Source organism: Primulina tabacum, chromosome 11 (assembly GCF_025594145.1).
Source record: "Primulina tabacum isolate GXHZ01 chromosome 11, ASM2559414v2, whole genome shotgun sequence".
Lineage (NCBI taxonomy): Eukaryota > Viridiplantae > Streptophyta > Magnoliopsida > Lamiales > Gesneriaceae > Primulina > Primulina tabacum.
Genome location: NC_134560.1, coordinates 3,236,893 through 3,297,840, shown reverse-complemented (window position 1 = coordinate 3,297,840; position 60,948 = coordinate 3,236,893). Strand labels below are relative to the sequence as shown.

Genomic DNA, 60,948 nt, shown 5'->3' with positions numbered 1-60,948 from the left:
TGTGATAAGATATCTTATTTGGGTCATCCATGAAAAAATGTTACTTTTTATGCTAAGAATATTACTTTTTATTGTGAATATCGATAGAGTTGACCCGTCTCACAGATAAAGATTTGTGAGATCGTCTCACAAGAGACCTACTCCAGGAAAACTATGTTTGAAAAGGAAAAGGTCTTGGACATTTAATGGGCATTTGATGACAAGAAAAACGTGACAAAATTTGAAATATCAACCTTCCAGCTTTGAAATTTCAAACCGATTTAACGATAAACCAAAGCAAATGCCTGGTGTTTTGATATATATATTATATATATATAAATTATACAAAAATGTAACTTTATCTACGTACCGTGCTATATGATTAAGGTTCAGAAAAATTGATTTTGAGATCCATTTTTTAAAAAGTATCCCACTTTTTTAATAAAAAGATCATACAACATATTTTAATAAATTTTTATCTATATATAATTATCATATCTTAATAATATTTTTCATATTATCAGTATTTTAAAATTTTCAAACGATCATGTTACTCATAACATAATTCTTTTAATAAAATAATTTTTTGATTTTAGTATTAGCTCAATATATTTTTCATACGGAGATTATGTAACACCCAAATATACCTATATATATATATAATTTTAATATTAGCTCAATATATTTTCACACGGAGATTATGTAACACCCAAATATACATATACATATATATATATAGATATATATACACACAAAATAATTTGTGTGAGACGGTCTCACTGGTCGTATTTTGTGAGACATATTTCTTATTTGGGTCATTCATTAAAAAGTATTACTTTTTATGCTAAGAATATTATTTTTATTATGAATATCGGTAGAATTAATTTATCTCACAGATAAAAATCGTGAACAGTACCCACTAAAAAAGAATGGCATCTTGTTTCTAGTCTAGTCTCCAGCCACTTGATGACAAATATAACCAAGCCTTACCAAAATCATCGACACCAACCAAAAGCATCGATACACGTGTCTCCAGTTTAACTTAACATTAACTTTCATTCGTCTGTCGCCAATCTCTCTGTCACAGACGTATGTCCGTAAAACCAAAATCGTCCATGAAATTCCCTGCATCTCCAACCGTCCTCCATAATGAAGGAATGGAGGATGAAATCTTCTCCAACCGTACTCTATTTGTTTCCTCCATTTTAGAGTATGCAACAGTGATCCTCTATTTATGGAGTATCACTGTTCATATAGAGGATTGAAAAGGGGTGAAAAATAATTACAAAATAGATATTTTAAAAATTGTCATATAGTCCTTTTGAAAATTAATAAGCGAATTACACGTAGTTGTGCCGTGTTTAGCGAATTAATTAAGTTTAGTTAAATAATATATTATGAAATTAATTAATTATATGTGTGTATGTGTTCGAAAATGAAATAAATTAAAAAAAATTATTTGGTAATATTTAGAAGATATGAGTTGAAAATGAAATAAATTAAAGAAATAGAGTATTTGGTAATATTTAGAGGATATGGGTTGGAGAAGGTGTTTGAAAATAGATCATGGATCTCTATTTTGGAAGGATAGAGTATGAAAAATAGAGGATATGGATTGGAGAAGGCCTTAGCGATCCCTCGATTCTCTCTCTTCACTCATCTCTGACCGAGATGTCATCTAGACGATCTTTCCTCCCACGAAGCATCATCCATCGGTCCTTCACACTATCCAAATCTTGCAAAGCATCAAAGTCATCGGAAATCGAATCTATCTGCGATTTGGATAACGGTATCCGCCGGGAAGAGGGCAGAAAAGAGGAAGGGATCGGTGGTGATGATGGAAACGAGCAGCATCAGCGGGACGGTGGGGCTTGTCGTGAATTGGGTTGTCCGGACTCGGGTACTTGGGCGAGTATGTTTCCGGAGCTTCTGGGGGAAATAATACAGAGGGTGGAAGCGAGTGAAGACAAATGGCCGCAGCGCCAAAACGTCGTCGCATTCGGATGCGTTTGCAAGCGGTGGAGAGAAGCAACGAAAGAAGTGGTGGAAAAGACCTCTGTACATCACCCCGGAAAAATTACCTTCCCTTCCTCCCTAAAAAGGGTAGTTTTTTCAATTCTTTTTCTACGATATCGATTTGGTTTTTTGCATATACTGTTATAGTTTGTGTGTGTGATCTGAGCATTCATGGATTTATGAACATTCGACATGGTAAATTACTGGGAAATCGACATCTATCATCAGGATTGGCTGATTTCTCGTAAAAGAGTTTGTGTTATAATTTAAAATCGGATTACATATGTTGATCACGTCGTTAGTGGTGTCGTTGCGTCATTCAAATCCGATGGACAAAATTTCCATTGCTTTTTGTGCTGAAAATTTCTCGAATTTTGTTTTGGGTGTTCTTAGTAAATTTTTGCATTACTGCAGCCAGGGCCGCGAGATTCTCCGCTTCAGTGTTTCATAAAACGTGACAAGAAGAATGCAACATTTTACCTTTATCTGGCCCTCTCACCATGTAAGTAGGATTGCTTTTTTGAAGATAACCTGCATAGTGATTTGAGCTGTCAATTAATTGTTTATTAACCAGCAGTTTAACTATGAATTCTGAGTGAACATAGCTTTCGACTTGACTTTCAAGATAAGGGTATCTTCGTGATTTTTTCGAATTATTCTTGATTAATCAAATAGGGCCATCATTTTTAAAAATTGTGAAGTCAACTCCGCTTAGATTGATAGATATACTTATCCTCTGTACCTATCTCTGATTTATTGGTCAATCATTCAAGTTCTTTGACGTAGTACAACGAAATCCATCACCATTCAAGTTCCCATAATCAATAAATGTTGAAGTGAATTTGTAAGATAAGATTACTATGTTTGTGATTTTTCAAAATTTTGTCATGGCATATAGATTGCAGAATATCTAAATACTCACTATGTCCATTTATTTGGTGGGTTCTTTGGAATTTATTTATCAATCATTCTTATCGGTATCACTGAATCTTGATGGTTGGCCCTGGCTTAGCAAGTTTCCAATGCTGGTATCAAATTAAAGGAGAACGACAATTGGATTGAGTAAGGCGCAATCCAACCTTTATCAAGGTGCAGAAACATGCCCTAAGTGAATAGAATTGAATTCTGAATATCACTAGCTTTTAGATATCTATATAGAAGGTTGTTTCAATGCTTATTGCACTAAATGAATAAAACTCTTGATAGCTGTAAATTGACTGTTCAAGTCAAAGGTCTCTAGACTAGAGATTCATGCCTCTTTTTTTAATCTATTTATTGTTGTTGATTTTTTGCTGCTTTGCAATTTTTTAAAAGCTGATGTTTTAAGGCTTGTATTGTTGCAGCATTTACTGGACAAAGGCAAGTTTCTCTTAGCAGCACAACGCCATAGAAATGGTGCCCACACTGAGTACATTATATCTATGGATGCTGACGATCTATCTCAAGGTAGTAAAGCTTATGTTGGAAAATTAAGGTTAGAATCCCTAACTGACAGTTCTGAAGCGTCTCACTTTTTCTACGATGTAACTAGGGTGTAGGTCGATTGTTTCTGCAATTAAAGGGAACAAAATCCACAACTTCTTTTTGATAAAAAAGCTAGCATCAATATTATTATTGGTGATCCAACTACATGATTTTCAACTACATGTTTATGTAGTTACATTTAAACAGATGCATCAATATTATTATTGGGTGATCCAACTGACATGAACTCATATTCATTAGTTGCTTATCTTAGCTGTGGTGCACACTGCACATAGCTCTAAATTAATACGGGGTAGGCTTAGATACATAAATTTATATGATTAAAAGAGAAGTGAGGACAATGGAATAGGACGAAGAAGAGGCTTTATGTTATGGCTCTTTGTACTGCAAGCCGCATCTTTCTAGGGAATGGGAGCTTTAATCTGTGCAATGACATTTTATACTTGAGAACGAGTCTTATTGGGCCATTCTTGGAGATTGAAGGGGGTTAGCATCAGGCTGGCGAATATTTAATTTCATATAGCTTGAAAATTTCTGAAAAACTGTGTTAAAAACTGGCAAGGACATAAATATATTCAACAAAAATGGCACCCATACCAATGCCATTGCTGATTAATTCTTGGTGGCATCATATTTGCGTAAATATTTTGTGGTGGTAATAATGTAAATTTGATAGAAATTAACAAAGGGGAGGCATGGATCCGTTTGATACCTTTCGGGGAGGAATTTTCAATGAAACTGGTTTTGAGAACGAAATCTTTGTGGTCCCTGTGTCAGAATGCGTCTTAAAATGAAAATACATGGATCAATTGTTATTGTGAAGATGTCACCTCTGCTTTTCCTTTGTCATCTTGTCCATACGTACAAAAAAGCCACTGTTCCTCCTTCCCCTGGCACAGTTGCAGCACACAACAACAACTTCGTTTTCACCCAAACTGGCTCTCCCTAATTCAATAAGAAATTCCTTGACATTATATCAATCCGTCCTAACCATAACAATAACTTTGAGGCTTAAGGGGAGTTAGCTGATAAAACCAGGGATGATGCGGGTTTTGGACTGAGTATTATTGGGACACAGACAACTTAGCTAGTTGAATTATATTTGAAATTTTCCAAAAAATTGATGGCGTGGCTTTATAAAGAAGCTAGGAGAAGGTCGACTTGGTAATTGCATCTATTGTGAAAGATTGCTCAGAAATAGGAGGCATTTTGTGGCCAAGGGCAATAGTGACTCTGCAATTGTATGTCATATGTGGCAAAACCATGCTAGAATGGCTGTTGGTGAGGTTGGTTGACAACAAATTTGGTGATTGTGGAACCAGTAGTGATTGTACCTAATATCACTTTAACGATTTCTATCCGTGTCAAGTCTCACTCTTAAAGGACTTTTAAACTATTCCCTTTTTTTTCAACATTTTTCAACTTATCTGTGACATCTCATATATTTGAAGAACCAAAATATTTGTGTCACAGGTCAGATTTCCTTGGTACAAATTTAACCATCTATGACAGCCAACCACCGCATAGCGGAGCAAAGCCATCAAGTAGCAGAGCTGGCCGCCGTTTTGCAAGCAAGCAGATAAGTCCCCAAGTCCCAGCTGGTAACTTTGAAGTGGGGCATGTGTCATACAAGTTCAATCTCTTGAAATCAAGAGGTCCTAGGAGGATGACGTGCTCCCTTAAATGCCTGTTTTTGGAGAAATCAACTGATAATAATCAAGACGTTACAGCAAAGAAGCCAGAGCCCTATACCCCAGAGCTCACAGTTTTGAAAAACAAAGCCCCGCGGTGGCATGAACATTTGGAATGCTGGTGCTTGAATTTCCATGGCAGAGTAACTGTCGCATCGGTCAAGAATTTTCAACTCGTTGCTACTATGGATCAAAGTCAGCCTGGAGGAAAGGGTGATGAGGAGACCGTGCTGCTTCAGTTTGGGAAAGTTGGTGATGACACCTTCTCAATGGATTATAGGCAGCCCCTATCAGCTTTCCAGGCCTTTGCTATTTGTTTGACCAGTTTTGGGACAAAACTGGCGTGCGAGTAATACAAGATTTTCGAGGCTAAAACTGCTAATGAGTTGAAGATTGTTCCTCTCGTGCCCTTGCTTGATTGATGAAAGTATACCGTGTACATTAATCTTGTTATGTGGATTGATTGTTACAATATTTGATTTTGAATCAGTGGACCGCTTTGAGTTGACAATAGTAGAATTTACTCTCGGGGCTTCAAAAAAAGCCTGTGATGTAAATTTTGCCGATACAATTATATTGTAATTTTTCATGAAGTGTAAGTTCTATGAATCACATATGAGCAAGTTGTAGATTTTGAAAGGGCAGCAAAACTTGACATATGAGATGCTCTTGACGTACACGTTCAATGTTGATACGAGTTATTCACAGATTTGGAGATCCTTGAATTGTTTGGTTCAAAATAGAGTAAAATGAATAATTGGGTACCCTGACCAGATAGAAGCTAAGATCTAGAAGGTCGCACGATGATTAAATCAAACGTGAGAAACACCACGACAGGTCAGCCAATTTTTCCATGTAACATATGAAAGCGAACAATACGGTTCAAATGTCACGAGACAAAACAACTTGCACAATTTTATTTCCTACAAAAAATCAAACTTGATGAACGCAAGGATCGGATGAACCCTTGAACGTGGTACCATTACATTTTTAAAAAGTAATTTTCAATAAAGATCAATTAAATTGGAACCAGACCATCTCCGATGATTCCATGGTTAGGACAAGTGGAATTGATGAGGAGTAGCGAGCATTAATGGATCTTCAAACGAGAGGAAAGCATCAGAATTGGAGGGTTCATGTATTTAAGCAACAAAATACTATCATGTATGAAAAGGAAAGCCAAATCCATTCTCCAGAATTCTGACATATGAGCAAAACCAGTGGCCAAAGGTGAAAACAAGAGAAAAAACAGGTTCATTTACACAACCACTTTCAGAACTCAAACGCTATGAATTCAAAAGATCGACTTTCCTCGTTGCTTATTTTATTTTTTTCCACGCAATTTCACACCAAGAGATTTCTCCAGTTTAGAAATGATCTGCTGGTTAGGAATTGCTTTTCCAGATTCATATTCCTGGATGATTTGGGGCTTCTCATTAATAAGCTGCAATTCGAATGTCATTTCGTATCAGGACCATCTAGGTACGAAAGTGAATCTTTGCTAACACAAATTGCAGAAACTGGAAATAAGGGTTGAAATAACAAACCTGAGCAAGTTGTGACTGTGTCAGTTTCTTATCCATTCGAGCTTGCATGATGGCCTTTTTCAACTCGGAGGGAACCTTGTCATCTGTTATAAAATGGAAGTATGCTAACAACGAACTCAAGCTATATCGCAGACGTGTGGCAATATAAAGTGGAACAATTTGCAGTTACCAAGGGATGAATAATCATATTTACGCGTACTGAAATGCTAAGGAGAAACAAACAAACTTAGGTCTCTTGCACATGCTAAAAGCCTAAAATTCACACACTAACTCAGAGAAGCGAATTTCCAATTATGAAACAAAACTCAAGTATCCAATAATTGCTAAATAAACAACATGGAAAGACCTATCCAAGAGATGAAGGAGCAAATCATTTTTGGGAATTCAATGCACACTGAGTGCTCAAAATCCCATCCCATAATTCTCTCGTGTGCCCGAACACATATTTGGGACAGCAAATCCAGGTACTGTTATGGCAAAATCCTTCAAATAATAGGGCCATTCTATCCACAACCTCATTGGAGCGGTATCGAACAAAAGAGACATTAACACATATTTCAACAATGTTCTGTGCTTTCTGTAACATGGATAGCCGTGATTCACTGGAAAAGACGGAGAAGTGAGGTCAGACTTATATGATCTCATATTTGCCAATTTCTACACAGAAATAAAATGTTTCACCCACTTGGGTGGAGTGACAAACACCTCCACAGGCCAGTCACCCATATTGTATACAAATCTTTTGATAAGAAACATGTGTCAACTGTCAAGATTGTAAAAACATCTTCACATACAGTCAACTTTCTGCCAAAAAGTGTTGTGTAATCTAAACATGTCTAAGCGGGGATCAACAATTTATCCTTTTATAGAGTTCAAATGTGGTAGATGATAAATCATTGAACACACATGAGAATAGTAATAGAGACATGATAAGAAAACATATAATTGCGATTCCGATTGTGTAAAACATGGGTAGAAATGTGAGGGCACATATGTTCATAAAATCAATTCAAGGTTTAAGTTTACTTTTCTCTTGAATTCCTATTCCTAGACTAAAAAAGGCCCAATAAGTTCGACTGTCTCGGTCCTTTCTCTTAATTTTGACAAGAGAGGGATAAGCACACAAATGGTATCTCTGGAGTAACAATCAAGAAAAGTAAACAACATGATACTTCAATAAATATCTGAGGGAGAATGAAACTTCCGATGTAGATATCTCATGTATTCTAATAAAACTAGTCAACATAATGTAACAAAAGAGGAAATATCCAACTCACGAGCCAGATTTTCTGTTTCGTCATCAAGCTTCCTGGTGTTCAAAGATGTGCTGCTCGATGCAGCCTTGTTTGTCCCCGCATTTGCTGCAGACAAGCATATAATTGTTAGCATTAAAAGTAGCTTCATCTGTTGAATCCAATTTGTGATGATAGTTTACAAATAACTATGCGCACCAGTGACAGAGAAACAAAAGAAAAACGTGATTTTAGACCCAATCAAAATAAATGAGGGTTCAAACATTTCACTTTATGCTGCTGGAACAAAACTGCATCCCACGAAAACCTCAAAAACTGTTAAGAAAATGGCATGCTATAAAAACTGCCCAAAAGATAAACATTTTTATTCAGCAAATATTAAGAGTAAACATTATATATGGTTGTGTACTGCAGCGAAGGTTACACTAATTAAATTTTAAACACAAGGTACAACATAAATACCACTTGAGAAATTACAAAGCTTTTGCTACCAGCATCTAATTCGCGAGAAATCACTATTCCCAGGACCTCAGTTTACTCTTAACCTCCTACCGAATCGCATCTCATGGGCCTAATTTTATCTCTTCCAGTAACCAGTTCAAATATTTCTGAAGCCACTACTACTAAGAAATAGAAAGGATGCAAGAATTACATAACCAACTTACAAAATTACCAATCGTTACTCGTCAAAATGATCGGAAAACTAACAAGACTTCCCCAATAAAGAAAAGGAAACATAAAAATACTGAGCAGATGTAAATTGAAGATCATAGTAATAACCGCATTAAAAAAAGGAGTTTCCAAAACTCGGTTGTTAAAGAGTGATTCTCCCAAAACAAGGATTGAGGTGTATCGCCAACGAAGAAAACACATACAAAATAATTCACCTAAAAGATTAGAGAAACTACAAAAGATTAAAGAAAGATAATAATAATAACAATAAAAACCTAGCTCACGCACGTATAAATAATTTAATCAGTGCCTTTCATCCAAACCTTTTCTTATGGTTTCGATATCAGCGCCGGCACGTCGGGCGGCGTTCACAGCTTTCTCATCCTTACGCGCGGCGGCGGTGGGTGCCTTCTTGCGGATAACAACCGGTTCCCAGTCTTGAGAGATTCCTGCCATTGTACAGTGCTTTCTTCTTGTGGAAAATATCTTCTGCGTTTGTTAGCTGCTAACTCCGTAAAAGGAATGAGCCTGGATTAGTCCAAGACGGTCTTGATGGATGACAGGTGAATATTCTGATTTAATTTATAAAAAAAATATTATAATTTTTAATTTAAATATAAATCAAATTAATTCATATGATTAAATAGATAAATCCGTAAAATCATGTAAATGTATATTGACTTTATCATCTGTGTATTTGACTTTCTCTTGGCGATAAAACTTTTGTTTTTGGTTTTTAAGAAAATAAAATCATATAAATGAATAAAAAAAATTAAATAAAGAAATAAATTTAAAATTACATAGAATGTGTTTACAATAAGTTATTGTAAAGAAAAATCAATCAAAGTAAAATTGGGTTTTCTATATTATTTTTGAAGTAATTATTATTTTAAATTTTGTTCACATCGCTTTTGATTTGTTTCACATTGTTTATTTATATTTGTGGTATTAATATTCTTGGTCTATATTTTAGTAGAGGTACTCTGGCTGCAATAACTGATTCGCTTGGCCGTATTTTGCTCTTAGACACGCAGGCACTGGTCGTTGTTCGCTTTTGGAACGTTCACTGAAAAAAAAACAAATGAGAAATTCTCAAATGAGTTTCCAATTTCAAGCCTTGGCTCTTCACTACTGGCGTCTAAATTTGTTTTTGTTACGTATTAATTTTCTTTTGCAGGGATATCGTGAAGCAAACTGCTTATTTGTGGAGATGCTTGCAAGTAAAGATACTGCAGCTTCACGACCTGCGAGTTATGAATATGTGAAAAGTGATTATTGTCTCTGTTTGGCCATCCACGCTCCTCGAAAGGAATAGTTGGGGTGTTTTTCTCTTTCATGCTGCATCCCCTCAAGAACCTCTTCTCCCTTCATTTCTCTCATGAGTTAAGCAACCAAATAATAAAGCCCATGTCAACAAGCCCAAAGATTAAAGAATGATTGGCCCATGTCAATTGAAGGAGTACTCAGTTCATTAGCTACATAGGGTTACGCATAGAATTTTCTAGAGTTGGATTCTGTTAGGTTTGTTACGATAGCAAAGGACACATGGCAACCATTGATCAGTGGTGTTTTGTATAAATTTGAACAATCTACAGTGTAAAGAGTGAGGAATACAATACAACAAAATCACGTTTTTCTTCTTCTTTCAAGTTGGTATCAGAGCCGTAAATGGCGGAAGCCAATTCAGAGTCCTCGACGGCCATTAATGGTGTTCCCACCAATCCTAACCTTCTCCTCATAAATCCAGCTAATCAAATAACCTCCGTCAAGCTAAATGATGATAATTATTTACTATGGAATCTGCAAGTTCTTGCTAGCATCCGGGGCTTGGGACTTGAAATATTTCTCCTTGAGGATCCTCTGGTTCCTTCACGTCTTACGGCTTCAGCCATAGGAGAAGAAACAATCAATCCTCTATTATTACATGGTGTCGCCAAGACCAACTTCTTTTCTCCTTTCTGCTAGCTTCCATGGCAGAAGGTGTTCAGGGACAAATGATTGGATGTGAAACCTCTTCTCAGCTATGGATGCGAGTCACACGTCTCTTTGCTTCAAGATCCAAAGCAAAAGTAATGCATTATAAACTCCAACTACAAACACTCAAGAAGGGAGGTATGAGCATTGAAAGACTATCTTAGCAAAATGAAAAATTACATGGATATACTTGCTGCCTGTGGTCATCTGGTTAAGGAAGAAGATCAAATTCTCTATGTTCTTGGAGGAGTGGGCATAGAGTATGACTCAGTGGTAATACACATCACCTCTAGATCTGATAATCTTAATCTGTCTGATGTCAGTGCATTGTTACTTGCACATGAAGGGCGCATTGAGGCTTATAATCTCTACGGCAACAACACAGCTCCTGCTGTTAATGTCTCGACGCTCGCACCTCAAAGGAAGACAGAGAACTCTCAGTCCCAGTTCTTTCGAGGCGCATATCAACGAGGGAGAGCACGTGGCAGGAATATAAGAGGTGGAAGAAGATATTGGCAACCCAATCATGGGAAACCAGTGTGCCAAATCTGTGGGACAACTGGTCATGTAGCAGAAATATGCTATTATCGTTTCGATAAAGATTATGTTCCAAGAAGAGTAGCTCCTAGTCCACCATATCAGCAAAGAGATAATGGCTCTACCTCACAGTTTCCAGCAGCAGCTTTTACCATCACAGGTACAGCCTCTGAACATCCCACTGAAGATGGGTGGTTTCCGGACTCAGGGGCTTCTCACCATGTTACCAATGAACTTGGCAATCTCTCCCTTGGCTCAGAATATTCAGGAAGTGGTAAGGTTCAAATGGGAAATGGAACAGGTTTGTGTATCTCTCATCTTGGACACTCTAAGTTTCTTTCATCCTCTTCCCCTCGTTCATTCCTATTATCCAATCTCCTTCGTGTACCACAAATCACCCGAAATCTCCTTAGTGTCAGCAAATTCGCGCAAGATAATCAAGTGTTCTTTGAATTTCACCCACATTTTTGCCTTGTGAAGGATCTAGTGTCGCGGGAAGTTCTTCTCAAAGGGAATTTGCATGATGGTTTGTACAAGTTCAGTCTGGGAAAGCTTCTCCCTCCAGTATTTTCAGCACAGTGTCTCAACTCTACTTTATCCTCTACCAACAAGGATCCACACCAGACATCTGCCAAGGGATCTTCTCATCTATTAGATCAATGGCATTTTAGACTAGGTCATCCAAGTTTACCTACTATTAAGCATATTTTGTCCTCTTGTAATATTCTAATTCCACGAAATGAATATATTAGTTTTTGCTCTGCTTGTGCACTTGGGAAAAGTCATCAACTACCATTTACTTACTCTTTAACTCGATACTCTGAACCTTTTGAACTTATATATGCTGATGTCTGGGGTCCAGCCCACACCACATCTCGTAATGGCTTTAAATATTACATAAGTTTTGTTGATGCATACAGCAGATACACTTGGATTTATCTTCTCAAATTAAAATCCGAGGTTTATCAATGTTTCATTCGGTTTAAGAAATATGTTGAGGTTCAGTTTAAGAAAATATTAAAGTTCTTCAAACAGATTCTGGCGGAGAGTTTCGATCGCTCTCCCATTTTCTCCATGATCAAGGGGTGGTTCATCGGTTCTCTTGCCCACATACCTCTCAACAAAATGGTGTGGTAGAACGCAAACATCGTCACATCGTTGAAATAGGACTTTCTTTACTTGCTCATGCTTCCATGCCTCTCAAATTCTGGGAAGATGCTTTTCTCACTGCTGTACATCTCATAAATCGACTTCCCACTGCAGGTACTCAAGGTCATATTCCTCTTACACTCCTATATAATCAAACCCCTGACTTTGCATCCCTTAGGGTCTTTGGGTGCCTTTGTTTTCCGTGTCTAAGACCTTATAACAACCATAAACTTCAGTTCAGGTCTACACCCTGTACATTTCTTGGTTACACTAGCACTCATAAAGGGCTATGTTTGTCTAAGTCAAGAGGGTCGTGTTTATATCTCGCGCAATGTTACATTTAATGAGCATATATTCCCCTACAGTGACAAGTCTAAATGTCACGAGGTTCCAGAATCAGCCTCTGAATATGTCTCCCTTTACTTACCACAATCTGCTACTTTTCCTGCACCACAAACATCAAATCCTCCTGAATCCCCTCCCATTCCCACCTCTATTCCCAGTAATACCTCACCTTGTTCTTCTCCTGAGGATCACACATTTACTGTTCCTGCTTCCATGAATCTGCATCCGATGACTACTCGCTCCAAGGCTGGGATTTTCAAGCCAAAAGCAATGTTGGCAGATTTTTCATTACCTCGGGAACCCTTGAATTTTCAGGAGGCTCAGGTTTCTAAAGAATGGTGTCAAGCTATGGACAGTGAGTTTCAAGCATTGCAGCTTAATAATACATGGTCCCTAGTTGTTCCTCCGGCCAATGCACCTATCATTGGATGCAAATGGGTTTTTAAACTCAAAACTAATCCCGATGGAACCATTGCTCGACACAAAGCTCGTCTTGTAGCAAAAGGATATTCACAAACTCCGGGATTGGACTATAATGAGACGTTTAGCCCGGTTGTCAAGCCCACAACAATTAGAGTTGTACTTACAATTGCTATATCTAAGGGCTGGAGTGTTAGACAAATTGATGTTAATAATGCATTTTTGCATGGACAACTTCATGAAGTGGTATATATGCATCAACCCCCTGGATTTAAGTCTAAAATTCTAATTCAAAGCTCGTCTGCAGGCTGAACAAAGCGATTTATGGCCTCAAACAGGCTCCTCGCGCTTGGTTCGAAAAATTGAAGAATGCTCTTAAACTACTGGGGTTTTGTGAATCTCGGGCTGATGCTTCTCTTTTTGTTCAATTTAGCTCAAGTTCTGTTACCTATGTTCTTGTCTATGTTGATGATGTGTTAATTACAGGGAGTTGCGATTCTCAAATTCAGAGCTTGATCACACAGTTACATAATCAATTCTCTCTCAAAGATTTTGGGGACTTGTCCTTCTTTCTAGGAATTGAAGTTCTCAAGAATGCTACTGTCGATTGCTCTATATTTCTCAACCAAACAAAGTATGCACGAGATCTTCTTGCCAGAACCAAAATGGACAAAGCCAAATCTTTACCCACTCACATGGTTTCGAGTATGAAGTTGTCTGTCAATGAAGGTGATCCTTTTGAGGATGTAACCTTATATCGAAGCACAGTTGGAGCTTTGCAATATCTCACCATCACAAGATCGGACATTGCCTTTAGTGTCAACAAAGTATGTCAATTTATGCAAAGGCCTTTATACACCCATTGGAGAGCTGTCAAACGCATTCTGAGATATCTCATAGGCACTCTTGACTTAGGTATTCATATCAAACCTTCGTTCAGTCTGAATCTCGTTGGGTACTGTGACGCTGATTGGGGAAGTGATATTGATGATCGGAGATCAACTTCTGGATTTTGTTGGTTTCTTGGAAGCACTCCTATCTCCTGGAGTTCAAAAAAGCAGGCAGTGGTTTCTCGGTCAAGCACTGAGGCGGAATATCGCAGCCTTGCTAATGCCACTTCTGAACTTCTTTGGATTCAGTCATTGCTGTCTGAACTTCACGTTTTATCGCCTGCTACTCCTGTCCTCTGGTGTGATAATCTCAGCACCATTGCGTTAAGCGCCAACCCAGTCCTTCATGCTCGCACCAAACATATTGAACTTGATATACATTTCGTTCGCGAAAAAGTGTTGTCCAAATCTCTGTGTGTTCGTCATGTTCCAGCCTTTGACCAAGTGGCAGACATCCTTACAAAACCATTATCAGTTGTTTCGTTTCTCAGATTAAGGTCCAAGCTCAAAGTTGGTATCAACCCACTGTTGAGCTTGAGGGAGGAAGTTAAGCAACCAAATAATAAAGCCCATGTCAACAAGCCCAAAGATTAAAGAATGATTGACCCATGTCAATTGAAGGAGTACTCAGTTCATTAGCTACATAGGGTTACACATAGAATTTTCTAAAGTTGGATTTTGTTAGGTTTGTTACGATAGCAAAGGACACATGGCAACCATTGATCAGTGGTGTTTTGTATAAATTTGAACAATCTACAGTGTAAAGAGTGATGAATACAATACAACAAAATCACGTTTTTCTTCTTCTTCAAGTTCCTGCATACACTTGAATGTATATACATACAGATCTTGGCACATGCATTTCATCGAAAAATTAGATAATGAAGTGGTTTTTTTCTAAAATAAAAGTTATTAATTGATGAAATCGAATGAGAAAGAATAAAATTAAAAGAAAAATGAGTTATATATAGTTGGATAGTTAAGAGGTGTTTTGGGAATTATAAAAAAAATTCACTACTATATCAAAGTTGGTCAGTAAAGATATATCTAATAGATAGATGTCATATCAACTATACTCACACAATTTTTCAGCAGATCAAATGTAAAAAAGAAAGAAGGAAGAAGGAAAAAGGAAGAAATAGAAGAAGAAACAGAGAAACTATAGATGAAAAATAATCTTAAGATCTGTTGGAGATTATTATAAAAAGGGAAAAAAAGGATTGTCGGAGAATTCAATGCCGATAAAATTGGACATCTCGCCATTCTTCGTGAGCCGTTTTTCGGTAAATGAGAATAAAAATGGGCCTTATAGTTTGGTATTTGAATCCAAGAGACTCACTTTATTACAAGAGCGAACATTCTACCAGGCCTATGCTATATTATCCCTTCTCTTCTGATAGAAATATTGATCCTTTGACACTCATCAGTGATCCCGACACGGACGGTGGCTTTCTATATGAACTAAGACTTGAAAACCCAGATGCCAAGTGATTGTATTTATCTCGAGCTAATGACAATGCTACGTTAACTTTTCTCCGACTGGGGATCGACGGTGTCGGAGAAAAGTTCGAGCGTGGGAAGAAACTTTCACTCTTTTTGAGAGAGATTCCGGTGAAGAATGCCAAATACCTGATAGATGTGGGCAATTTGGGCTTTGTGACTTGTGAGGATAGCCAATGTGTGGCCTGGTCATCCCCCAATGGGCTATTGGGTTGGAGGAAGACTTGTCCACCTCAAAAGATAACATCTTGTAAAGATGTGAAGTACTACAAAATTGAAGGCGTTGACCATTCCTTGAGCAAGTACACTAGAGGAACTGGGCCCATCAAGCAGGCGGATTGGCGGAAAAAAAAGTACAACGGATTTCAAGTGTGCGGGCTTTTTCTTTAAACAGGCGGAGCCTAGGTGCTGGGTTGTGTACTATTTAACATCCCTCACCAAGGTGGACAACGCACCACATGTGGGTTTTATAAAACTCAGGATCGAACGAAGAAAATAAAAATTGTCAAGTTTTTTTTTAAATCAAAAGAACATATATCAATAAATAACAAACAAACATCAATTACAGTCTATGAGTTAACAAAATATCAGTCGGTTCGGTTTATTTAAAATATGATTATTTAAAAAAATTCTAAAATTTCGGTAATTGTGTTACTGATCGAAATAATCGATTTGGTTTGTTAGGTTTTCGTAGAAAAGTTCGGTCGATTCGGTTTGTCGAAAAAAAATTCAGTTAATTCGATTTTAGAAAATTCGATTCGATTTTAACTGAATATATTAATGTCTAGCACATGATGGAACTATCCGTAGGTACTTATGAATCCTGACTCCTCCCCTGCGTAGATATATTTAGATGTTCACGAAGACTGACGTGGTCCTATCCGATCGATTTATGAAAATTTATAATTTTTTATGTCAAACATATTACTTTTTACTTTAAATATAAATCGAGTCAAACTGTTGTCTCACACATACTTTTGTTACGCGTATTTTTGTGGGACTGTAGGAAACCTACTATCAGTTGTTTAGATTTGGTCAACTTTTTTTCAAAATAAATAATCGTATTTATATATGTTGACCAAGTCAAAAAAACTAAATATCTTCCGATAAATGTACTCTACTTAAATAAAAGAGGCTTGAGTTAATCAAACCTCGTGTTTTTTGTGGTTGGTTTGTTTCTTATGTTGGTCAAAATTAATGTGTGAATTTAAAATTGTTTTGTTGTACAACATTTCATAAATATTCTAATAAGCTTGTGTTTGCATCATAATTAGTTACGATACAATAATTAAAGTACGATTTATTGAAATATCATATAATTTAAAACGTTCATATTTTATACATGGCCAAGTTATTTAAATTCTAAAATGGATTATTCTAGAAATATAAATAAAGCCTATGTTTCTAGTAAATTAGTAGCCACATAATTATCGAAATATTATGTTGTAGAGTCATTAATTATTAGTCACTTTTTCATATCAAGTTTTATTTAATTTATTTTTTTTTCCAATCCATTTCCTTCACAGCCGATAGATCTCTTAAAAAACTTATTTTGGACGAGAATAAAGATAGAGATCTCTGGTTTAAGTCTAGGATGCCCAGCTGTGCCAGGAAAAGAAACACCTAACAACGCATCTTCACAGACCAAAAACTACAATATCATCCTTTCATTCTGGGGTGACGGTGCTAACTACTATGGATATGATGCCGGAAATAGATAAATATATTAACTACTTTTAACAAATTTTTTAATATATAAAAACATTTATTAAACAAGTGTAAAACTGAAAATTTATTTCGAAAATTAAACATGATGAACTCAATCATGTGTGTCTCTTCCATTAGTTAATTAAATAAACGATTAAAGGTGATTTAATAAGCCACGCGTGTAATAATTTCACTAACTTATCAATATTTCAAAGTCGAAGTCATGCCAAGCTTTGTATTTAAAGTCCACAATAATACACAAGTCCACGGTTCAGTCTCGTTTTAAGCTTTTATTTTTCCTTGAAAATCAAATTCGAATGCAATATCAATTGTATTTGGTCATTTTCTCATTCAACAAGGATAATAATCTTTCTCTATGTTTTTTATAATAAGCATTATGTCAACTGTTTGACTATGATAATTTTGAATTTTCATGGGAAGAAAATTTCTATAATTTTTTATGATTTTTTCAAAGTTGGGAAAATTGATTTTATTAGTATTCTGTTGCGTTTTTTTTTTTTTTTAAATTTATGTAAGATGATCTCATTTGTTAAGACATATCTTCTATTCAATCGACACATGAAAATGTATTATGTTATATACCAATACAAAAACTATTGTGAGACTGTCTCGCATGTCAATTTTGTGAGACAAATTTCTGATATGACCAAAATCAAAAGAATATTACTTTTATGTCAGATATATTTTTTTCGTATAAAATATGAACAAATGTAGACCCGTGAGAATGTCTCATAAAAGACCTATTATTATACCAAATTTTTTATTTTTCGTTATAAATATAGACGAAATTATTCGTCAAACGGATATAACTACGTGATTCTACTTCACAACATGAGAAGCATCTTGTTGTGGAATCTATATTGGCTGATTGAATATTCTTCTTGGAAAAAAACGATATGAACACTGGAAATTATTGGCTTTTTTTTTTTGACTTCTTATAAATTAATTCAATTTAATTATTAAAAGATTATGCATAATATATAGCTCGGTGTTAAAAGGAAATTCTGTCGAGCAGTCGTCCCATATTTTGTTAATATTTCTAGAGAAAAGTATAAATCCACCCTTTCTTAAATACCGACGACTAAAAAATAACGTTGATGCCAAAAAAACTCATCGGATTATGTTTCATTTGAATGGAATAAATTGATTTGGAAATGAATTTTAAAAAATAAATTTATTAGAGTTGCTACGATAATAAGTTTCCAACGGAAAAAAGTTGTTTTAATTATTATTATTATTATCATCATCATCATCATAATAGCAACTCTAATATAAATTTAGAATTATATTTATCATTGATATATTTGAAATACTTCAAAATTAGATTATGTTTCTTGTGAGATGGTCTCACGAATCTTTATATGTGAGACGGGTCAATCCTATCGATATTCACAATAATAAGTAATACTCTTAGCATAAAATTTAATATTTTTTCATGGATAACCCAAATAAGAGATCTGTCTCACAAAATACCACCCGTGAGACCGTCTAACACAAGTTTTTGTCTCAAAAGTATTATTGAAAATGCTTCTAGAGTTAATTTATAATATAATTAACTTGGATTTTATCAAACTTTGTTTTCTTCCCAAATTACATTTGATCAATACGATTTACGAGTTTTCAATCTTGACTGCTTTTGATTAAGTAGTATATGAAATAAAATACTCCGTTGAAATAGTTTAAGAATTTCTCCAAAAGACAAAGTAAAACTTTTCATTCAATATTTAATATAAATATCAACTAAATATTATACATCTCTGGCAAAAATGTCAGTTCATTCGATGTTGCAATGGAATATTGTCTACTACCAACGGATAAATGGTTCACAGAAATTGTTCGACGCATTTATCACATGAAAGAACCGTAAATGATTTTTTTAAATCGTTGGATATATAATGAAAACATTATATTCACTACTGGGTATAATAAATAGAAAAGTTCTCCACAAACCAGCGAGTCGTGACACACGCGATGCATGTAATTTATGAAAAAATAGAGAGAAATGTTTTTTTTTAAATTAATAAAATAAAATTTGTCGATTTGTTATGTTTAAACGATATAATCGATTTTTGAAATTGAAATAATAATATATACGATGGAGGTGGATTTGTTAGTAAATGATAATAATATAGTAAATCCACGTTTAGTTTATAAAATAAAAGGTATTTTATAAAATACTCGTATATTATTAATAGTAATAGTAGATATTATAAAGTTTTAATCCCATACCCCATAACCTCTTTAAAAAAGCTCCACTCATGGCAAGTCTCGCGCACCATCGAATACTGCCACTGTCTGCGCCCGAACGGCTGGATTTCACCAAGCTGCGATGGATAATATAAAATACTTATTTCTTTCTTTTTTTATCCTACAAATATCTTTTTTCATATATAAATAAAAAATAAGTTTTCTTTATCAAGTTTTAGTTCTTGATTCATTAACGGATGATGTGGTTGATATCAAAAATTTGAGAAAAATGACTTTCCGTGGAGGATAAACCAACTCTTTTGTTGAGTGCAATAATTGTCCCTGCTTGGTAGAGCGATCGAATCATGGTGCTTGAGCTGCTGTGCGGTTTAAAAATATTTGAGTTGCATCATTACCACTAGCTATAGCTTTTGTTAAAGCGGCAAACGTTCGATCCTACAACTGGTATCAGAGCCAAGGTCATGAGTTCGATTACCATTGATTTCAAGGGGTGCAATTATTGAGAGGGGGATTGTTGGGTGCAATAATTGTCTCTGCTTAGTAGAGCGATCGAACCATGATGTTTGAGCTGCTGTGTGGTTTAAAAGATTTGAGTTGCACCATTATCACCGGCTATAGCTTTTGGTAAAACGGCAAACGATCGGTCCTACATCTCCTATCAAAGAGTTTATTATTAATAGGCATCCAAATGACGACGTTTATATTTGCTTTTTCTCCTTTGCTACAATTTATTAAATGAATTAATTTGGAGGAATTCATTCAAAGCTCGTGGTGGAGGTCCCATGGATCACGCTTCTTTTTGCCGTGAAAGAATTAAACAAAGGGATGCATGCGGTGGAAATGGCTTGTTTTATACCTACAATCATTATTCTTTAATCGAAGCCCTGTGGTGCTGGGAGCATTTTGTCAAGTATTTGGCGTGCTTTACTTGTAAGTTGCAGCATCTCGGAATCTAATGTGTGATTCATTTACTTTTGAATTTAAATCGTGTTTGTTTGGTTTTTTATATCTCACGTCAATTGGATTAAATAATTGGGAGTTATCTATATCAACCTAAACAATCCTCTCATTTGAACTAAGATTTTGAGTTGAGTTAAGTTTAAGCCCCAATCTTAAAAATATCTATCGAGAGTTGTGTTTATGGATTTAAAAAATCTTACTCTCTTGTGCTATCTTATGGGTTGAGTGAGTTCAAGTCTTAACAATACCTATCAAGGTAATCGTTGTGTGTCTAGACAGGATATCAAAACATGATGTTTAAGTTGTTGTATATCTTAAAAAATTTGAGTTATATCTTTAATTTTTTTTATACAACGATATATATTTCACTAATTTTTCACAAATAAGTTTTTAAATTTAAGTGGTTTCCAATTAATTACAAGCCTTGGGAAATAATGAATCTAATCATCGAATATAACTTCAACCCTTTTACCATATAATTCATTTTGTTATAAGTACGACACATGATTTTTTATTTTTTATTTATTTGAATGAGAAATATCCAATAATAACAACTAACAAATAACTATTATTCTACGTACACATTCTTACATTTACCTTATCTTCATCAATTATATTACGTAAATCTACCGAAAGGGTCGAGATGAATCTGCATCCTCGATCATATTTCATTACTTCAGAAGCCAAATTACTTCCCAGTTGTTAGCTAGAAGGTTTATGCAGACAAAATTCAAATTAAGTGAAGACGAACAAGATATTCTTCTTTATGCACTACTTCACCATTAATTCTAAATCAATTTCAAACACGATCTTTTTGTGCCCTTATATTCCGTACTGGTTCTAGACATTTCTATATTGATGTTATTTCCCTTTTGACATTTTATAAGTTTTCAGAATATTGTATTTTTTTATTTTTGTTAAATATATAAATATTATTTTTTCCCCAAAATAAAAAATTATGTTGTTTTTTTTTTCTAAAACAATATATAAAAACCTACAGATTAACTTTAAGAATTAAATTATTTAAAATTATAATTTTATTTTTTTTCGTTTTTTCATTTTTACGAATCAGAGATTTAATTTTATGTTTATAGAAGTTCCATTATTTTAATGGCATTGTAAAGTGAAACTAGTGGCCAAAATATAAATTTCTTGTCTAGGTTATCTCCAACCCAAAACTCTATTTTAAAATAGTGCAATTTCTGCACCAAATACAATATTCATCTCCAACTCATCAACTTCAAATCTTACTCTAAAAAAATATTCTCGGAATATTCTTTTTTATTTTTTGATTTATTTAAATTTTTTTATTAGTTTATCAAATGTGTATTTTTTAAATTTAATGATATAATTATAATTATATTTTATATTTGATATAATTAATATTATATTTTATTAACAATTACGACTTATGTGGGTCGAGATGAATGTGTAATTTTAAAGTGAGTGGGTCGAGCTCTTGACCCACTCTTTTTTTTTTATATATATATTTTAGAGTGAGTGAAGAGCTCGACCCACTCATTTTTTATTTTAGGGAGGGTCGAGCTCTCAATTGCTCCACGTCAAATTTGACGCAGAAGAAAATGGAAATAACACAGTTTAACATCAAAATAACGTGAACAAAAAAAAAAATCTAGTGTGTCGTGTATTAATAATAACTTGATTATTATTTTTCCAACGAATGCTAAGAAGTCAAGTGTGTGGTTTTGGTAACATCCGTCGTCCAGCGTATCATGCAATGAAAAGAGCTCGAAGCGATTTTTATTTTTCTTGCTTTGTCTATATATAGATTGGCTATTGCCATTTGTTTAGATCACAATACTCTCACTCTTTGCTAGTCCCCACTCCCCATCTTTCTTCCCCTCCGTTCTCCAAAAATCTCAACGACACCAGATTCAGATTTCAGGTACACTGTCATAAGACTCGTAACTCGCGAACCGCTCACTGTTAACTTTCAATTTATGGCTGTTTTACGACAATGAATTAAAGGGCCATCCTTTTTAAAACGCAATCTTTTGCATGTGAAATGATTTCGGGACTTTTCATGAAGCTTCTGTTTTCTCTCACTTTCTAATCCTTATATGGTTCCTATTTTCTGGGTCCTGATCAGAATTTTTTGGGCTTGTTTCATTGATTCAAGGTTGTGATTTTGGACTCAATTTCTTTTTGCAGGGTTATTGAGAATCAAGATTTCAGATAGGGAGTTTAAGGATTAATGGCAAGGAATTTGGAGAAGCTGGCTACAATTGATGCCCAGTTGAGGCTTTTGGTTCCTGGAAAAGTGTCCGAGGATGATAAACTTGTTGAGTATGACGCCTTGCTTTTGGATCGGTTTCTTGATATTCTTCAGGATTTGCATGGAGAGGATCTGAGAGAAACGGTATCAATTACTGTTGTTATTGTCTTGTGGGATTGGAGACATCCTATTTCTGGAGTGCAATGTGTACATGCTTAGATTTTATTGTGAAAAAATCAATCTTGACGTGAGGATTAAAAACTAATGTCGTTGTTCAGTTTGAATTTTGGTGCATACCACGTACCCAACTTAAGATTCATGTTCTACAAATATTATAATGTTCAAGCAGGGGTAAAAAATTGAGTTCCAATCTTTTCTAAAAGCATAAGTCTTGATATCCTTTAATATACTAAGTTGCAGCGTAACCAAATCCTCATTCCAGGCACTACCACTGTATTGAACTCTCCTGGAAGAGCTTGTTGGTAAAAACTGGATTTTTTCTTTAGTTCTTATGTCAATGTAATTGTAATTTGAAACGTGTCTTGTAGAATTGGGTGTCACTTGTATTCAAAGATGCCCATGCGGGTTGATCACAGGATGCTTCCTTTCTTCAACTCCACACTCACCGAATAAAAGTGACTGATATAGTGCTTGAAGTTTGAACTGAGTAGAAACATAAATCTTTTACATCATTATTTGAATTTGATCGGATTTATGATTTATTTGTTGGTGTTTTTTGATAGATAGAAGAAATGGTGTCTTTAATTTCCATAATTACTTTAGGTGCAAGAATGTTATGAACTTTCTGCCGAGTATGAAGGCAAGCACGATCCTAAAAAGTTGGAAGAACTTGGGAATGTATTGACGAGTTTGGATCCCGGAGATTCAATTGTCGTTGCAAAGGCTTTTTCTCATATGCTTAGCCTGGCCAACTTGGCTGAGGCGGTTCAAATTGCTTATCGTCGAAGGAACAAGCTGAAAAAAGGAGACTATACAGATGAGAGCTCGGCGACTACTGAATCAGACATTGAAGAGACTCTCAAAAGACTTGTCGTTGATTTGAAGAAGTCTCCTCAAGAAGTTTTTGATGAATTGAAGAATCAAACTGTGGATCTGGTCTTCACTGCTCACCCCACTCAATCTGTTCGAAGATCGTTGCTTCAGAAACATGGAAGGTCAGTTCTCTAATTACTTGCTATGTGTTTTTTAGTCGAATAAACAGCAAAGTTTGGTCTTACTTTTTGCCAAATTGTTCGACTCTTTGATGCTTGTGTTGATTTTCACTTGGTCAGGATTCGGAATTGCTTAGCTCAGTTGTATGCCAAAGATATTACGCCTGATGATAAACAGGAGCTCGACGAGGCTTTACAGAGGGAGGTATTTGTCGTTTCTTTTTGAATCCATATCTATACATTAATATGTGCTGAGTATATTTTCCTTGGATTCTTAACTTGCAAGAACTGATAAAGCCCTTTCATTTGAATTCATACATTTTTCCTTGATGGACTAATCTTGTTATGGTTAACCAAATTCCACTCAAGTTAGTACGAATGATTTACTGCATTTCCATCTTAGATTCTGGGGTGATTGATATTTGATGAATTTGAGGAAAATATAATCATTTCGCAAAATTTATTATGTATAATAACGATATGCGGTGCTTTGAGTATTTGGTATAAATAACTGAATTCCCGTACAATCCTCTCTGAACCGATCAACCATTGTCATTGTGTTTGTAGATTTCAAAGATGTAATTTCTGTTGAATTATCCTGGGACATGCCTTGCTTATTTTGTTGCCTTTGTTTTGTCTCATGTCTGTCCACAGATCCAAGCAGCTTTCCGAACTGATGAAATCCGAAGGACTCCCCCTACTCCCCAAGATGAAATGAGGGCAGGGATGAGTTACTTCCATGAAACAATCTGGAAAGGGGTCCCCAAGTTTCTGCGCCGTGTTGATACAGCACTGAAGAATATAGGAATTAATGAGCGTGTTCCATACAACGCCCCTCTAATCCAATTTTCTTCTTGGATGGGTGGAGACCGTGATGGTATAGTTTTGAATTTCCAAAATATTTAGATCCATTTATATACTCAATGACTAAAAGTTTATGTATTAGGAACTAGAATACATACACTAATGGTATCATTTTTCAGAGTACATTTTTTATATTCTTTATTTTCAAGGATTACAGTGATTGTTTTATAATTTATTGCAGGCAATCCAAGGGTAACGCCTGAGGTAACAAGGGATGTTTGCTTATTGGCCAGGATGATGGCTGCTAACTTGTACTATTCCCAGATAGAGGATTTAATGTTTGAGGTACGTACGCTGCAAATATGTTTAAAACTTTTGGTCTTTTTTAAGTTGACAATCAATCCGTACGATGCATATGTGGCTCATACTCAAACTTTCTTTGGTTCTTATAGTTGTCAATGTGGCGATGCAATGATGAACTTCGCGTTCGAGCAGATGAACTCCACAGATCTTCAAGGAGAGATGCAAAACATTTCATAGGTAACGAAAAATGCCTTTTCTGTATAGTTTATTCGATTTACTTCTTATTAATTAGAATTGCACCAGAGATAGATAAAGTGGCTTCTGCTAAATTTCTACAACTGCAAATGAATGTGAGATCTTTGTTATGCAATCTGCAGAATTAATGTATTTGTAAGCACTCTTTGATGTGTTCAAATATATCATTCTCAGAGTTTTGGAAAACAATTCCACCAAACGAGCCTTATCGGGTCATTCTTGGGGATGTGAGGGATAGGCTCTATCAGACACGCGAGCGTTCTCGCCATTTATTATCTCAGGGAACATCTGATATCCCAGAGGAGGCAACCTACACCAATGTAGAGCAGGTATTTTTTGTAACTTCCATGATCATATCATAGCAAGATTCACACAAACCAGCACTCTTGACGTTAGTTATCTACTTATGTTGAATTGTTTGTTTTTACATAGTTTTTGGAGCCCCTTGAGGTGTGCTATAGATCTCTTTGTGCTTGTGGGGACCAACCGATAGCCGATGGGTCCCTTTTAGATTTTCTGAGGCAAGTTTCCACCTTTGGGCTGTCTCTTGTGAGACTTGACATAAGGCAAGAGTCAGACAGACATACAGACGTTTTAGACGCCATTACCAAGCACTTGGATATTGGGTCTTATAAAGAGTGGACTGAAGAACGTAAACAAGAATGGCTCCTGTCTGAACTCAGGGGCAAGCGGCCCCTCTTTGGACACGATCTTCCAAAAACTGAAGAGACTTCTGATGTTTTGAACACGTTCCATGTTTTGGCTGAACTCCCATCTGACTGCTTTGGTGCATACATCATTTCGATGGCTACTGCCCCGTCTGATGTGTTGGCAGTCGAGCTTTTACAGCGTGAGTGCCATGTGAAGCAGCCGTTGAGAGTCGTTCCACTTTTTGAGAGATTAGCTGATCTAGAGGCGGCTCCTGCTGCTGTTTCACGCCTTTTCTCGATTGATTGGTACAAAAACCGGATCAATGGTAAGCAAGAAGTCATGATTGGGTATTCAGACTCTGGAAAAGATGCTGGTCGGCTATCCGCAGCTTGGCAATTGTACAAGGCTCAGGAGGAACTTATAGAAGTTGCGAAAGAATTCGGGGTGAAACTGACGATGTTCCATGGTCGAGGAGGTACCGTTGGACGAGGAGGTGGCCCGACTCATCTTGCTATATTGTCTCAGCCGCCAGACACCATACATGGATCTCTCCGTGTTACAGTTCAAGGAGAAGTTATTGAGCAGTCGTTTGGGGAGGAGCACTTGTGCTTCAGAACACTTCAACGTTTTACTGCTGCTACACTAGAACATGGAATGCGTCCCCCGGTTGCCCCCAAACCCAAATGGCGTGCGCTTTTGGACGAAATCACTGTTGTTGCCACCGAGGAGTATCGGTCAATCGTCTTCAAAGAACCACGATTTGTTGAATATTTCCGCCTTGTAATAACTACCACATATTGATTATTGAATAATATTTATTCCTGGTCTAGTATTAGTTTGACTGAAAGTATTCATGTAAAAAACGTTTCAGGCCACACCGGAATTGGAGTATGGTCGAATGAACATTGGGAGTCGTCCATCCAAGCGTAAACCCAGTGGAGGCATTGAATCTCTAAGAGCCATCCCATGGATCTTCGCCTGGACACAGACCAGATTTCATCTCCCTGTTTGGCTTAGGTGTTGGAGCAGCATTCAAGTATGCCTTGCAGAAGGATGTTGAAAACCTGAAAATGCTGCGGGAAATGTATAACAAGTGGCCTTTCTTTAGAGTCACAATCGATCTCATGGAAATGGTTTTCGCCAAGGGCGACCCGGGTATTGCTGCATTGTTTGACAAACTCCTCGTTTCAGAAGATTTGTGGTCATTCGGTGAGCGTTTGAGGGCCAACTACGAGGAGACGAAGACTCTTCTTCTCCAGGTAATTACTCTCTTTTCTATCAGAGGTTTCGTCAAAAATTGAACTTGAATACGGTGAAACAAACCATCTTCTTTTCACAGATTGCTGAACACAAGGATCTCTTAGAAGGTGACCCATACTTGAAGCAACGACTCCGATTACGTGACTCGTACATTACAACATTAAACGTGTGCCAAGCTTACACTCTGAGAAGAATTCGGGACCCAAACTACCATGTGAAGCTGAGGCCCCATATCTCGAGAGAGTACATGGAATCCAAATCGGCTAATGACCTCTTGAAGTTGAATCCAACGAGCGAATATGGACCCGGACTGGAAGACACTCTCATTTTGACCATGAAGGGTATCGCTGCAGGACTGCAGAACACTGGTTAACTTGTCCGAACTCGCATTTCTCGTTCGAACTCCACACTTCTCTCCAACCGATTCATCACAGAGGCTGTGATCTTTGAGTCTTGGAAAATTTGGACACACCTATGCTCTATGATCATACTATAATATAAATCTTGGTCTCATTGCTATGCTAAATGCAAGCCCTTTGATCAGATTTTAATAATTTACTGTAGTGTACTTTTGACTCTCGCTATGGTTTATTAATGGTGGATTGGTATCCATTTTATTTAGTTCCAGTTTTCTTTTACGGTATGATCTAATTTTTCTTTCCAAGAATGGCAATCTTTATTTTTTTTTATTAAATCAAAACTCGAATCAAATTATAAGTTGATTTAGCTTTTCAAGTCTGGATTTACTTAAAACTCAAACTCGAGTGCGATGACTTATGAGTTATAATTCATCTGATGAAAGAAATTTAGGATGACATCTTTAATTCGATACTTTTATGTGAGTAAAAAAATATTCAATTTCTTTCCGTTTAATTTAATTATAAAAGTATGATATAAAGAAATGCTCAAACTTTGATTCAAGTTCATCAACTTGTCTACTTCTTGAATATATTTATTAAAAATTAATAATAAATACATAAAAAAAAACTCACAAGTTATAGAACAAAATAGTTGTAATTCTTAGAAAAAAAAATTAAAACGCTTTTGAACCCGAATCCAATAATATTGGATCACACTCAAAAAACTTACTAGCGGGTTAATCATAAAAAAATATTCGGATCCAAAATCAAGCGGGTTATAGAATTCAAATGGCCCGACTGATTTCAGGTTCCCATAAAACGAGGCAACAAAGTACAGTGAGAGAAAAGCAAAAGAGAAGGAATCAAAATTAAAAAATCTGAAGAAGAAATTTGCTCACTGAGAACCGGCGAAAGGATATGGCACAAACAACAAGGCAGCGGCGCCCATCGCCGATGGATCTGCATACGACGTCCTCTCCTCGTCCGTACTCGAAGCTCGACAAGCCGGAAAAATCGGGCGGCGAAAAGGGATTCAGGTGGTTTTTGCCTTTAGTGTCGCTCGGGATGCTGCGGTATATGAGCGCCACATCAAACATCCTGCACGATTGCGACGAGGTCTTTAATTACTGGGAGCCACTTCATTTCCTCCTCTACAAGTCTGGCTTTCAAACATGGGAATACAGGTTCTGTAGTTTTTTTTTGTCTATTAAAGCTCTGATTTTGATGTGTGGGAATATGATGTAAAATTCCACGTTGATGGTTTAGTTATGGAACGAGTGCAAGATATATTGATCAATTGCAGCTGGAAATTTTTAGTTGTAGGTGCCTTCTGGAATGTCTAAGAATCTTGAAAATCCAGAAGAAAATGTGGTAGAGAGTTTATAAATGGATACCGCATTGCTTTTGGATCGATGCCTCACTATTTATGCTCCCAATTGGTGCAATTAGTTTGTATTTCCTCTTGAGTTTGTTATTTCTTGTTATGATATGGCCATCATGGCGTTAAAATTGAATAATACATCAGCCTCACTTGACCAGTCGTGTCATTTATATGCGAGTGGAACACTGCATGCAAAGAGCTAACATTGTTTGCATGTTCTTTTTTTGAGCTAACATTGTTTGCATGTTCTATGTACCCTAACAGTTGGTATTCAGTAATATTTGCTATACTGGCCTCGAGTTAAAAGTTTAGCTCCAGATTCTTGGGGTGCTATATAGTGCTTGCTTATGTAGTAATATTTGCTGAACTGGACTTGGGTTGAAGTATTAGCTCCAGATTCTTCGGGAGCTATATAGTGCTTGTGAGGGATCTTTCTGATATAATTGTTGCTGATTCTTAAAATACTGTTGTCAAATATTAATATCGGATGTCTGTCTGCTGCAGCTCTCAGTTTGCACTACGGTCCTATTTGTATATAGTTTTCCACAACTTAATTGGTTGGCCTGCTTCGCTGTGGTTTGGTGAAGAAAAAGTAAGAGCATGTTTGTCTTTGACAGTTCATTCTTTCAGCTGAAAAAAATTCAATTTTCTCAACACAAAATTCATTGTGCTGAATAAGTAATTAAAATTTCAGGTTAGAGTCTTCTATGCTATTAGGATTTTTCTCGGTCTGCTCTCTGTTATTGCAGATGCTGCCCTCGTTGTAGCCCTTTCCCGGAAGTATGGGAAACGTCTGGCTTCATACACACTTGCAATGCTATGCTTAGCCAGTGGTTGTTTCTTCGCAAGCACTAGTAAGTAGATCTTTTGTAATTTATTGTTTTTAATTCACTAGAGACTGCTGTTGACAATTGTTCATGTCCCTTTATAAATAGGAGTTGTGGGTCCGTGTGGTTTGGATTAGGATTCACTCTTACTTACAGTTTAGATATGCATGCAGTTATGGGGGCAGTTATGGGGGGTCTCATAGTATTCCCCTTTTAAATCTTTGAAATTTGTTGCTTGGACTTCATATCAGGTTTCCTGCCAAGTTCGTTCTCTATGTATGCCATGTCTCTATCATCAGCACTTTTTCTTTTTGAGAAGCCAACAGCTGCTGTTGCTATTGCTGCGGGTGGAGTTATTCTTGGCTGGCCATTCTCTATCTTGGCCTTTCTTCCAGTTACAATTTATTCTCTCTACAGAAGGCTTAATTATGCATTTGCATCCGGTGTAGTGACTTCAGTTACTCTTTTGGTGAGTTAATTATCAACCACTGGAGCATCTGAATTTTGGGATTCTTCGCTGTCTGCCTGCATCAAATATGGCACTTATCCAATACTTATGGTTTTATTTATTTATTTGTTTATTTTTCAAATTTTGTATGATTGCATATTGTGTAACACATATTTCAACAATGTTACAGGCATTATCTCTGTTGGCCGACCACTTCTACTACAAAAAGTGGACCTCTTCCGTTCTCAATCTGTTAATATACAACGTCATAGGTGGTGGGGAGAGTCATTTGTATGGTACTGAGGGGACAACATTTTACCTGAGGAATGGTTTTAACAACTTTAACTTATGTTTCATTCTTGCTTTGCTTTTCATTGCAATTCTTCCCATTGCAAAGAAGAAGTATGCTCCAGAGTTGCTGGTGATCATCTCACCTATCTATATTTGGCTAGCTTTCATGTCTTTACAGCCACACAAGGAGGAAAGGTAAGATTTATTCTTCCTCCCTCCCAGCGTCCTGACGGTCGAGTTTCAAACTTTTTATCAACATATAGCCTTTTATAAGATTCACGTGCCAATGCTAACACCTATTGATCACTTTTTTAAATTCATAAACGGTGATTAAATAAATGCAGTGTTGGACTCCACGTCTTCAGTTGTAGATGCGAACATCATCATTTCTATTTTTTAGGTATTTGGAAAATGTTAGATAAAATTTTCTGTTGCCAATATATCTTTGCTGAAGTTTTTGTCATGACAAACGGCCTTTTTGAAGTTTTTATTTGATTCAATTTGGTAGACACTATTTTCCGAAAAGTTTCTGGACCAACCCAGATATGAAAATCGCTGCATCTGGTTTCTCGGTGTAATTAAACTTGAAAAAAGTCTTAAATCTCAAATGCCAGTGATAACCTGTTGGAAATCTTCTGATTTACTCTGTACTCGTAAAAAAGAGAGATATATTACTAAGTCGAAATTAACATTTAGATGAAAATAGCTGCTAATTCGGTTATTATCTTCTGATGTTACAGATTCCTTTATCCTATATACCCGCTTATTTGTGTTGCTGCTTCAGCTGTCATTGAGAGTTTCCCTGATTTTTTCCATGATAAGTACAATCCCGATGATAATTCTCTACTTGTTATGGTAACTTACATACTCGTACACAAATCTCTAGTAGATTCAATAGATAGATGCTGCTTAGAACTTACTTTGTCTTTCTCTCTGCAGATTGCAAAGACCCTTCGCCCTCTGGTTCTTGGACTCATTTTATGTTTCTCCCATGCTAGGACATTTTCCATTATTAATGGTTATTCAGCTCCCTTGGAGATCTATAAGCATTTGGAACACCATGATAATGCAGGGGAAGGTAAGAAGCAGTTATGTGCATAATTCTTTAATGCTGATAATAAATGGTGATTTATTATCTAATATCATATTATTCTGTCTACCAGGATCAGTTTTAACAGATTTTGAAAGTGATAATGTAGTTCATTGTTTATGTGTGCTAAGAGAGATGAAATGAACTTTTATGGTTTAACTCTCCTGCAGTTTCATTTTGTTTTGTTGCCTTTATATTTATTTTATTGTCAAGGTTTGTGTTCATCTTTTTTCCCAATGTATGCGTTGGTAATTCATCCATGCGATGATGTCCTGTCACCTACTTTCAAGGATCATCGAAATAAAATTTGATTTGTGTGTTCAAGGTACCAAAATTTATTTTGAGCTCTTGAGTCTTCTGACATGATGTGTGTCCAATGAGTTGAACGTGAGTATCGAATCATGAATAAGAAAAAGGCGACTTCTCAACCTTGTATTTAGGGAGTTAAAAGTTCTAGAATGTGCCATACAGCTCCAGATCCGGTGTGTGTATATATTGTACTGGGATTGGCTGATCCTAAAATGATGAATTTTATGATCCACACCCATTTCTTGCTTATATGTGCTTTTAAGGTTCTGTCCTCTGTGTTGGAAGCGAGTGGCATCGATTCCCATCTTCTTTTCTTGTTCCTGATTACGTGGGAGAGGTTCGATGGATTGATGATGGGTTCAGAGGTCTTCTCCCCTTTCCATTCAACTCCACATTGGGTGGAACATCTGCAGCTCCACCATATTTCAACAACAAGAACCAGGCATCGCATCAACAATATGTAATTCAGTTCTACCTAGTTGATTTTTAACTATTTTTTCATTGTTCATTTTGCTTCATATTCATTTGACTCGTGATGACTTTTTTTCCTCGCTCGTTCTACCAATATTCTTGCAGATCCAAGATTTAGATAAATGCACTTTCCTCGTGGAACTACAGCTCCAAAGACCTCATGTTTATCGAGGGAGTGACTTGAATACATGGGAGGTAAAAGTCTGTCTCCTGTCTCTCTCTCTCTCTCAAAACACTTGCCAATCTTCTTGAACTTCATCTGCAGGTGGTTGCAGCATTACCTTATCTAGATCGGGAATTGTCACCTCCCAAGTACCGGTCATTCTTTGTTCCATACCTTTGGCAGCAGAAAAATGTATTTGGCCTGTACAAGCTCCTCAAGAGAATACCAAAATCATAGCGTGGTCCAGCCTCTTTGCAGGTATATGTGATTTTGTGTCGATGTTGCCGCAATGTCATTGAAGCAGTTGAGAGTCATTGGGCACTTTGCGAGTCAAGAGATGCGCTTGGTCAAAACTTTAACAGATGAGCATATTTGTGTCCGATTTAGAATTACGGGATTTAATGTACGATGTTGTTAGAGTTACAGGATTAGGTTTGGCGACACTCCTAGTATGAAACTAAATTTGAAAGAATCCTCATCCTCGTCCTATGAAACTGAAAAAGCAAGCAGGCCTAACATAAAATGTCTGATCTTCTACGGAGATGGGCGCTTAATTACGTACGTCAGTTTAAAACGTTAATGTCTCAAAAGTTGTATTTTCTGACAATACAACTTAAACCATCTTCTGTGTCAACCACTCTATTTTGTGGGAAATGCCGTCCATTGGACAAAAGGAAAATCCACTGCTTCCTTGGTTGATTACGTTTTCATGAAAATTGACATATATATGATAATAATTTAATTGTAAACATTTGATCATATTATAGATAGATAAATAAATAATCCTTTCATGTGTTGGTTACAGTTTAGTTCTAGAAAAGACAAATTTGTGTGAGACGATCTCACGGATCGTATTTTGTGAGATAGATCTCTTATTTGGATCATCCATGAAAAAATATTACTTTTCATACTAAGAGTATTATTTTTTATTGTGAATGTCGATAAGGTTGATCCGTCTTACGGATAAAAAATTGTGAGACCGTCTCACGATATTTCTATTTTTCTTTTATTTTTCCGACACGGAAAAGAAGTTTAATTTTCGGGAAAATATGGAGCACTATTTTTTGTGCAACACCAATTTTCAGGACACTTAAATTTTTTATTTTTATTTTTTGTTTTTTAAGGTAAAAGGAGGCAGTTTAGAGTATATTATAAACCATAAATTATTGGTTCAAAAAAAAAAAACCCAACTTATCATGCACGTTCACATGATCCATGAGAAATAATTAATGCCAACATTCACCGGAAGTCATCATAAATAGGACAATAATTGACAAAGTTAAGTCCTATATAAGGTGCATAATCAAGAAATACTAGCAAAATTAATTAGAAGGAACAAGAAGGAAACTGTTAATTGGCAAATCTTCAAGAACAATACAAGGGCAAAGAGGATGAAATGTTCAAGTAATTCTAGTAATAAAAATGCAGAGAAAGAAAAGACAGTAATGTCAACCATATTTCACCCTTCTTTGGGAGCAGGAGCAACTCAATGTTTTGCCCACCAAGGCATCCATTCTTCATGTTTTTGAGTATAATATCTGATTATATAGATACATGTAGAGTTCAAATCCACATCTAATAGCCACCTTGACATGCCTCTCAACTCGTTTCAAATATTTCTGTAACATTTGATGCTACATTCTCAATTATATTGATACCGATTAAATATCAACCAATTGTCTTGTCATGCGATATGATACATATTCAACCTGCCGGCATTTAATTAACACAACAAATATAAACAAGATATAGCACAGCATGTACACTGAATGCTGCATAAGATTTGAGACACTCACCCTTTTCTTCTCTCCTTTCTTGACAATTTCCAGATAAAGATCCAAGGCAAATTGATTTCACATATTTATCACCACTATTTTTCTTGCAATAACATGTATAGCAAAGTAGCTGGTCTGCCGCAAAACAGTAAGAACGGGTTTGAAAAGAAGTTTTAAAGTATCACAGATGGATAAATGTAAGGAAGACAGAATCAGATGAATGAATGAATGAATAAAAGACCAAAAGGGGCCTCACTTTTATGACTTATAATTCTCTGGCAATGGCCAGAAATGGCTCCATGGAGAATCTTCTTGAGGTACTAGCGCCTGCCCAGCCTTATATGATGCAAATGAGCGACAATTTATAATTCGGCAGGGTTTTGAGATGCAAGTCGAATTTTGTGACACGGGCATAGGAGCATCGGGTATCCATTATCTAAATACTATAATGTCTCACCGAGGATTCCAAGATCTCTGGACTTGGGCAGACCATCTCCTTTACCCGTATGCCCTTTCGGTAAATCTTGATTGTGGGTACGAATCTAACATTTTCGGCATTGGCGATTGCAGGGCTTTCTTCGATATCCACCTAAAGTTTAATAAGATAAACAGACAAATTTAAGGTATTTACACGTGTTTTTAAAGAACAATCAAAGCCCGGATAAAAAAAGAGACATAACTTTCTTACCTTGAGAAAATTAATGGCGGGATAGCGGATGCATAATGTTTCCAAGAACGGTGACATATGTTTGCATTGAACATTGGAACAAACTTCAAAATGGACTACAGATGCACCTGTAATTTTCTATTTATGATCATTAACTTGCTACAAAGAATACTCTATTAAGATTAAGATGAATGTAAAAATAGGTAGACCTACCAGAAGAAGAAATTTCTGCTCGGAACTGCTCAAGCCCTAAAACAGACTCGATTTCTCCGCCAAATTTCATGTTATAAACATCTTCACCTCGTGATTTCTTTAAAGCAACTTGCACATGAAACAATGATGCGGCAACTTCTTTGTCATCTGGGAGTTCATTTCTTAATAGTTCGTAATCCCTCAAAGCTTCACTCCAACGCTCAAGCTGCCATAAACATATGACGTTTGACCGCTTTTAAAAGTTGCAACACAATAAAGTAAGAAAATAGGTTTGGTAATGAAAAGTTTTTCGACCTTGCTATTTGAGGCAGCTCTTCGCAAGAGAGCTTTCGTATAATTGGGTTGAATACGCAGAGCTTGGTTACAGTCATCTACCGACTGTTCCCACTGACCGAGCTTAAACCAACAAGCTGCTCGGTTACAGTATAGAACAGGATTCAAAAGATCAAGTCCGAGACCTTCTCCATAGACAGAGCAGGCTTCAGTGAACCTTTCTGATTTGAATAGATCATTCCCACGAACACGAGCTCGTCCCACCAACCTTACATTATCAAGTAGAATTGAGATTTCAGCATTCTGAGGATCAATCTTCCGTGCTTGCTCGATGGTAGCAAGTGCACTATCAAACCTGCAAACTTTCATAGTTCCCATCATACTTTGAAACCCTACACTCAATCTACCTGAGGGAATGCGAAAAATTCTAAGCTCACCTTCCTCGTGCCAACTCAATTTGGGTTCTAACAAAAAACAGGTATGCCTCAAAAGGCATTCCAAATATCTTAGACTGGAACTGCGAGATAGTCCGCAATTCAGATTTGGAAATATTTGGAAGAGCTAAAAAGGCATCATCTAACTGGTGAAGCTTCAAAAGTGACTCAGCTCTACATGCACAAAGCTGTAAATCCAAATACAACCAGTTCAATTGAGGTAAAAGTCTTCCATGGTTTAGCATAAATAATAGCGGGGCATAAAGAAATTTATCAAACCTGAGGTGAAGCATCAGCGCCAGAAACAATGGCAGCATCAACTTCTCTCAGTGTGCTTCTCCAGTCACCAACTTTCCGAGAATCTGTGCACTTTATTAAATGCTTCTCTACTGACTGCAACTTCTGTACCTCTATGGGATCTGGCTGATGCCCATGGAAAACAAAATTGCTTCTGGGCATTCTCAACCTGTCCCTAAACTGTCATGCCCGGAGGAATTAGGTAGTTTTCTAGTCTAGAGTTAGATGAAAGATAAAAACAAAATTTGGACAACCTTCGACAAAAGGAAAAGGCAGAAACTACCAAACCAAATGAAAATAGAATTCATTACACAAACCAATGAAATGTAGTCTTTCCACAACAAACTGATCACAATCATGATAATGCTTGCAAAACTACATGAACCAATAAATTAAATTGGATCCTTACACCGTCGACGTCGACGAAAGTAATGAACAGATTCCAACATCAGTGGGTAATTTTGATGTTCTGTCAGTCTCTTATTATTTTAGACCTCAAAAGCCTCCACATATGGCCAATATAGTCGATTTTAATGGCAAATTTGGAATACAAAAGCAAAGAACCGAAAAACCACTGCATCCAAGTAACTGATCAGGGAAGGACTGGCACGATGGGGAACTAAGAGAATACAATATTATCCACTTAAAACGACAAGAAGAAATACACATTGTAGCTGCGGAAGATACACAAAAACCATTCACTCGCTCGATAGTAGATCAGTCTTGCCACAATACACTCACTAAAATTAAATCAACTGGCATTTCAAAAAGCTAAATAGACGTTGATCTATTTTCCGGAAATTATTGGCAAGAATAAGCATCAAAATTTGAAGTTTTCACAAGCAACCTCAGAAGAATCACTCTTTATCCGCAAACTCACCTAAGAAGCAAAGATCCTAAGCGGTGGTGCGCCCGTGCGTACTCTGGATTTAACCTAATGGCCTCTTCACATTCCCTAACAGCTTCGGCCAACCGCTTTAGCCCCATCAGAGCCGCAGCCCGATTGCAATGGTACGGAGCATTCCTCGGAGAGATAGCAATGGCCTTCTCATAAAAGCTCAAAGCCTCAGCAAATTGACCCTTCTTGTAGTTCTCATTACCCATTCTCTTCAACTCCTCCGGATCATTACTATTGCAAACTCCCATTTTTCTACCCGAATCTCTTGTGGGTCCAATATCAGCGACAGATTTGGATGCAATACCACCCCGCATTATACTGCCATGGCCATAATTCCCCGCACCAGACCTCAATACATCGGTTTTCGTCGGATGGCTCACCATGCCGGTTTTCAAACTCCGGCCGGGTGGGCAAATGTTCCCGGTGGGAAGTACATTTCCGGTGGGGGAGCTAACGGACCCTGTACCAGTATAAACAACCGAGTGCGATCCACTTGAATGTGAACGTCTATGGCCCGGCTTAGCGTTTCGGGCCGTTGATGCAGAACTCACGACAGAGAGCTCGCCTGAGTAGCTTTTGGGGTTGGAATCAGGCTTCTTGGGGATATTCAGGTTAGGCCCCGTGGACATTCGGCCGGACAGCGATCCTGATGAACTGGAACTACTGCTTGTGGTGGTTGTTGCTGTGGAGGTGGCAGAAAGGCGTCCACCAGTTCGAGTCCTGAACGGCGAGAGTGGGGAACCCAGATCGAGCTCACGGAAATCCGGCTTGTTAACTTCAACGCCATTATCTTCTTCCCCGTAAGTCAAAGAACTCCTCAACCGATCCGACAGCGTTTCCGGACCAAGCTCCGACATGGTTTTCTTCGACTGCGACATTTCCACAGGCACCCCCTTCCTATCTACGACAAAAAATATGCACCACGTATCCCGAAAGTAACGAGGCCCGCGTGAATTCTCGCAACCGTATATCAGCAATGTGAAGCCCCCAACAAAAGAAAGAAGAGATAAAGAGAAAGGGAGATGGGGATCTCGTGGATATCAAGCAAAGAATGAATACGAATGCATGCTACACCCAGATGAAGAAGAAGAAAAAAAAATTGAGGAGGAGTAAGATGAAGAAGCAGTGTTGTTCATGTATTATAATAACAATGGTGTTTTCATGGCTTCTCAAATCTCACCTGCTTCTTCACGAGACACCTCTCTTTCTTTCTCTCTCTCCCATTTACTCTTTTTTTTCCCTATTATTATTTATTTATTTAATTTATTATTTCTCTCTGAATTATTACTGTTCTGTTCATTCCCGGATTTAAGATCTCTGGAATTTTGGAGCTCAAACATAGCTGCTAGTCTAGTCTATAATGCACTTCCTTGTACTAAATTAGTTATTCTGTATATGCGATACGTGTATATACAGTCTTTTTTATTATTGTAAGGCCCGAGATTTTATTACTGTAATATGAGATTAATCTGAAATGATTTATTTATTAATAGAGATGACTATAAACGGAACGGATCAGACCGGGAGAACCGAAAGAAGATTTGACAGGAAGTACAAGAAGAGTCCCCGCGCACATGCGCGACAGGTATCGACGCACATGCGCGAAGATTACAGAAGCATCGGCGCACATGCGCGAGATAAGGCGCGCATATGCTCGACCCGTCCAGAAACTTTGGCGCATATGCGCGAGATGAAGCGCGCATATGCGCGAGTGGTTAAAAGCCGAGACCCGTAGGTCTCGCGCATATGCGCGGATTGTGGCGCGCATATGCGCGAGACGTGTTATGTGAAGGAGTGAGCCACTTGCCTTGCATGCACGAGATATGTATGTATATATATATATACAATAACCGTCTTCTTCAGTAAAAAGGAAAAAGAAAGAAAGGCTCCGAGGAAATGCTTCACGTGAGATTTTAGAATTCGATTTACGAGAAATTCCGCCCGTCTGATTTTGAATCCGACTTCAGTACTGTGTTCCTATCGACGCGGGCTACAACTGGACGTAAGTTTTGTTACGTTTAGACATGATTTGAATTTATGATATTGTCAGAATTGAATACAAATCAGATATGATATTTCTGTTACAGTAGGCATTGTATAACTGAAGTCAGATTAAAGAATAGACTGTTTATGAAATTGTTATGATTTTCGGAGTAGATTTGATTGAGATTCGATATCAGAATTGTGTTGTACTGATTTTGGGTATACCGATATTGAGATTATGAATTGTACTGATACTGATTATGAATTCTGATATTATATCTGTGATGTTGAGATTGACGGGGTTATCAAGACTGTATTATTATGCCGTCGAAACATCAGTTGATTGATATTGATCAGATTCAGTATTGATTGAGATTGTATTGTTATGTCATTGACATTAATCAGATTGTGTTTGATTTAAGTATTGATCAAAACATAGTTTTGAACTGAGTTATATACTGATATTGTATTTATGCGATCGTCATTGTCAGATTCGGTAGGGACTGATTGGAATACAAGACTTCGTCTTCCTCAGACCGAGAAGAGAAAGGTATAAATTGATGTTAATTAGGGAGATCGACTTGAGTTAGATTTAACTCGAGTTTCCCTAAACCACATACTTGTATGGTATTGTTTTTATACCTTTGTGTTTTAATGATTATGTTATTCTATTGAATTAGAAGTAGAAAGCAGAGAGCTATTGAGTGAGAGTCACTGACAGAGGGGTTAGATTTTGACAATATAGTCACTGACCCATTGCACATTGTTAGACTAGGCTTAGTCTTGGTAGATACGCCAAGGCACTAGGACGTTTGGTGTATCGATATGCTTAAGATACAGACATTGTTCTTATTGTAGATTATTCGATACAGCTAGACCAAAGTCTAGAAATAAAAACATACCGCCACCGCGACTGGTAGTAGTAGGTGAGAGACTTGTTACGTTCTTATTCACTGGGATCCCTAGATTAGAATGAGAGATGAGTCGAGTCTTAGATATCGAGACTAGAACTTGATTTACAGATTCGTATTGATGTATGTTTCGTAGATTACGATTCAGATATTATTTACAGATTGGTATTGATACATGTTGTTTGATTATGCTACATGTGATAAGATATAATTCATGCTTTTATGTTAATTCAGTTAACTGCATGTATACATTATTTATACTAGGATTTATTATCACCGGAGTATCCGGCTGTTGTCTTGTTTGTATGTGTGCATGACAACAAGTGGGCCAGGATCAGGGTCAAGAGGATGACTGAGAGATCGAGATTAGAGTGGTGATTCCGGACTTGGATGTAGACTTGGTTTAATACTGGAAATTAGTAGTTGAACCTTAGACTAGTTTGAATAATTGTTGTACATTATTGTACTTTTATACTGAGATGTATATTAGTTAAATTCCATTACATTCCGCACTTATATTTTAAAAAGAAAAATTTTTAGACCCTGTTTATCTTAATTGATAATTAAATCCCAAAGATGATTAAGAAGATGATTAGCGTCCGGGTCCCCACAACAGGTGGTATCAGAGCTATAGATCCTTTAGACTGAGATAGAAGAGAATGAGCGGGGTAGATTGAGTTTTCTTTCATTGCATGTGATTGCTAGCATGAGATTTATTTTAATGTTGACTTACATTGTGCGTGCTAGCATGACATTATGCTTTACTGCTTTAAAATACATGTTCTTTAATTATCTGATTTGAATTGGTAATATGTATTATTGAGTATGAATAAGATTTGATTCTTGATCAGCAGTAAGATGATCAGATAAAGATTGGAACAGATTTGTAGTATTTGAGTACTAATGTTTTGATAAGCAGATATACCTCCACGGAGAATTCCATAAAGGGGTAGTACTTCGACTGAACAAATAGATGTATCAGAAACTCAGATGGAAATACAGTTGGAAGAGTTTCAGTTATTTCAGCCGCCGATTCTGAGTGGTATCGAGACGTCTGAAGATTGTGAGAACTGGTTTGATGACATAGAAATACTGTTTGATTTACTTGATTATTCAGATGAGCAGAGAATTAAACTGATATTCCACCAGTTACGAGAGACTGCCAGGAGTTGGTGGATTACAAGTAAAAGAATGCTAGAACAAGAGGTACATTGATTTCGTGGGAAATATTCAGAACTGAATTCTATCGAAGATTTTTCTCAGTTTCGTACCGGGAGGACAAGAAAGCAGAGTTTGAGAATTTGAGACAAGGTCAACTGAATATTGAAGGATATGTTGCTAAATTCTCTACTCTACTGCGTTTTGCTCCTCATGTAATTGGGAATGATGAAGCTGTAGCGGATCAGTTCATCAGAGGATTGAACTCGGAGATAGTTGCATTGATGAATATGCAGCGACCTTACCATTTTTTTGATGCCTTGAGTAGAGCGAAGAGAGCGGAGGCTAGTCTGATTAGACAACTAAAAAGGGTATGTGTGATGCAACCCCAGATACAGCAATCCCCTCTCCGATTTGATCGCGGCAGCACGAGTGGAAAGCAAGATTTGCTGAAAGCTCGAAAGAAACAGTTTAAGAAGTTAGGGAGCGGACTGAGTGGTTCGTCTAGCTCCAGTGGTTCCAGCCCGAGTTATACTGGAGTATATTGCAGGATTTGCGGAGGGAGACATTCCACAGAGCAATGCCAGGGAGTGACTGGTAGCTTGTCGTATCTGCCGACAGCCGGGACACTTTGCTAGAGTTTGTCCACAGAGAGGTCCCCGAAGATTTCAGGGAGCAGAATCATCTGGTGGCAATGACCGAAGAACAGCCCCAGGAGGCACTTGATAATATAGTGGCAGGTACAGTTACTCTATGATTATGTTGCATATGTATTGATATATACTAATGCATTCATTACGAATATGTTGGAATGAGTTGCATGTAGATATGCTTTATCGATTGGGTCTGTTTGTACTGTAGTATCGATTTCTTTACCTTTTGGGAAACATGTTGATATCAGTGAATTCTATAACCTCTCGTATACTACGATAAGATGAGAATGAGATTGAGTTGGACGGTGATGTACTTGTGTTTTCTGATTTGACCGCATTATTGATATTAATATGCTGAACAAGTACAGAACTATTATAGATTCCTTTCAGGAGAATATAAAATTCAGACCAGATATGGCTGATGAGTAGAAATTCCACGGTAAGGATTCTAGATCTAGAATTCCTTTGATATCTGTATTGTCTAAGACTCGATTGATACAGAAAAGAGCAGATGATATCCTTATGTATTCAGTAGATGTACTGAAATCGAGCCTAGCATTGGCAGATTGCCAGTGATGTACGAGTTAGCTGATAATTGCCAGATAAGATTTTAGATTTGATTTATATCAGAAAGATAGATTTCAGAATTGAATTGATATCAGGTACTGTTGTCGTTTTAGAATTCAATACAGAAGGATATTGAATGTACAAAATGATACAGAATGAATTGAAAGAATTAAAAGATCAGTAGAAGAGTACCGACCAGGAGTTACATCTGATTTAGTGTTTCTTTATGGCATGTTTCAGTATGTTTAGAGATATTCTGTTGATTTCATGCAGGTTGTATCTATGATATTTTGATATACTTGCAGCATCTAATTGACTGAATCGAATATCTGAAGATTGTATTGAATACTCTGAAAACTGTAATTATTGTATACAGAAATTATTCAGATATGAATTCTGCTTGAAACATATTGTATTCAGAATATGCGATATCTGAAGTTAGTATATCGATTGATTTTGCCACAGTTGAGATCAGAATCAGTGACTGAGAACGATACCGATATCAGAACGATCAGAAATATCAGAAATTTCAGAAATGTCAGAAATTCATTTCGTTTGAGTTTAAGTAGATTATCTTGTCCGATGGTTGTTTTGAACTGCTTGAAATTTTTTTAGTTACTAGATCAGTATAGATTAGTGATATTTCGAATGTGATTCGATAGTATCGTGTTCTGAATTCGTATTTGATACAGATTATTGTGAACCGTTGAGATTATATACAGATTATTCAAACCGAATCAGAGCTGAATTCGAGAATTTCGGCAGTTCAGAGATTTAACCAGAATGTTCAGAACTTAAATTCGATAATCAGAGCAGAACATCGATCAGAGTGGCAGATATGTGATTTTTTTACTGTATGAGAATGATTATAGTATGATGTCAAATGTGTCAGATTTGCACGACAGAATTTGATATCGATAGCCAGAACCGAATATCAGGTTGGTATTTTTCTTTACTTTATATTATTAACTGATTTGTTTGTACCAAATAGTTCGAATCTGAACTTGACAAATAGTGTCAGAAACACACAGTAGTGGATTCAGTTTTCATTTTGGTGACGGAGAATGCATAATATTCGGACAGACAACTTTGATATAGACAGATTAAATCAGTTATGATAGAATTTGTACGGAAATGTTGGCAGGAATTATACTGAAATGTCTAAATCGCCAATAAATGAAGACAGAAAGATAGAAATCAGAAGATTTATTACAGAATTTGTATATTCTTGGCTAGACATGAGGAGTATATTTCGATGAATTTCGTAATGAGACCACTGCAATACTTTCCAGATTATGATATGATATGATTGTGATTGACAGATTGTTCAATCTATATCTATTAGTTTGTACAGGATGACGTACAAACATGACCAGAGGACAATGATCGATGTCAAAGAAATGGTTAGATTGACCAGGATGTAACAATATATTATATCAGATTGTGATTTTTGCTTGATTTTGTACTTGTGGCAGAATATACCACAAACTCTTCTCTATACTATTCAGATCTGGGAAGTTATTTATAGAGCCGCAGTGCTGGATGGTAGCACTGATTGATATGACATATGGTCGCTGTGTGAATTATTGTATTCAGATTACCAGATGGATAATGAGATAGTTACAGATGACACATTGTACAGCGAGTACTGCAGAGTTCTTTGATATAAGAATAATATCTCAGAGATACCTGAGATAGGGTCTGATACGGTCAGAGATATGACAAAGAAAAGGTAGCTAATTCAGAAAAGAATGAAGATAGCTCAGACCAGACAGACTTAATATGCCAACGTCGGATGGTGACGATTGGTATTCGAGGCTGAAGATTTAATATATCCTTGAATGGGATAAACAGATTTGATAACAGCTGATAGGTAGTGATTTGTTATGAGCTGTGGTTTGGTATATACGGATGTTATATAGCCAGTATTGCGAGATTGATTTTGTCAGAGCTATTTTGAGAGATAGAATCTAAGATAAGATTGAGATTTCAGAATGGATTCATTAAGATGAGTTTCTGATTTAAACTCGTTATACATTTCTTCTAATAGATCTGAATTGATTACTTACGAGTTCGAGAACGAACTCAGATCTAAGAGGGGGAGAAATGTAAGGTCCGAGATTTTATTACTGTAATCTGAGATTAATCTGAAATGATTTATTTATTAATCGATATAAACGGAACGGATCAGACCGGGAGAACCGAAAGAAGATTTGACAGGAAGTACAAGAAGAGTCCCCGCGCACATGCGCGACAGGTATCGGCGCACATGCGCGAAGATTACAGAAGCATCGGCGCGCATGCGCGAGATAAGGCGCGCATATGCGCGACCCGTCCAGAAACTTTGGCGCATATGCGCGAGATGAAGCGCGCATATGCGCGAGTGGTTAAAAGTCGAGACCCGTAGGTCTCGCGCATATGCGCGAGACGTGTTATGTGAAGGAGTGAGCCACTTGCCTTGCATGCACGAGATATGTATGTATATATATATATACAATAACCGTCTTCTTCAGTAAAAAGGAAAAAGAAAGAAAGGCTCTGAGGAATGCTTCACGTGAGATTTTAGAATTCGATTTACGAGAAATCCGCCCGTCTGATTTTGAATCCGACTTCAGTACTGTGTTCCTATCGACGCGGGCTACAACTGGACGTAAGTTTTGTTACGTTTAGACATGATTTGAATTTATGATATTGTCAGAATTGAATACAAATCAGATATGATATTTCTGTTACAGTAGGCATTGTATAACTGAAGTCAGATTAAAGAATAGACTGTTTATGAAATTGTTATGATTTTCGGAGTAGATTTGATTGAGATTCGATATCAGAATTGTGTTGTACTGATTTTGGATATACCGATATTGAGATTATGAATTGTACTGATACTGATTATGAATTCTGATATTATATCTGTTATGTTGAGATTGACGGGGTTATCAAGACTGTATTATTATGCCGTCGAAACATCAGTTGATTGATATTGATCAGATTCAGTATTGATTGAGATTGTATTGTTATGTCATTGACATTAATCAGATTGTGTTTGATTTGAGTATTGATCAAAACAGGTTTTGAACTGAGTTATATACTGATATTGTATTTATGCGATCGTCATTGTCAGATTCGGTAGGGACTGATTGGAATACAAGACTTCGTCTTCCTCAGACCGAGAAGAGAAATGTATAAATTGATGTTAATTGGGAGATCGACTTGAGTTAGATTTAACTCGAGTTTCCCTAAACCACATACTTGTATGATATTGTTTTTATACCTTTGTGTTTTAATGATTATGTTATTCTATTGAATTAGAAGTAGAAAGCAGAGAGCTATTGAGTGAGAGTCACTGACAGAGGGGTTAGATTTTGACAATATAGTCACTGACCCATTGCACAATGTCAGACTAGGCTTAGTCTTGGTAGATACGCCAAGGCACTGGACGCTTGGTGTATCGATATGCTTAAGATACATACATTGTTCTTATTGTAGATTATTCGATACAGCTAGACCAAAGTTCAGAAATAAGAACGTACAGCCACCGCGACTGGTAGTAGTAGGTGAGAGACTTGTTACGTTCTTATTCACCGTGATCCCTAGATTAGAATGAGAGATGAGTCGAGTCTTAGATATCGAGACTAGAACTTGATTTACAGATTCGTATTGATGTATGTTTCGTAGATTACGATTCAGATATTATTTACAGATTGGTATTGATACATGTTGTTTGATTATGCTACATGTGATAAGATATAATTCATGCTTTTATGTTAATTCAGTTAACTGCATGTATACATTATTTATACTGGGATTTATTATCACCGGAGTATCCGGCTGTTGTCTTGTTTGTATGTGTGCATGACAACAGGTGGGGCAGGATCAGGGTCAAGAGGACTGATGAGAGATCGAGATTAGAGTGGTGATTCCGGACTTGGATGTAGACTTGGTTTAATACTGGAAATTAGTAGTTGAACCTTAGACTAGTTTGAATAATTATTGTACATTATTGTACTTTTATACTGAGATGTATATTAGTTAAATTCCATTACATTTCGCACTTATATTTTAAAAAGAAAAATTTTTAGACCCTGTTTATCTTAATTGATAATTAAATCCCAAAGATAATTAAGAAGATGATTAGCGTCCGGGTCCCCACAATTATTATCGATGGACTAAAGTGAAATTTGACAAATTATGGAGGGACTAAATTGATATTTGAATTTTTTAAATAAAAAAATAAGAATAAAAGTGTGTATTGAAATTTTTTAAAAAAACAAAAAACAGAAATGTAATATTAGTATTATATAAGGTTAAAGTTGAAAGAAAAAATTGGTGTCTTTCCTAGGTGTTACTATCATGTCATCAATCTTAACATAATAGAACAGATAATTCAGCTCATTTATATATTTTTCGATTTCCATTGATAAATTCAAGGATAATCGTGTTTTTGCAAATTGAAACTAGATCAACAATTCTTGGGGCAAAAACAGCGATTATAATAAAAATAATAGGATAAAAAATGCCTAGATAACTTGAAAATCTGACGTTTTTATGATTCGGATGATTTCCAAAATGCGTTTTTATGAGACTAGCGATTTGCATTTTGTTTCTCGAAACTTACGTCTTCTTTTATTTTAAACGGTGACCACAGTGAACAGTACAGAAAAAGTCCAACATAATTCATCCCACGTAAAAAAAAAAATTTCTTTAAAAAAAATTATTTAATAGTATATAATATTTATATATTAGTCATAGTTTGGTACATGAGATAAGGGAGAGATTGATAAATAATTCTTCTTATCCCATGTTTGGTACATTTTTAAAAAGTCCATGATAATATCATGGATTCTTGATAAATAATTTTTTAGAAGGATAAAATGTCCCTTCTATTAGGTGTGATAATTTTAATTTAATGATAAAATACACTACAAATAATTTAATTGTCCTCAATTTATAAATAATTTTTATAAATCTATGCTAATAGGTAGAAATTAAAATCAAATAAATATTTTTATTTATTTTTATATATTATATAATATGATAATTATATAAATGAATTCGAGATAATTATATAAATAATTTTTATAAATATCAATAAATTATTAGTATCACTCGATTAACCTTAAAAATTGATATTTGACTTGACTTACAAAATCAAGGGCTCAATTATCATATTATATAATATATAAAATTAGGTAAAAATAAATAAATCATGCAAGCACTATCGGCGCATGAATAGAAAAAAATATGAACTCAAACAACAACTTTGAAATTATAAAATTTATTATGATAAGGTTAATTTTGTCATTACAATCTAATATATAAATTTAATCACTCTTATTAAAATCATACCAAATATTAAATATAATATACTTCATCTTATTTATCCTTAACTTATCATTATATTATTTATCACATGTTTATCCTATCATGTGTACCAAACTATGCCTTATTGTATAATTTGTTATATGTTTTCTTGTGAAAATAAAAAAATTAGACTCAAAATCAGTTAATATAAATTTTCTTATTAATGTGAGATATCATTAAACTTATCTTGATTTATACATTAAAATTGTTTGATATTTATTTATAAAATTCTATATATATCACGTAAACTCAAGTGAAATTAGTCTAATTGATCAATTTTGTGTGACATATATTTTGTTTTGATCGTTTATAAAAAAAACATTATTTTATATACTAAAAATATTGTGACATGATTAATCGGTATCACAAGTTAAAGTTCATGAAAATATCTCATAACAAACATACTGTATGTATATATTTGTGTGTTGTCCCCTTGGATTCCTCTGTGGGTTGGAGGACTTTTAACTGCGCAAGCAGCTGACACATGATTTTATAAGCTGGTCCGACTTCCCAACGTTTCCCTAATTCTGCATGTAATTATGTTCCCATTATTGCCCCCGCACATCACCTAGATTAACTTAAATGCCTCCAAATATGGGGTTAAATTAATGGAATAGTTATTTCCACACACAAACGGTCATGGTTCCCCCACTCAAACTGACAAACAATAGGCAAAAATCAAACTCATATATAAAAATCTTTTGTCATTCTAAACCAAGATTTTTTTTAAAAAAGAAGAAGAATAAGAAGTCAAGTCTATCTTTTTCGAAACAAGGAAAAATCAGATACCAGATTTTATTGGGATTGGTTGCACTTGGGAGATTTTATATTAATTGACTGACAAAAACTTGTATGAGACGGTTTCACGGGTCGTATTTTGTGAGATGAATATCTTATTTAGGTCATCATGAAAAAGTATTACTTTTTATGCTAAGAGTATTACTTTTTATTGTGAATATCGGTAGGATTGGCTTGTTTCACATATAAATATTCGTGAGACCGTCTCACAAGAGACTTACTCTCTAATTGATTTTATGACTTCTAAATTTATCTTTGATAAAATGATTTTAGTATCCACTAAAATGTTTCAACTCTTAACTGAAAATCACAAATATTGGTAAAACCCGGCAAATAAGAAGAAGTTTGCCAGTAAAATGTTAGTAAGGGTATAATGGGAATAGTGCAAAGTTAGGGTGCGGACAGACAGAAGCAGCTGGCCATGTGTAGTGCCAGCTGCCCCATTCCCAAATTGGAATGGCGTCCAGCTAAGCCCATCACCCCCCGACCATTTAGCATCACGCCGTCACCACCCAAGATTCCCCTCGAATATTCCGGCAGTCTTGTTTAGTTTAATTAATTGTGATTAGTATACTAATCAATCTTTGTGATAATCAATTATTTATTTTATTTATAATTTAAAGTTTAAAACAAACCATTAAATTTGAATTTTTTATTTCTAAAATCTAAAATTTCATTATAAATATTCCAATAAATGTATCATGTTCTCTTGCATTCTTGTTTTTATTATTATTTTCAATAATTTAATTTTGTCACGCATTTCATAGATCGCCATCGCCATCGCCATCAATACTGGGGTAATGTATATTGTTTCAATCCATTGTTTTTTCCACATAAAATTTAAGCTGTCAAACTTAAAAAGATAGTCAGTTTCAATCAACTTGATAGGAAGAATCACGGGCTTGTGAAGGCAAAAATTAATAAATAAAACACCAACAAATGAGAAATTTAAAAGTGAAGAAATTTATTGTAAATCTGTAAATTTATCTATGAATACCATTCACTAAATATATATAGATGTTATTTATTACATGCATCATACAATAATTACGACTTGACATGTAATTCATTGAAAAACTAAAAATTTGAGATGGTCAACGTTGACATATCAGTAGTACTGGCAAGGAAATGCCATAAGAAAACACAAAGTATGGTTAACGAATTAAGATAGGGGTTCAAAAAAAAATAAAATTAAGATAGTATATACTTATTTTAAATTAAAGAATAAAGTTTATATAATATCAATATACAGTTTCGATATATCGTCTGTATCCAACAATAAAGTGACCCTAATTTATTAGATATAATGAAACATATCTAAATGTATAGTCCAATAAATGACCATCATATCATTTATAGATACAAATATATCAATACAATATATATATATATATATATATATATATATATCTATATCTATAAATGAGATCAAGAATAGATAATACATGTCAATCCAGCAATGGGCCAGTTAGGCAGCCCAAGGATCTCGTATAGGTAGATAGAGAGTGTATACCACTCTATGCTCTAGAGTTTGGAGAATAATGAGCTGGCCCAATAATGATCACCTGCAACCAAAATTCAACACTCAATTATGGGTAGAACGGGTGACCCAACTATAGCCAGTTCAACATATAACAATAGAATCTGAGCTTTGATACCATGTTAATATTGAATCTTGGACATAACTCAACCTAAAAAACTAGCTCAAGGGGAGAGGATTGTCCAAGATCATATATACAACTCCCAGGTATTTTATCCAACTGACGTGGGACAACTAACATTATCAAATATATTTAACAATCTCAAGGCTGAAAAACGGTAACATTTGCGCCAAATATATAAAATAACGAGGAGATGAATGCAAAATAAGTTTTATCAAGAAGGAATTGTCGAATAATTTTGAATAAAATTTTATGAATGTTTTTTTATAATTGGTTACCAGATAAAAAAGAGAGAGAAATTGGATGGAGGAGAACGATGTAGATGGGATGTAAGGAGAAGCCAATATTAGAATGTTTTTTGAGGGAAAGCTGAAAATGGAAAAGGGTACAATGAATCATCCGCAAAACGAACAAACAATTCACACTACATTTCATTTCTACCATAAAAATGCCTAGCTAGGCTCCATTATGGACAAGTTTTTAAAAAATAATTAGACATGACAATATCATGCACAAGGAAAAGAAAAGAAAAGAGATGTTTTCCAATTTCATCGTGCAAGTATGGATTTACAAAAGAAAAAGAAAGAGAGGTTTTCCAATTCAATATATTTTTAATGCACATTCTTTAAAATAAAAAATAATAATCGTCTACTTTTTCAACCTTTTTATTCAAAAATTGCGATCAAGTTCAAAGACATCACAAATATCTCTAATTAAATGTTTGATTGATAGTTTATACTCACAAAATGGGAAAATGGCTTGTATTCTCTATGTTGCATTAATAATGAAGTCTCGGTACAAGGGGATGTAAAAAAATTCACATGCCTCACAAACAAGTAATATTCTCACCACCTTCTATATCTGTAAACCTTCATCAAGAATCCTGTCTCTCATATGAAGAATCAGTACCAAAAAAATTGCTCTCTGTTCAAAAACCATCTGGGACAACAGAAAATGAGCAGCTGCATATAATCTATCCATCCATAGTTACTGCAACATTTTCTGGATTTGGTTGTATGCAGTTAAGCTTGATATTCATCATCATCTGATAGTGTAGAGCTCTTCGAACATATATCTTTACTGTGAAGTTCCAACATTTTCTTCTCAGGGTTGCAGTCCTAATATTAAAAAAACACAGCAAAGACAAACCAGTTTATCAGGAGTGTATTTACGATGGGGTGAGATGAGATGAGAAAGGCAACTCAAAATTTTGGGGGACAGCTCGAACGATCTACTAAAATAATTACATGTATATTTTCATTTTTTTTTTTGGTTGAAAAACCGATTAGGTATGTTCTAAGTTCTATGGCTAAGTTCTTCAACATAATGCTACAGTGCTTGTTAAAACTCGGCTGACATTTCAATAGCTGCATCTTCAAACTAATCATATGATATAAGATGTTATTAAAATCATTATTAATCACAGCTGAATTAGGACAGGAAACAAAATGTTTCAAATTTGATTTTTTTTATATAAAGAGTGGCACTTCGGAAGATTTCTGATTGAGATAAAAAGAATATAGGTACCCGAACACTTGGGAATGTCCCACACTGCGATAGATGAAGGCGAACATTCTGCTGCACATAAATCTTCGATTATCCTCATGACTGACATTCATAGCAAGCATCCAAGAACCAATGGTAACATCCTCATTGCTAAACATTCGGAAACTGTATATAATATATAAACACATCATTTATTGACAGTTCATAGCTATGATATATGAAGATGACACACTAAATAAGATAATCAAAAGGATTTACCAAGACATATTTTAAATGAAATAAACACTCAATGAAACACGGATGTTAATGATTGAATCTACATTTGTTTCATGTTTATTGAAATAACCAAAGGTTACAGAAGAATAATAGTCTGAATCAGTAAAAAAGTTGGAAAAATAAGAATAATTCAACGGCCAATTTAAATAGATATCTGAAAATACAGATGCCAAAACAGATTGGAAAGTAACTAGCCTGTTATTTCTCAAGACAACCAAGCTCGAGACGACATCTGCAGAAAGGGCATAGAGTATTGGGACATAAGCATATAGGAAATACTCCTTCCCTAGCAGATGTGAGAGAGGTTCGTACCTGTTCAAAATTCAAATCGACGTGATTCAATCACCCAACAGTAATAATGTGAAAGTACAATCATTCTCCTCATCTTTACACAATAAATTGCTGGTGGGGCGGTATACGGAAAACAACGAATCATTGCGAATATAAATTTTATTATCACGTGCTTATGAAGAGTATGCATGAATACTATGAGAACATGCAGGGTTTTTGGAAGGGGCAGATTTGTAAGTTTTAGAGACTTTACTTGATTTAACTGATAACAAAATGTACTTGACAGCAATGGAAGGTATGGAAGAAACATATGCGCAATGTACTATAAGTATTGGGTTTTTTAGGATATAATATTTGATATGACAATGAGAAATAATAAATATGGGAGCTAATGATATTATTTTAATGTAATCATATCAAATATCATATTTTTATATACAATAAGTTTTAAAATACCCCACTATAAAATCTCTACATTGTACGCGACTATCACAAAAACTTTCGTGAAACAGTTTTACAGATTAATTTTGTGAGACGAATCTTCAATCCGACTCCACCCAACTCATGAAAAAATATTATTTTTTTATTAAAAATATTACATTTAATGTTAAATATGATCAGATTGACATGTACCAGTGATTTATATTTCTTGAGATATAGAATGCTAACATACGATTCGAGGATGTGCTGTCCCATATGCATTTGAAAATTCTAAATAGGTCTTCGCATTTTATAAATGTAGCTTATTACGCTATAATATTCTAGATTTCAATTATTTCAAGAGGTTGCTAGATTATGGTGAGATATATTTCAGATAGGACTAGACCTCTTCTAATCACCTTCCGGACTAGACCTCTTCTAATCACCTTCCTTATCCAAAACCTCCCTCAACTCGAGCATCAAGTGCCGGTTCATGCCAAAAGGCTCGAGACGAGCTCCATCATATATTAGCAAAATAAGGGATTAACTTTGAAATTCAAATGAAACAACCAGGTGCAATGCTATACTACATACAAGTAACAAAGTGAAATCTCCACACAATTTTAAGTCATGCATTCATTCACCTTGAAGCTTGTTTTCTGTAGCATCACCAGTATAACAACTAAGAAAATCTTAGCATGTTTGACATGAAAAACATATAACCAAATTCGACAACAAACTAGAACATCACACCCACTCCTTCCAATTCCTGTTGTTCCGCGAAATTATCGTCATCATCTTAATATTATATGGAGCTGTTCCCCCTCACAACCGAACCTCGTCGGTGACCACCAACAATCACATCTTTAAGTCGAGTCATTGGACCAAGCATCATGCCCATTCTCTGAAAATGAGAGAGAAAATGGGGGAGTAAACAAGTAAAATAATAAAGCTATGCATATCAGGTGGTAAATAACCAGAGCCTTGAAGACTACAGTTTAATCATCAGTATTATTGCATCAATTATAAAACCAAAAACATCGTTAGTTCAAAGATTAAGCCTTATAGTTTCAGCACAATTGATGTTCAAGTAAGGAAAATTGATGAGGGTGTAAAAGGCAATGAATACTCTTAATCGTGGGAATCACAAAAGATAGAAAAGTTATGTTGATTAAATAAAAGCTCCTAAACAGAGATTCACAGTTCTCCAATAAGACTTTAAAGTTGATGCGGATGGTAGGGTGGAATAGGATTAGTAAACCAATTGGTATGGTATCAAAGATTCACAGGCTTGCTTGAATCAGAGTTGCCTTCCTTAAGAGAGTAGATAACAGGTAATAGAAATGAACAGACAGTAAGATACGACACACGTGAACAAACACCAACCGAAGAGAACAAAACTGAATTGTCTTTGTACAAGTGGGGGACCAGGGGGCATTTGAGGTTAAAACAATACCTCATGTTTAATACTAGACAGCCACTTGTGGTGCAAAATCTGCCATCTCTCTTGCTGCCACCGGTGACCAATAATTACAAGACCCATAACTGCCGCAGCAATGCAGATAGACCAAAATGTATTTGCCTCTTTTGCATGGGTATACAAAGAAATAGCTCGCCTTCTCCACCAAGTTCCACAAGGAAGGTTATAATCATCATAATTGTCTCCATCAACAATTTTTTCTGAACTACATAGGCTTGAATCTGATGCACGGTCACTACCTTCAATCATATCATCCATCATCCCGACGTCCTCAATCATATTAGAATCCACAAGGTCGGCTTCACTGTCTACTGAACTAAATGCTGCACTGCTGTAAATGCTCTGCTCTTCATAAGCCAAGTCTTTTTTGAAATCAGTGCCCCTGACAGGTAACCTGCTACATTTTCCATCAAATGTAGGAATTCCAGAAAATTCATCAGGCATCAATCCTTTGATACTCAAGTTTTCTTCATCCTTCAGATAAGATTTATCCCCTTCCTCCACTATCAACTGAGAAGCATCGTTTTTGCCTCTCTCTTCCTTTTGTATCTCGACATTTTCAGGTTCCAAAGGCAGATTCTCATGCTGACTTGGAGGGAAAAGGAAATGACCTGACATGAATATAGCAGTAGAAGTTTCAGCCTCATTTTCACTCTTTAACTTAACCTGTCTATTATGGCCTGGATCATCCTCCTTCGGACCACGAGCAGCACCATATGCAGATTCAGTGAGTGATACAACTTCCCACTCATTTCCTCTAGTAACAGGTTCCTCCCCCCCTTCTTCATTATTCTCCATCTACGGGAAGCTAAATTCCAAAATCCCCTATTTGTAAACACGTGGTCTAATAAAGTAGAGAAAAAAATTAGTTGGTGCATAAATATCTAAGGCTTTAAGAGCTTTAGTGTCTCGCATACCAGAATTATGTAATGATTTTACATGATGTTATAGCAAGTTCATCAAGGCAGAAGATGTTCAGTTTCAAGAAGACATAGTTATATAAATTTTGTCATGGATTTTTTCTATTCCTAAATAAGATGAAGAATCAAGTGCAATTTCGTGAGTGCTTCGAAAACATGGTCAAGGTGCAAAAAGTATTGAAAAATAAATGGTATGGCATCAACTTAAAATTTTGAAGTTCATGGCATGAGAAGGATGTAGAATTTTTATCATTTAATGAAATATTAAAATTCAATCAACATTTCTAAAGGTGAGAAGCGTACAATGCAGATAAACAAAAGTAAAGTCATCAAATTTTCAATTCACACACCAGATAGCAATTTCCTAGATGAAAAATATTTATACAATTAGAAATGGATGCTAGAACAATTCAATTATGACCCAAACCTTAGATATATGCACCATGTGCATTACTTGTTTGTAATTGAATGTACAGAATACCCAAATATTATTCTGGATTTGGCTTTTACCTATTTGCTTGTTAGGGCTGTTGAATAAAATCCATTCAAACACCAAGCAACTAGTTGTTCTTATAAACTTTTGAAATTATCTTAAATTTTCTTCAAACTCGATATTCTCACTGCATCACTCCATCATTCTCAATAAATATACAAGTCATAGACACATCTAAAAAATTTGAAATTATGTAGCTTAATCTAAAAAAAGCTAGACAAACTCCATTTAAGTAATGGGAATCATGTCAACCTCCACAAATTTTATAGTACACATTTTAAAAAACTAATCATTTTTAAACCTTTTGTGCCACAAATAGTAAATAACACAATCAAACACCACACAAGAGATTATCGTAACGGTAATTGATCAATCATTGAATTCATCTATCAACCAGTCTTCATAATCACAGAGATTTCTATGTGAAAAATGAGAGAGATGCGGACCGCAAGTCCAACTGAAAATATTTCTGTCATAAGACCAAAGATAAAATCAGCCAACAAATTGGTAACCATAAACCCGATAAAAAAAATGGAATGAAGCTCTGAAAATCATACGGTCAGCAAAAACACAAGTCAGCCGTCACTTCTCTATATAATGAAAATCCACTAAAATGAGAAATCCTAACTCTCCAGAGACGGACTCGTTCACTATTCAACTGTAGTCCCAAAGCCCACTCTGATGCTACAGCTTGAAATATCAATCATCACCAATAATATGATGATAGTAATTGCATAAGCATAACACGATTCCAAGAAATAGACAAACAAGAATCGAGTCTCAAGAACCCCAACCACAATTATTAAGAACCATAAACCCGCGTCGACTAAAAACAAGTACAGGCAATCATAAACATTCCAATCACAGTCGATAAACGTGAAAGGTAAAATTCTAATCCGATCGCGGATTCCATCGCGAAAGATGAGAACAATTAATCGATCGACAAGCTAGAATACCTGCAGAAGTAGAGATAAGGATCGGATGCAAGAAGTAGAGCTCCAGCGAGAACAATGATTGAGATGTGTCGAAAGTTGGGACAGAAAGGGGAAGAACATATTTATAGTAAAGGTTTTGGTGGAGAAGATAGAGATACCGGGGTAGCCGGTAGTTGGTCCCGATGTGCCCACCGGCTATGGGAGGTGAATGGCTCCGTATGGGGGTAGTTGTGCCCGGTTATTTCGGCAGCGTGCGTTGGGGAGAAAGTATCAAATTTGTAGTTGAGAAGCAACACGGGTCAAACTGGACCATAAACAAACAATTAGAGAAAAGAGATATAAAATAAATTAAGAGCCAAAGGCAACTCAAAGTTATTGACGATATCTTAAGTGGCATGTGATGTGAGGCCTGGGGTCGATCAGGATGGGTAGTGATTAACCATGTCAAGAGATGTCAAGAGACAGCTAACTTCTAGGTGAAAAGAAATAATAATTGATCTCACACTTAAATGAGAGAGATTTTAAGATTGTTGATGTATGAGTATGTACAGGTGATGAAAGTTTAAAATATTTGATAAGAACGATTCATATTAACAATATGTATATTTTTTTTGGAGCCCATAACTTAAAACTACAAAATTATGCGTGTTTGATTTGATAATTTTGTGATGAGTGATCACATGATAAGTTTTTTAAAGAGTGTACGGTGAGGAAATGAGTACGTTAGAACGACATATCTTGGCACAATAAGAATGCTAGGTAACTCAGGAAATTATCCACCAAATGCTAGAGAAGTGCCAACAATGCCTCAAACCAGCACGGCAATGCGCCAAACAGTCGAGGAATGCCCTATCAATCTAGTCCTGGACCAAATCAGAACAGCTTTGGTCCAAACACTGTGCCTGGACCAATACCAAATCCCAACAGCTACGCTTCAAACATGGGTTCTCCGAGTCTGGGACAAATGGGACCTCCAATTCCTGGACAATATCCGAACATGACTCCAGGTCCGGGACAAAATCCTATCACGAGGCCTGGTACGGGTCAAAATCCTAACTTGGGACCTGTTTCGGGACAATGTCAGAGCAGTCATTCCCCAACACGAGTCCTGGTCCGTGACAAAATCCAATGCGGGACCTTTGATGGGACAATATCAGAACAGTCGTACTCCTAACAGGGGGCCTGGTCAAGGACACAATCAGATATGACGAAAGTGCTCACCAGAACCAGAATGTGCCTGGAAGAGATTTCCCTTCGCAATCAAATTGCTAAGATATGTATATAATAATAATGACATCTGGCTGTAGAATGTTATTTGGTTGCTTATAGATGTGCTTGTAGTTTAATCCAATGTGCAAATGCTAGTTTCACGGTTTTGTTATTTGAAATCTTGATGTCTTTTGATCTGAATACACTGTATAACAATATCGGTAAATCTCACATTTTTACTATTTATACACGTGGGTGTGGGATTTAGGCTTCCATGTCTCTTGTGCCCCATCCAAATCCATGAAAGAGGGATGCCTCCATTTATTGAACTAGTAAAGAAAATGTGGTCCGCACGTCGAAACAATTCGTTTATAATAACAGGAATCAGTTGAATAAACATTCTGAGTATTACGTTATGGTTCGAGTTTGTATATATAGGAAATTTTGAAACATTTTTTTTATTACCTATTCTTTTCTACGTTAAAAATGTTCCATACATTCGATGTACTGAAAAAAAATAAAATTATGACGTACAAGCATTCTTAAACCTTTTTCATTTAACCACGCAAACAACATCCTTAACAATGTTCTTCACCATAATTCTGTCGCGATTCTTCTTCTTACTCAAGAAGCTCTCACAAAACAATAACCAAACAAGGTAACTGAAAATATGGTGCAGGAAACAGGGGAATGAAAACCCAGCCGAAATTAATCTTCAAACAATAAACCCAATACAACATATAATCCCCAATAAACGAGACTGGGTAAAATGCATGCATCCCCATAAACAGCTGTGCGAGTGCCTTGAGCTACAGATAATCAGTCTAAGACTCTATTCAATTTGTCCCCAAGATAACATTTCAAGGCTAGTTGAGCAGCTGTTGATTGGCTCTTCTGTCCTTAGCGAACCGAATCTGATCTTCCAAGGTAACTTCCTTTGGCAATTTTTCTCCCTTGATAAACTCCAAATCAAATTTCTCCCATGATCTTTGTCGTTGATCGATTGCTTGATTAAGGATAGACTTCTTTCTGTGAATCTGTTTACATCACCAGAATGGAATGAAAAACCACCGTGTTAATTCAAAATATAGGTACAAATCAAAGACAGGTGTAGAAAACCCTCTCAAGGCAATAACTTATGCCTCTTAAGATCTGCTGTTACATGATTTTGTTTAATTTCCTAATTTATATTGGCAAACTACACATACTTATTAGATATTTAAATGGGTTAAGCAGATCATGGCAATCATCTGTATGTATCAGACTTGGCGAACAAAATTTGATCATGTTCATCTATTGAAACTACAAACAATAATAGCAGCACAATATTAACAACGGAAATCGATTGACCTACCTTCATCAGCCTTTCCCTGAGTTTAACCTCCTGTAATTCAGCCAACTTTTCTTTTTCTTCTTTTGATCTTTTGTTTCTCTTTTTAACTGATTCACCTTTGAAACATGCATTTTCTTCCCGCTCTCTTCTTCTCTCGGCGATTTTAGCCATCTTTTCCGCCTTTACTTGTGCTGCCCTCTCTGCTTGTATGCGGGCTATCTCTTTAGCCTTTGCTATTTCCTCAGCGTGACGAAGTTGTTGGGTGGTCATTTCTTTGGTAATTTTTTCATAGCTGTCCCAATCCAGTTCTTGTTGGTAGCTCCCACCCATCTTAGCTGCAGTTGCGATGCTTTCTGCCCATGAATGCAAGAATTTCTCTCCTGACCTTTTCCACTGTAAGCGTTTCCCCCATAGCTTTGTCTGTGATGCTCGTATCCTCTCCTTGGTCTGATTACTGCCAGAAGAATCGGGATTCGTCAATAAATTAAGGTATAAGGTAACTTCCAGGATGATGTTAGGTGTTTGATCAAGTATTACCATCAAAGCTATCGTAAAGGAGAGCGTATTCGTGTGACATCACACTACAAAGTTGATATACTCTGTGAAGGGAAATTTGTTTATACAAGGTGAAAATGAAAGTAAAAAACCATGGCATCACCTGAGAGAACGAGGACATTCAGACATCTTCTTTCTAACCTGTAAGATTCAGAACCAAGGGCATCAGGGAAGGGAAAGAGGCATCAAAGCAATTTACTTTTGATAACAGCATGGTTTCATAAAGCTAAGACAAATCAATTTGAGCTGTTCCTTGTTAATTTCAAACATGACTGATTCTTACATGACTTCACCTTGGGGTCTTTCAAGGCTTCCTTAGTTCTCTGTCTAATTTTCTGTCGAGTCTCTGCAAGAGTATGGTAAGACTTATCAAATTAGCTTTTTCACGCAATTAAACTGCAACAAAAATTACCTTCACTGTGTCTTCGTCCTTTGTTCCATGGAACTCTCCCCTTGTTTGCGTGGCTTCTTCTGTGAACTTCATTATCATCCTCGGAGTTGACATTCCCCAGTATTTGCTGATGACTGTTTGTAACTTGACCTTTATAATATTTTACCACATTAGGCGTGTCCACTGGCCAAATGCTCTTGCTCTTGGGCATTTCTTTACGGTAGCATGGTTCCATATAGGAACAAATACGGTGAACAACGACGGGAGATATTATCTTAACAAGATAGTCACCAAAAGCCCAATAACTCTTGTGTCCAGTAACAGTAAAAAAATTGGGTGATGGATGAGGTCTAGGCACGCGATTCATTGGAAGTCGAGAAGCAAAATGTTTCCTGGAAGTAATCCCATTAAACAAACACCATCGATATTTTGCCACCAAGAACAAAACCATTTAACAGTCGTCCACAATCTTATCTATAAGTTCAAGGGCACAACTAATTCATGAAAGCCAAGTTGCACAAACCAAGCATTACGAAGTCACATAATAGCTCCGGATTCAAATTTCAAAGTGTATCAAGCAAAGAACTATGATATTACAGGCACAAAGAAACTATAAAATCATCCCTGATACCAAAATTGCAAGACAAAATTGCCAAGTAATCAAGCAAACAAACTTTGAATTCAAAGTCACCTAAGTTTGAATTCAAAAAACACCATTTTTTAATTATAAACAATGTGTTGATTAGTAAAATATTATTAGGTTTGATTATGTAAGCAATGATGTTTTAATTTTTTGTTTTCTTCTCTAAATTTCACATATAAATACCCATCCATTCTTCATTTCAAAATCACACAAAAAACACAAAATCCTCTCATATACAATCATAAGTGTAGAAGTGAGACGACAAAAGATTTAGCGTGAGATTTTTTAAGGAGTGTGTTCTGAGTGAAATTCTTTGTATTCTCAATTCTATTATCTTCTTTGTTATTAATTAAAAAGTGATCTCCTTGAGAAGTATAGAGTGGACGTAGCTCAATCTTGGGGTGAACCACAATAAAAATTGATGTTCATCTTATTCATTGTTGATATTACTTGTGATGTTCGGCTGCGATGTT

General features: G+C 36.0%; 5 protein-coding genes, 1 long non-coding RNA gene and 4 pseudogenes across 7 annotated transcripts in view; 4 read left to right on the top strand and 6 right to left on the bottom strand.

Annotated features, from left to right (window-relative positions):
• The first annotated feature begins 1,613 nt into the window (after positions 1 to 1,613).
• Positions 1,614 to 5,850, top strand: LOC142518853 (tubby-like F-box protein 7). Its single transcript, XM_075621682.1, is given in 5 exon segments — positions 1,614 to 2,082; positions 2,410 to 2,497; positions 3,339 to 3,346; positions 3,348 to 3,469; positions 4,954 to 5,850. Coding segments are annotated over 5 exon segments (1,221 nt in total). The 5' UTR covers positions 1,614 to 1,650; the 3' UTR covers positions 5,525 to 5,850.
• On the bottom strand, positions 4,216 to 4,947 carry LOC142518854 (uncharacterized). The gene is made up of 2 exons (XR_012813661.1): positions 4,815 to 4,947; positions 4,216 to 4,713 (listed from the first exon to the last, which is right to left on the bottom strand). It is a non-coding gene; the product is annotated as an uncharacterized LOC142518854 (long non-coding RNA).
• A 462-nt stretch (positions 5,851 to 6,312) lies between the features above and the next one.
• Positions 6,313 to 9,201, bottom strand: LOC142518852 (multiprotein-bridging factor 1b-like). The gene is made up of 4 exons (XM_075621681.1): positions 8,967 to 9,201; positions 7,996 to 8,079; positions 6,719 to 6,801; positions 6,313 to 6,615 (listed from the first exon to the last, which is right to left on the bottom strand). The coding sequence occupies exons 1-4, from the start codon at positions 9,097 to 9,099 to the stop codon at positions 6,496 to 6,498; spliced, it is 420 nt and encodes a 139-aa protein (XP_075477796.1). The 5' UTR covers positions 9,100 to 9,201; the 3' UTR covers positions 6,313 to 6,495.
• Positions 9,202 to 15,193: 5,992 nt separating this feature from the next.
• On the top strand, positions 15,194 to 15,957 carry LOC142518490 (EP1-like glycoprotein 4; annotated as a pseudogene).
• A 6,115-nt stretch (positions 15,958 to 22,072) lies between these two features.
• On the top strand, positions 22,073 to 27,656 carry LOC142518873 (phosphoenolpyruvate carboxylase-like; annotated as a pseudogene).
• Positions 27,657 to 28,220: 564 nt separating this feature from the next.
• On the top strand, positions 28,221 to 32,911 carry LOC142518197 (alpha-1,2-mannosyltransferase ALG9). Its single transcript, XM_075620915.1, has 10 exons — positions 28,221 to 28,578; positions 29,280 to 29,367; positions 29,470 to 29,629; positions 29,854 to 30,071; positions 30,241 to 30,536; positions 31,082 to 31,196; positions 31,281 to 31,419; positions 32,004 to 32,200; positions 32,317 to 32,406; positions 32,477 to 32,911. The coding sequence occupies exons 1-10, from the start codon at positions 28,313 to 28,315 to the stop codon at positions 32,609 to 32,611; spliced, it is 1,704 nt and encodes a 567-aa protein (XP_075477030.1). The 5' UTR covers positions 28,221 to 28,312; the 3' UTR covers positions 32,612 to 32,911.
• An 894-nt stretch (positions 32,912 to 33,805) lies between these two features.
• Positions 33,806 to 38,172, bottom strand: LOC142518539 (TPR repeat-containing thioredoxin TTL1-like; annotated as a pseudogene).
• A 12,589-nt stretch (positions 38,173 to 50,761) lies between these two features.
• LOC142518928 (putative beta-1,3-galactosyltransferase 14) lies at positions 50,762 to 52,122 on the bottom strand (annotated as a pseudogene).
• Positions 52,123 to 53,126: 1,004 nt separating this feature from the next.
• LOC142518078 (ATG8-interacting protein 1-like) lies at positions 53,127 to 56,623 on the bottom strand. 2 transcript variants are annotated; one of them, XM_075620704.1, is made up of 3 exons: positions 56,366 to 56,623; positions 53,973 to 54,821; positions 53,127 to 53,420 (listed from the first exon to the last, which is right to left on the bottom strand). In XM_075620704.1, the coding sequence occupies exons 2-3, from the start codon at positions 54,792 to 54,794 to the stop codon at positions 53,322 to 53,324; spliced, it is 921 nt and encodes a 306-aa protein (XP_075476819.1). In that variant the 5' UTR covers positions 54,795 to 54,821; positions 56,366 to 56,623; the 3' UTR covers positions 53,127 to 53,321. The 2 variants fall into 2 exon arrangements, with proteins under 2 accessions (XP_075476819.1, XP_075476818.1); XM_075620703.1 differs by having other exon boundaries at positions 53,973 to 54,840; positions 56,366 to 56,621.
• A 1,469-nt stretch (positions 56,624 to 58,092) lies between these two features.
• The window catches only part of LOC142519129 (uncharacterized), a 3,422-nt gene continuing 566 nt past the window's right edge, over positions 58,093 to 60,948 (bottom strand). Inside the window, exons 2-6 of the mRNA XM_075622061.1 lie at positions 59,854 to 60,224; positions 59,735 to 59,787; positions 59,545 to 59,582; positions 58,908 to 59,340; positions 58,093 to 58,590 (exon numbers count right to left, since the gene is read on the bottom strand). Of these exons, the coding sequence (XP_075478176.1) occupies positions 58,420 to 58,590; positions 58,908 to 59,340; positions 59,545 to 59,582; positions 59,735 to 59,787; positions 59,854 to 60,224 (1,066 nt within the window). The 3' untranslated portion in view covers positions 58,093 to 58,419. The remainder of the gene's footprint in view (positions 58,591 to 58,907; positions 59,341 to 59,544; positions 59,583 to 59,734; positions 59,788 to 59,853; positions 60,225 to 60,948) is intronic.

Excerpts from the sequence above, each read along its gene's own strand:
- LOC142518852 (XM_075621681.1), bottom strand. The coding sequence starts at position 9,099 with ATGGCAGGAATCTCTCAAGACTGGGAACCGGTTGTTATCCGCAAGAAG. Across the intron at positions 6,802-7,995 it reads CGAAACAGAAAATCTGGCTC|ATGACAAGGTTCCCTCCGAG; the intron begins GTGAGTTGGATA and ends ATTTTATAACAG. Across the intron at positions 6,616-6,718 it reads CACAGTCACAACTTGCTCAG|CTTATTAATGAGAAGCCCCA; the intron begins GTTTGTTATTTC and ends TTCGAATTGCAG.
- LOC142518197 (XM_075620915.1), top strand. The coding sequence starts at position 28,313 with ATGGCACAAACAACAAGGCAGCGGCGCCCATCGCCGATGGATCTGCAT. Across the intron at positions 28,579-29,279 it reads TTTCAAACATGGGAATACAG|CTCTCAGTTTGCACTACGGT; the intron begins GTTCTGTAGTTT and ends TGTCTGCTGCAG. Across the intron at positions 30,072-30,240 it reads TGACTTCAGTTACTCTTTTG|GCATTATCTCTGTTGGCCGA; the intron begins GTGAGTTAATTA and ends ACAATGTTACAG.
- LOC142518078 (XM_075620704.1), bottom strand. The coding sequence starts at position 54,794 with ATGGAGAATAATGAAGAAGGGGGGGAGGAACCTGTTACTAGAGGAAAT. Across the intron at positions 53,421-53,972 it reads TGTCTAGTATTAAACATGAG|AGAATGGGCATGATGCTTGG; the intron begins GTATTGTTTTAA and ends TCTCATTTTCAG.